At 38.9% G+C, this 54,689-nt stretch overlaps 2 protein-coding genes across 3 annotated transcripts; both read left to right on the forward strand.

Moving 5' to 3' along the window:
* The first annotated feature begins 5,235 nt into the window (after positions 1-5,235).
* On the forward strand, positions 5,236-9,434 carry tnfrsf1b (tumor necrosis factor receptor superfamily, member 1B). Its single transcript, XM_062987177.1, has 9 exons — positions 5,236-5,274; positions 5,474-5,573; positions 5,678-5,800; positions 6,508-6,666; positions 6,799-6,889; positions 7,426-7,694; positions 7,934-8,017; positions 8,899-8,933; positions 9,018-9,434. The coding sequence occupies exons 1-9, from the start codon at positions 5,236-5,238 to the stop codon at positions 9,432-9,434; spliced, it is 1,317 nt and encodes a 438-aa protein (XP_062843247.1).
* Positions 9,435-16,640: 7,206 nt separating this feature from the next.
* Positions 16,641-45,952, forward strand: LOC134301979 (E3 ubiquitin-protein ligase TRIM62). 2 transcript variants are annotated; one of them, XM_062986923.1, is made up of 7 exons: positions 16,641-16,827; positions 17,916-18,446; positions 31,554-31,649; positions 36,456-36,712; positions 36,848-36,892; positions 38,025-38,140; positions 42,487-45,952. In XM_062986923.1, exons 2-7 carry the CDS (start codon positions 18,033-18,035, stop codon positions 43,035-43,037), a joined length of 1,479 nt encoding a protein of 492 aa, XP_062842993.1. In that variant the 5' UTR covers positions 16,641-16,827; positions 17,916-18,032; the 3' UTR covers positions 43,038-45,952. The 2 variants fall into 2 exon arrangements, with proteins under 2 accessions (XP_062842993.1, XP_062842994.1); XM_062986924.1 differs by lacking the exon at positions 36,848-36,892.
* The last annotated feature ends 8,737 nt before the right edge of the window (positions 45,953-54,689 follow it).

Below are 54,689 nucleotides of genomic sequence, written 5' to 3' on the forward strand. Positions count from 1 at the left end.
GAAAGAACATAAAATAGTTTTTTAATAATTATGCAATAATTTGTCAAAGAAACAAGGTTATGCAATACTTATATCATCCTGGTTAAAATAACTACTTATTAAATCTGGTAACTGTATATGACACTGTTAGCACCGCTGACAAACTACTAACTGTAGACCACTTTACTGTGAAAGAATTTTTGTGAAATTGTTTTTAATTTAAAACATTAAAGGACTTTTTAGTCATAAACTGCACTTTTAGGGTTCATCCGCAGCAGGTGGGTAACCTTTCTGCTTTGAATTGTTTCCTTGTATCATAGCACACTTGCAACTGATCTTTAGATTGTGGACTGATGATTAGACATTCCTGTTCAGGACTCAATAGTAGCTCAATAGAGAGCAGAATTCATGGTGGTATCAGTTATGGCAAAACACCCATACCCTGAAGTGGCAAAGCACACCATAACACTATCAACACCGTGTTTGACTGTACATTTAATAATGATAATTTATGGAATGCTGTGTAAGGATGTAACAGGACCCATGTCTTTTGATATGTTTTATTTTGGATTTATTAGTCCACAAAACATTATCCCATAAGGCTTAAATGTTACAAGGTGTTTTAGCCCAGTCTCCTTTCATTGTTAAAATCATAAAAACTAACCTAATCTGAGGAGACCAAACAATTCCACACGTTACTTTTCTGACTTCTTGGATGGATTGTTGATGCACTTTTAAAACATTTTTAGGAAAATAAAAGTTACACGTTTTCTTCAGTTGAAGCTAATGGCTTTAACTTGGTTTGCTGTCGTCCACAAACAATTCTTTTTTCATGCAATGTACGTCCCTGTTCCTAACAAGTATGCGTCTAATGGTTTAAAATTTTTATCAAATATTTACATTTTCAATATTCCCTATTCACTGTAAAACTGTAAATCCAAGTACTTTGTCCAAACACCCAATATACCTGGTAAACATACTAGCTCTTTAAAATTTTAAGTGTGTATCAAAACCCAGTAAAAAATCTTAAAGCAGGTTGTCCTGAATAGCCTCTGCAAGTTATAAGGTTTTTTTTACAGTGACCAGTTGGGCACAGTGCCAGCCTAAACAAACATGGATTGTTCTGTGTAATCATTGTTAAAATGTTTTTGCAGAAACGTTTATCATTTTTTTCCGGATGCTCCTGTATTCTTCTGGTCTGCATAACTGATTTGGCACAGTTTTATGCTGGACGCATTTCCTGATGTAACCTTCATATTTGGTTAAAACACTTTTGGCAGCTAGTAAATCAGTCTTAGATCATTCTGCCAGGTTAGTTGGAAAGTTTAAAATTGTTTAAAATTGTACTACAGGTTTTAAAGTTAAGCATCTTGAGAACATATATTTTATTTTAAACCCCTCCACTGTTGTTTTGGTATTGTCATACTAAAAGACATACTTCCTTCCAAATTTGACTTTCTGGGGAGCAGGTTTTTAAAGAGCGTTCTGTTCTGTGCACGGTTTGCTTTGCTGTCAATTCTGACCAGAATGTCAATTCCCTTTTTCTAAAACACATACCAATAACATGATACTACCACCCTTACATTTTACAGTGGTAATGATGTTTCTGGACTGACGTGACTTTTTAGATTAAAGCTGCATATACAGCTTAAAATTCAAGCAGCGATGTTGCAGCTCTGTCTCAGAATATCCATTAACATTGTCTTTAGTCACGGCCACTCATTTAAGCAACCTGCAGCTGTTTTCTCAGTAGTCATGTTATCCATTAGCGTTAAATCTATTTTACATTTCTTTATGATGGACTGATCTAAGCTGTAGGGTAGATTCAGTGTGTCCTTCAGTGTGGTTTTTGCCTTTCTATAAATACGTCCCTAACATACATGTTTAGGGCTTTAAGCTCTAGAGAAAAAAACTTACAGAGGTGGGAGTCCAAATACAACCGAATTAGCAAACAGAGCTGTTCTACCAGCCTTCAGTCATTTGAGTCAACATTTCCACTGTTTGTATCATGTGAAACAGAAGGGGGGGCTACCTTTAGAGTAGGACTGGGTGGTCGAAAAAAACCATGGAAACTTATAGCCTAATCTTAGGTGCTAGGTGCTGACTATCAACACATTACGCTGACCTTTAAGGGCCCTGCATTTCTAAAAGCAATCATGTTCGACTGCACATGAACCATGGCTACATCACCTTTTCCCTATATTGTTTTATAAAAAGGTTTCTTGTAATTTCTCCTGACTCAACAGTGCAGTGCTTGTTTCCTCTCAGCTTCTGCACAGTCAACTCAAACTCACAGACAGCAAAACATCAGCCCCAGTTTCACCCCTCCTTTAAGTCTGTTAGTGCTTTTCTTACTAAGGCTACTGTTGACTTGGAGGCTCCTTTTCCTGTAAGCCATTAAATGTCAGAATGACTTGACCAGTCAAGGAATGGCTGGAAGTGAAAAACAAGTCCTACACCTTTAACTTTGTCCTTACATGTGGTCTCTCTAATTTCTAACTGTACCCATTTCTTAACAAGACACTGCTGCACTGTCATAACACTGATGTTTTACATAAATCACACTTTATATTAGTAATTAGAAGCATCTAAAAGAGTTTCAGTTATATAGAAAAAGATGCTTACTTTCAGAAATAATGTGTAGAATGGTTAAAACTAAAATCTGGACTGGATTCCTGTGTGTATGTTCCTTCTGGTGTAGGGCCCTTTAGTGACATTAATGTTTCCAACACCCTTCCTTTATATAGATCTAAGTGCTTTTCTAACTAAGGCTACTGTTGACTTGGAGGCTCCTTTTCCTGTAAACTACTAAATGTCAGAATTACTTAACCAGTCAAGGAATGGCTGAAAAACAAATAATAAATATTAAACTTAGGCATTAAAAGTAGTATTAAAAAAGTATTAAAAGTAGTGTATGTTGCCGCTCAGGTGGCGCAGTGGTAAAGTACGCTAGCGCACCAGAGTTGGGTTTCTAGATACATCGCATCGAAACTCAGCTCTACCTTTCCGACTGGGTTGGGCGGCAGTATGAACAACATTTGGCTGTTGTTCACGGGCTTAGGGGTAGAGCCGGAGCATAGGTCCTCATAACTGGTACAACTGCGGCCCCTGCTGGTTGACTGACGGCGCCTGAACAGGGCTGAGGAATAACATTGAGGGGGGTGTGACCCTCCGTGCGCAGTGTCTCTTGGCGTATGAACTCAGCTCGTGCGGGTGAAAAATGCAAGTCTGTACTGATTGTGTGCCGGAGGGGGCGCAAGTCAGTTGAGTGGCGTCCTCAGTCAGCGGCAAAGGGTCAAATCAGTATAGAGGACACAATCAGGGTAATTGGACATGACTAGAATAGGGATAAAAATTGGGGGGGGAAAAGTGGGAAAAAATAGATAATTAAAAAAAAAAAAAAAAAAAAAGTAGTGTATGTTCAAACTGTAGCTATTTCTCTAGAGCTGTGATGTTAAAGTTTTGAAGATTTATGACGACCATGTAGAGCACTCTGAGGGCAAGCCATAGCCTAGTGGTTAGGTTACTGGATTAGTAATCAGAAGATCGCTGGTTCAAGCCCCACCACTGCCAGGTTGCTGCTGTTGGGCCCTTGAGCAAGGCCCTTAACCCTCAATTGCTCAGACTGTACATATACTGTAACTGTACTGTAAGTCGCTTTGGATAAAGGCATCTGCTAAATGCTGAAAATGTAAATGTAAGTACCACTAATACTGGGATTACACTCATTAATAAAAGTCAGTGTTCACCTATAGGCTTTTCTCAGCTACGTACAGTATATTGACTTAGTAAAGCCAATTGCATTTGGCTTGAAGACAAATCAAATGAGAGTTTTACATCATTTTTTAATCTAATCAAGATTCTGTAAGTAACAAATTCATTTATTCATTGTCTGTTTTACCACGACTTTATTCTGGTCAGGGTCGCAGTGGGTCTGATTTACTGGACAAAATGCAGGAAACACCCCAGACAGGTCACACAGACTATCACAGGGCAAATACACACACACACACACATTTAGCCACACACTCAAAGGGTATTTTAGTAGCTCCAGTTGATCTGACTGCATGTCATTGTACTTATGGGAGAAAATAGGAACATAGGAACATAAACCACACAGAAGTCCCTGGCTGCCAAACAGTCTTGAGATTGTGTTTTCTTTTATATCTTATTTTGTTTACATACAGTACATGAATATACTTCCAGCAAACATGTTAACCTTGTTAACCTTAATTTTGGTGATGTAGAAAAACAAAATTGTCATTTTTTAAAAACATAATTTACACGGTGGCATGGTCTCTTCATAATGTTGTAGCTTTAGTGCAAAACCAGAGGAGTATAGTGCTGACATCAAATGAGATTTTGGTGGTTTTAGTTTGTGGTGAATTAAAATTTCATTTTATTGAGCCACCACTGTTGAAGCGGCATCATTACATTTGTTATTCAATTTATAAGCAAATGCAGGCAGTTGTGCATTTGGTTAGCAATTTAGGCTAACAATTCTTTTAAAGGGAAAAGATCTATTAGGCAGAAATCTAAGGTTAAATACAAGACTGTTTCAGCACAGCAGGCTTGTCAAAAATGTGAGTGGGCAAAAATTGCATTCTGAAGGTTTTGTTATTGTTGTTCATTTACAGGCAAGCCTGGTTTCCCCTAAAGGAAGTTTAGTTTGTATCTGCCTGGGAAGGAAATAAGTGGTTTGCACAGTGATAAAGTGGACTTTGTACTTTATAAGTGCAACGTTTACATTATACAGTGTTTAATTACTAAGAATGTTGCATTTTTACTAGTGAAATATCTTCCCTTTACATGGTTCATCTTGCCATTCTGCCATAAAGGCCTGATAAATTAAGTGCTGCAGAGATAGTTTCATCCACCATGTACTCACATCGGTACTTTTGAAGCTCTTTCAGAGCGATCTTTTTTTTTACTTCCCTGAATAAGAGCTCTATTGTCTGCATATCCGGTTTGGCCAGACAGCCAACTCGAAATAGGTCCAAGATTGTGCCTAGCTTTTTTGCACTATGGTCCTGGAAACACTCAAAGCCTTCGATATTGTTTTATACGATATGATAAAATCAGTTTAAATTGTAGCAGGTGGACTCCAGTTAAGACTGTGCAAGACTGACATTGTAAAAACGTGTACACATGTAATGTGTACTGTAATGTATAAATTGTCCAATGTTTTGTGTAAGGATCTGCTACCACTCAATTACAAATATGCAAAAATCAAGGAAATCAAGAGTTAGGGCAAATATGGCTCTGTACTTACTCAACATCTCTGCTGACGGTCATGTACATTTTTAAGTTGCCCAATAACCACATGATGACAAAGTGTTAAATCTTACGTCTGTAGAGAACCTTTTATCATGATGATCTTTTAATTTATGATAAAAAGCATTACTGGGGAAATGGAATCTTCAGCTTTTTGGCAACACCTGCTCTGTGGTATTAGTTCTTAGATGTCTGAATTAGTATAATCTTTTTTTTTCAGTCTGACACCCTGCCGTATGAATCCTATGGTACGTGCAGGAATAGCACCATTGAATATTTTGTTGAAAGTATAAACCGCTGCTGCAGCAAATGCAGTCCAGGTAAGTGCATGTTTAAGTGGTGAAATGTTTCATGAACCTTTATGGTGTTTCTGGTGTAACTATACAAACTGGTACAAAGAGTTTGTGTTGTTATATTGTTACAGGTACTCGAAGGAAAACAGAATGCACTACTGTCACAGATACGGGCTGTGAGAAATGCCAAGACGGAATGTACACAGGCTTTAATTATTACCCTAATTGCTTTAGATGCAGTAAATGTGATGCAGGTAGGAAACCATTTGTAATCCATATTTCACTCTGCCCTTACAGCTGTCTTTACTAATTTAAGACATATAACACATCTCAACTGTCTAGATGATGAAGTGGATGAAAATGTTATCACTAAAATGATAATCCATCATTCATTTCACTTCAGGGGTTACCCCATGGTTCTGTTCCTAATCTCTTTTGTTTAAATGTCAAGATTTAATCAAACCAACCTTTATGAACCCATTTAGTTGTGTATATTTCACAGTACAGGAATCATCCCTTGCAGAGTGGTCAATGATCTTCACTGTATGGTTATTAGTTGCACTCCTCTAAAGTGGTTTAGTTAATACCCTTCTAACAGATTGCCAAACCAATTATCACAAAACCAAAACCAACTGCTAATGCTATAGAGTGGCCCCTTCTTTCTGCTCATTTATTAGTGAGGTAAGCCACTAAAGGTGAATGAGACAGCTTGGCTTAGCATCTGCATTTTAGTTCATCCCAAAGGTGTTTAATGGTGCTGACTATTATGAGAGGTGTTGGCTATAAATCATACTGGTCCAACAAAAAAACTGTTGGCACTTTGGCCAAACAATAATAATCCATTGGTCTTGTCATACAAGGTGTGGCCCATGGCTTAAACATTATCAATTAGACAAATGATACAGATCCATGGTTTGGCAGTTACATGCATATGTAAGTACATACATATTTATTTTGTCAGGAAAAGGTCTGGAATATAAGAAGGTTTGCACAAGAGAAAGTGATGCATTGTGTGTTTGTAAGCCTGGCTGGTTCTGCACCATGGACTATGAAGCGCCAGTTTGTTCCCAGTGCAAAAAGTACAAACAATGTCCTGCTGGCAAAGGAGCCAAATCACCAGGTATGAGGTTAAAAGTAGTTAGGCGTCAAATTAAATGTAGTTTCCTTATTAAAAAAATATTACAATATTATATTTTTATGTTAATAACTGTGTCACATTACCTGGATATATCTGCTCTTTTTGTCTTTGCAGGGAAGCCTGACAGCGACATACAGTGTGATTTTTGTCCAGAAGGAACATTTTCTAATGAAAGTAGTAGCCTGCCTTGCAAGCCACACACACGGTAATAAGAAAGTTTAAAAATCATAGCTCTGCATTGAATGTGTTAAGATTTGTTTTAAATATTGAAAGCTGTAATGGTTACATTACAGCATCCATTAGGCTACTACTGCTACCAAAAACCAAAGAGATATGACTCTGGAATACGTCTAGCAAAATAAAGGACAAATAGTTAATTAATGAATATTGCTAAAGCTAATTTTTGAGCTGGCTTTTACATCACATGACTTTATGACCACATGATTCATTGAAATATGTTAGTTTAGTGTAACTTGACTTGCTAATGCTCTAAAATGAAAATTAATACATACTGCTTAATTCCTAGCCTTAGACTGACAGGCTGAATAGGTTTAGCTAAACACTACGTGATTAGTAGCTAGCAAGCCTGGTATTCAGCCCATGAAATAAAGTGTTATATTAAATAGCATGTCAGGATAAAATTGTTAGTCTGTCAGTGCAGTAGCTTAACATTAACTTGATTTTAGGTTATTAGATAGCTGTTGCACTCTTTTTTTAACACTACATTAACTATTTTTTCAGGTGTGACCTACAGGGAAAAAGTGTGCTCCAATCTGGCACTTCGACAAAAGACACTATTTGTGGACCAAGTGTGATTATAACCACCAGACCAGTTACTGCTCATCAAATTTACTCCTCAGTCCAGACTACAGAAGAAGTGTTTTCACCCACAGTTGGCCTAACCACATCTTTACCTTCTGCTACTAATGTCCAACAAGATTTTCTGACCACTTCCACCAAAGTGTCTCCATCACATGTTCCTGGAGAGAATACGTTTCTCTATTGGATTGGTAAAGATGAAACCTGAATTGATATTAATGTAATACAGTCTTATACAGATGCACTTTCATTATTATTTAGATTTTCCATCACTTCAGTGATTACGGTTTTTAAACAATGAGCACAGCTGTTCTTGGCAGCTCTGAGTATGACTATGTTATTAACTTCATTGTTTTGCTCTCTCCCACCCTTCCTCAACCATCACTTGCATTTCCTTTCTCACTTTGTCTACCCTTGATGTATCTGACAGGTCTGGCTGCTTTTGCTACTGTTGTGATACTACTTCTGCTGATTGTGGCTGCTTGGAATTGTCACAGGAAAGGTATATTGACAGGCATTCCTCTTTTGTTTGGATTGACAGGAGCTGAGGTTACACCTCCTTTACTTAGACTGGCAATTCAAGAATCATGCCTTCCTTCTGGGACTGACAGGCATTGAAGCCACATGGTTCTTAAGTTGAACTGACAGGCACAAAAGCCACACCTTTCTCAGCTGAAATGACTGAGGTTGCACTTGTTTTAATGTGACTGAAAGGCAATAAGGTTACACCTCACTCACTTGGTAGTGACAGGTGCAGACAGTACACCTCCTTCACTGGGACTTAAAAGACTAGGAGGTCACAGTTTTTCTTGGACTTGACAGGCATAGATACAATCATTAACTTTTAAGCAAAAAGATCACAACTTAAGGAGTTCTGGCTTCTTTACTGGGATTTACAAATTTCTTTACCAGGAATGATTAGCACACAGGTCTTCAGATTGTGCTTTCTTCAGTGAGACTAACAGGCACAGAGGCTCCACCAGACTTTCAGGCACTAAGAACACCCCTCTTTTACTGGGACAGACAGTCAAAGATGAAACACCTTCCTTGCCATGCCTGCTTTACCAAGACTGACTTGCACATTATTCAATTACAATTTCTTTTAAATCTAATAGTTACTGCAGTTACACCCTTTGTCAATGGTACAATGGTGAGTTACTGAGGGCACACAGACCATGCATCCTTCACTGGAACTAACAGCTATAAAGGCTAGGCTTCTTTATTAAGACTGACAAGCACAGAGGCCATGCCTCCTTTACTGGGACTGACAGGCAGTGTGATCTGGCAGCGTGTGTTTACTTTACTAAAGCAATTACCTACAGTTTGATTCAATATACACTGTTTAAATTCTGTAACATATTAATATTTGGGTATTTTATATACTTTTTCATGCAGATACATTGAAACCAGCAGTCAATGGCGCCAGTGCGGTAACTGTCTGATTTCAATAAACATCTTTTACACCCATTTTTTACTTGATTCTCTGTCTCTTATATCTTGTCTTCTCTCTTTAGACAGGACAGGGTTCTGACCCACACGGGCTCTACAGCCCAGTAGAACACGAGTTTCTTATATCAGAGGGTAAAACTGACCCCTCAACATCATCCTCAGACAGCCACAGCCAGAGCACAGGAATCAGTCAGGACTGCAATCATGTCGAGCTGCCAAGCGTTTCCAATCAATGTGTGAACCTCAGCTTCACAGCCACATTTAACTGCCAGGTAAACCCATCCTCAGGTACATGCTCTATTCCCATCAGTCCTTGCATGCAGCCAGTGGAGGATGAGTTTCCACTTTCTGAAGAGGAAGAGCTGTGCATGTCCTCGCAAGAAGAGGATGGCAAATGTGCCTTACCGTCAGTGCAAGAGAGTGAAATGACTGTACTGAAGGTTTCGGAAAGTCCACCAACTTCTCTCTATTGTCAACGGTGATTGTTTGATTTCAGCTTATGTTTAGTTGTTTTCTGCTAAATCACTGGTGTTTTAATTCATTCTCAGATGATGAGTTTATGTATTACTGATCATAGATTTCTGACACCAGCAGACTCTGCATTATTGGTAATATCTTTAAACATGAACCAGAGACTTGTGTTACTAAAATCTACTTGTTTTGCACTTAATGTGTATATGCTCAATTGTTATGTGTACTCTGGTGACCAAGAAAGGCCCTCGGCTTGCGGTGAAACCCCATCCAAACTCCCCTCAAACAGACATGTCCAGTTGTGCCTGTTAAAAGCCTAGCAAAGCTGATGACACAGTGGAAACCTGAATTCTTTAGCAGGATTGATAGGCTAGGTTATTTGACCACTGCACCATCCTAGCATCAAAGATTGCTTTGTTTTACTTCAGGAGAATGCATGTTGTTTTTGTTGGTCTGGAAAATGGCACAATCCAAGTTTATTGCATATGGCAGCTATATGTTTTGATATACACATAATTTACACATATTTTAGCTTGGCTGAGGTTTGCTAACAAAGTGGCAGCAAATGAATGGTGCTAAAATTATTACATTTTTTAAAGAAAAAATTGAGATATGTGTCTTTCAGCTTTTTGCAAGTACCCATTTTCCTCCCAGCCCCTTAAATCTTTTGCTTGTCTGCTTCAAGTTGCCCTTATTTGTAAGTGAATATTTGACTGTGTAGCCCTTCAATGGAATGGTGGCCTGTACAAAGTCTTTGTGTCTTATCATCGGAACAATTACATCTGGAAGTTTTAGCTGTTAATATTTTTTTACACAAGTCTAGGTCCCAGTTCAAATGTCCTCAATTGACCATTAAGGCCAAGTCTCTATTCACCATATATGAGTATCAGTTTTTCTGTTTTCCCTGTTCAGATACATCAAACCTGTTCCTTATTAGGTGCTAGTAAATCAAATGAGAAATGTAAAAGCATGCAACATGTAATAAGGAAGCTCTGTGGGAGAATTATGGTTGCACTGTACCCACACATTTGTGGTGAAGAAATACTGTCATTTCGTTGTAAAAAGCCATTAAAGATTGAAATGTTAGCACACCTGAATAACTGCTGCCCCACAGTGGTGATTAAAAACACTGACCAAGTGCAGATCATCTCTTAGATGCAGCTCATCTCTCAACCCTGTCGGACTATTGTAAATGCATGGTCCACCTTATAAACATCTCAGACATAAAGCACTTACATCTCACCTATTAGAGCTGGAGTGTACATGTCACATCTTTAGAGCATTGAATGACCAAATTGCTTTGACAGTTTAAAAGCTTGGTGTCACCACCATACCACCACAGTTTATCAATTGGATTTGATTTAGGCATCCGAAATATAATGCTTACTGTTAGTCCTTGACATGCACTTGCCTCAATGAAATATTAGATTTGAACTGTACATGCACTATATGGACAAAAGAATTAGGACACCCCTATTAAGTTCAGATATTTCAAATACACCCATTTCTATCAAGTCAATTATGTAAAATAAATTATATATCCCCATAAATGTGGCACTAGTTTGAGACAGGCCATCTCCCTTTCCTGTTGTATGGATGTTCCCCTGTGCAATGTCAATAAAGACATGGAGTAACAAGTTTGGTGTGTAGAAACTCTTAAACTCTTAAACCTCTGGGTTAATTTGGAACGTTCATTGTAAGCAAGACCTTCATGTTTAACATGGGTGTCTGACCTCCAGGTGTTTTTTCAGGCACAACCAGAATCTTGTAGAAAACCTTTAAAAACAAAAGTAAAAGCTGTCATTGCTTTAAAAGAAGAGGGTGATGGGGCTACCATATTAATTCGAATGGTTTGGGAATGGGGTGTCCAACAAGCTCATTGTAAAGTGTCCGGATACTTTTGGCTTAAGTATGACACATTTTGTAAATAAATATTATGATGTCTTTGTAAGCTTTCTGTGCCTGTGCCAGTATTAAGAACTATATATTGAAATGCACTATACACTACCTCACTAAATTCCTATAGACACCATTTCTACTTGTGGATTTATATGGTGAGCATTTAAGCTACACCCATTGCAAACAAGTATATGCAATCTCTATAAACAAGCACTGACAGTAGAATGGGTCTTAACTGATAACTCTGGCAACATAGCACTTTTAAGGGATGTCAGTGTGTCCGTTGTTTTTCCAGATTGAAGTGCTCCAGTCAGCTTTGATTTTATTCTGGAAGCTTTAAGTAGAAACAGCAGCTCAGCAAAATCATGTTTTAAAATATAGTAGAGGCTGCTGGGACTGCAGAGGGGAATCAACTCAATGCCAAAGGTTTTGTATGTGATTGGTGTCTAAAACATTTTTTTGTATAGTGTAGATCAAAACGCCAAATTACCTATGCATTGTTTATACAACCCCTGGCAAAAATTATGGAATCACCACTCTTGGAAGATGTTCTGTCATTTGTTTAATTTTGTAGAAAAAAAATAAATCACAGACATGCCACAAAACTATCATTTTTCAAAATGTCAACCTTCTGGCATTAAGAAACAATAAAAAAAAGAAACAAATATAATAGTTGTGGTCAGTCACAATTGCTTTTTTTAGATCAAGTAGAGGAAAAAAATAGGGAATCACTCAAATCTGAGGAAAAAATTATGGAATCACTGTAATTTGCAGTTTAAAAACAAAACATCTGCAGCAGATTAGATTTGCTAATTATTCTTCAGTTTAAAAAGAGTGCTCACACCTCGGAGAGCTGTTGCACAAAGCAGATTGTCATGAATCATGGTTCCAACACAAGATATGTCAGTTGAAACAAATGAGAGGATTATAAAACTCCTTCAAGAAGATAAATCATTGTGGAATGTCGCAAAAGATGTTGGTTGTTCCCAGTAAGCTGTGTTTAAAATCTGGACCAAGTACAAACAAAATGGGAAGGTTGTAAAAGGGAAGCATACTGGTAGACCAAGTAAGACATCAAAGCATCAAGATAGAAAACTTAAAGCAATATGTCTTGAAAACAGAAAATGCACAACAAAACAAATGAGAAACAAGTGGCCGGAAAGTGGAGTCAATGTCTGTGACTGAACTGTAAGAAATTACCTAAAAGAAATGGGATTTACATACAGAAAAGCCAAACAAAAGCCACCATTAACACCTAAAAAGAAAAGAACAAGGTTAAAGTAGGCTAAAGAAAAGCAATCGTGGACTGTGGGTGACTGGATAAAAGTGATCTTCATTGATGAATCGCGAATCTGCATTGGGCAAGGTGATGATGCTGGAACTTTTGTTTGGTGTCTGTCCAATGAAATTTATGAAGATAACTGCCTAAAGAAAACATGTTAATTTCCACAGTTGTTGATGATATGGGCCTGCATGTCGGGTAAAGGCACAGGGGAGATGGTCTTCAATAAATGCCAAAGTCCACATTGAAATTTTGGACGCTTTTCTTATTCCATCAGTTGAAAGGATGTTTGGTGATGATGACTTCATTTTTCAAGATGATAATGCATCTTGCCATAGGGCAAAGGACGTGAAAACTTTCCTTCAAGAAAACATAATGTCAATGGCATGGCCTGCAAATAGTCCGGATCTCAATCCATTTGAAAATCTCTGGTGGAAATTGAAGAAAATGGTCAATGTCAAGGTTCCAACCTGCAAAGCTGATCTGGCAACAGCAAGAGACAGTTGAAGGCAGATTGATGAAGAATACTGTTTGTCAATAGTTAACTCCATGCCTCAGAGAGTTTAAACCATTATAAAAGCCAGAGGTGGTGCAACAAAGTAATAATAGTGCAGTGTTTTCTAATGATTCCATAATTTTTTCCTCAGATTTGAGTGATTCCATATTTTTTTCCTCTACTTGATCTAAAAAAAAGCAATTGTGACTGACCACAACTATTATATTTGTTTCTTTTTTTATTGTTTCTTAATGCCAGAGGGTTGACAGTTTGAGAAATGATAGTTTTGTGGCATGTCTGTGATTTCTTTTTTTTCTACAAAATTAAACAATTGAAAGAACATCTTCCAAGAGTGGTGATTCCATAATTTTTGCCAGGGGTTGTAAATGTATGAGCTGTGTATAGCTTTAATATAAGATTCTTGTATTTGTAAGATGTTCTTTTATATAGGATATAAAAGATGTAAAGATTAAATGTATATTTTTATTAAAACATTTATAAAAAATGAAGTTATCTTGTGAAGTGTTTACTTTGCTAGAACTGTACCTCACAGCTTTTATTGTGAACTGGTAAAGCTCAATCAATAATAACCATTAATTTAAATCATGTTTGAGAATCTGTTAGAGACATTTTATGGATGAATGGATGGATTTTTGGATGGATGGATGGATATAAATACTTACACATAAGGGCAATTTAAAGCAGCCAATCCACCTTCTGCATAATATTGAGCTATGTGAGAAAACCAGAGGACCTGCAGGAAACCCAGGTGGACCCTGGAAGTCTTTGTGAAACGTCTTACAGTGACGAAGAGCACAGATGCCATCCTGGCTAAAATCTTGTACTGATGTTGGCAGAACTTGCTGTGAGGACTAAAGTATGTTATGGCTTGTCCTGAAAATAGAAGTGCTGATTAAAGTTTGGTGATGCTGCTTTTGTTACTCTAAAAGATTTATTGCTATCTATCGCTGATCTATCAATGTCCACACTTCCTACAGTAAGTTATAACTTTTATTTCACAGCAAGTTTTGCCTTAAAGGGAAAATGGCTTTACTCTGTATGACTAAGATATGTGTCATGAAATTATTATTCTTCCAAAAACAGTCCTGTATTTTCTCTACACTGCAAGTGGATTCTTAATCAAAGTGTTGTCGCTTACAGATGTTATCTGGTGTTTCTCATAAATCTGAGATGTAATCGTACCCACTCAGTACTGCTGGTAATAGAGCTAAGTAATTAAATGGAATCCACCATTTGGATGGAGTTGACGCACATGTTAAAAGAGCTTAAGAATCATATAGATGGTACTTATTAGTAGCTGGTTAACTAAGTCACCCTATGTGTTGACAGAATGTGTTGGAATTATTATGACTTGGATTAAGATCAGAACACATTTCTCACAGAGTAATTAATGAAGGAAGTAATGAATTCCAGTGGGCCCACAAATGTTCTTGCAACAGAATAGATTAAATAATTGGGCTGGAGCGGCAGACATGCTTTTGTACAGAGCAAAGCAGAGTTCAGTTACTTGCATGAAATTTGGTAGGAAATAACACTACTTTTCTTGAACTACTGCAGTACAATGAAGTAAAGTCAATGAGTAATCAAAAATACCTAAACATAGAAGCTTCAGTTTGTAGGAAAAGGGCGGTTTGCACCTGCTGTCTGATGCAGAATGACAGGAAACTGTAACTGAACTCAGTCAGCACTTTATATAAGAAGCTGAGCTGAAAACCTCAAGCCACCATCCAAAATTGTCGTCTGCATTTACAGTGAAAGTTCCCAGCGTAGTTTCCGCTAACTGCACTTACACAACAAAATGTGCTCTTGCATCATCAAGACTTTTTCATTAGGCTTATTCTCATCATCTTACCACAGATCCCTCATACTGTGTCTGAAGTCAGTCGTTTCTGATCCTTTGGAGTTGTTCTTAGTACTGTGAGTGTTATTTTGCTTTAAAAAATGGGACGGCAAAGTGTCGCAGCAGGTAGTGTGGGTGCTGCACAGCAAAAGCGTCCTGGAGACCTAGATTCAAACTTTATTACTGGTTACTGTCTCTGACATGTCTCTGGCATGTTGTGTTGCCATGTGTTTTCTCTCTTAAACATGCGGTAGATGGTTTGACTACTCTAAATTGTGAGAGTGTGTGTGGGACGAAATACGCCTTTAATCTTACATTTTCAATTAAATGGATGTATGTGTTCTTTTTAATTCATCCAGTAACAAAATCAATTAAATGCTTATAAAGATGTTTTCTCTATCAAAACAGAAACACCTTCATTAAACAATAAGCAAAATAAAAATGATGGGTGTTTTCTTCATAAAAATTAAACAGGCTTTTGTTAATATTCATTTGAAAAATGGGCAGAAGTTGTCAAAACAAAATGTTGTGCTGTTTTAAGATTTCACTAGTTTGTGTTTTAATTTAAGCTTTTTGGAATGATTAAAAAGTTTCTCTCCACCCCCACAGTAATTTGACACAACAAAACTCATTTCTGAAAAGAAGCTGGCCTTGTGTGGTTGTGTTTTACAACACCACTACAACCTGCACAGTCTACAGAGGGTCAGTTTACCATGGGATGGTCTACAGTGCCACACAGTGGTCTAAAACTACACTAGATACCTTTAAATTTAGGTTACATAAATAAGAACGAATTAAAATAGTGTCTATAATTTTAGACAATTATTTAGTATTGTTATTACAGTAATGTAAAATGTATGTTCTACACTGGGTTATTTTCTACAAATAAAATTCATATAGAGGTAGATTGATTTGCAGATGGTTGTGGATCTGATGAATGTAACAAGAAAACAAAAACCTAATTATTTTAAACAAAACAAGTAAACTACACATAGTTATTGTTTTGACTTCATACAGTGCAAGGAGCTTGATATGTTCCTTTAGTATCTTCCAGTTTCATCCAGTGACCTGGCTGCTCTTCATTGCTCCTAGATGTGATTGTGTATTGCCCTGCAATTAACTGATGACCAGGGTTTACTTCTGCCTTGCTTTGTTTCTGGGTAGTATTGACCAAGATAAAGCGGTCAGTAAAAAAATAAATAAATTATAAATAGGGTGGCAAGGGGAATTGTTTAAATTGGTTATAGGCGAGGAGTTAGTGAGTCTTCCTGCAAAGTCATTATATATACTTGCAGAAAGCACTGGACTCCCCGCGACCCTGATAAAGTTGAAAGTGGTTTGTGAAAATGAATTCCTACATGAGTTCATGAATATACAAACAAAACACAGACGGACGCTTGTGCTCCCACAGCGGTATGAACACAGCCTGATTTACGTCGATAACGAGGAAACATGTGTCATACCATTATTAGGTGGGTAGGACCAACTGTTTTGTTTTGGTTTGTTCTTAGCAACTCTATTACATAGACTCAAATAGTCAATATTATTTGTAATAAGAATATATAATTTAGCTATATTTTGGTGATATTAAGTGACAAAATGTAAAAAAGAACACTCGATAGGTATGTTGTTCCTCCTGACCACCCTATATTTTGAGTTGGATGAGTCCGTTGCTGTGCTCTGCTCTCTCCCGGTCAGTTTCAGTATTCAGGGATGTGAGGAGCTGCGGGTCGGCTGTAGCTTTTCATATCGATGCTGACAGAGAAGCTGGAATTGTTTTAACATATTTAATATAACGAGGACTTTCTTATATAAACACACGGAAAGGAGCTGTTGAAGGACTGGTCCACAGCAGGACTCTTCAGAGTAAGTGCTGTGTTATTTAAAGCGCTGTTGTGAATGTTTCACTGTTAGCTGTTTACACATTAGCCACCTTAGCAAGTGACTCAACTAGCTAAGCAGCTAATTAGTTAGCAGGCTAATAAACTGTCGAATTCGTGTCAGGTTGTTTGTTATATTGGTTCGTAAAATGTAGAATGGATTATAAACGAGCCCCTTAGATGCACATAATTACCTGTCTAAACTTCTACAGGTGTTGTAAGTCATCAGTCAGGCTGCCTGTAGGACGAGGTAGAGTTTAAACTGGTATTATGTGTATACCCTGAAAAAACGAATCTGCCCATAAACTGTGTTTATATTTTCATGTCTCACGTTGCATATTTAAAATATGTTAAAGACATTAAATTATTTTTTAAATTATCTTTATTTTAATGTTGATACATAGAGCAGTGTTCATTTGCCAAGGTTGATGTTCTGAGAGTATTAAGACACCCAGTCATGGTAGCATTGGATCACTTTCAAGCATCATTCATAACCTTGCCAACTCGTTAAGTTTGTTGAAATTTAACCACAGATGTATACAACCCATCTTCAACTAGGGTAAATGGACAATTTCTTTGTGAGGGCTATCATTATGGTAGAGACAAATCAATATTGGATTAAAGGAGCATTCATAGCATTCAAATGTCAGTAATGTAATCATACAGAAGAACATATTTAGAGAAGTATACAAGGTCATCTCAAAAGTATGGAACATAATTTCTGAGCTCTGTTCAGTTCATCATACAGAGGTGCACTGAATAAAACAAATGACTAATATGATAAAATACAGCCAGAGGGCCTAGGTCAGACCTCTGCAACTAGAATTGTAAGAGTAGCTACTGTGACACCAAATGTTATTCTGATAGAGAAAACAGTGGCTGCAACTGAACGCAGTGTTTATGGATCACTTGTATTCTTACTTATTTTTGTTTCAACCAAAAAATCTGGTTACTCACAAATCATATAATGTGTGTACTGTTATGTATAATATTTCCTGTCGATGATGTATTATTATTTGATTGTAATTTTAACCTGTTGCAGCACATTGATTTTTTCTTCTCATTGTTTACCAGAAATACTGAAAGATCAACTTAAAGTAACAAATCTCCACAAACACCACCAAAGCAGGACACACATCTAGTCAACTGCGTTTAGTTCTCGGCGTACTTCACATTTCAGCTTCTCTGTGCATGCAAATGGCGTGCTGTCTAAAAGACGAGCTCCTGTGTTCCATCTGTCTGAGCATTTACCAAGATCCAGTGAGTTTTGGCTGCGAACACTACTTCTGCCGCAAGTGTATCACTGAGCACTGGAACAGACAAGAGCACCATGGCACGCGCGATTGTCCTGAATGTCGGAGGACTTTCACCAGCCCACTGCTCTCGCCAAGCCTCAAGCTCTCCAACATCGTGGAGAGGTACTCGGCTTTCCCACTGGACGCAATCCTTAATGCACAGAGGAACACATACCCATGCAAGGATCATGAAAAGGTCAAGCTTTTCTGCCTCAGTGACAAGAGTCTTGTGTGCTTCTTCTGTGATGAGCCTGCCCTACATGAGCAGCACCAGGTGACCACTATTGATGAAGCCTATGAAGAAATACAGGTCAGTCTTCCTTTTCAAAACAGATTTCAGTTAGTAGAGAAGTATTGTAACTGAACCATAATTAGACTTGTAATGATAATTGAATTCAATTCAGATTTGTTGTTTATTTAGTATGGATTGTCTATAGCACAATAGAACTAAAGTCTTAAATTTGACAATTTTGAAGAATAGTTTGTAGCTCTTTTTGAAAGTAATTAGGGCTTTCGGGTAACAATAATACATTAAAAGATTTCGAAACGTTTGATATCCTGCTGCTGTGGAAGCAGATGTATCCTTAAGACGTATGTCCAAATAACATGCTTTACAGTTTGCTTCCCTTGTAACCACAGAGCTTAGTATTACCTCACATTGCAGGAATGTTATGTCCAATTTGTTTCTAAGTAACAAGGGCTGCTTGTAAATTAATGTGGACGTATGAATTTAAAGGCAAGCAAATCTCCCAGCTTGGATTTGCTTTTAATCCTCCATTAGCACTTCAGCAGGCACAATTTGACACCATACAAGATTAGACCCAAATCACTTCTGCAGCCTGCAAAACAAAGGCGTAAAATATCTCCGAGCATGTGTAACATAATTGGAGAATTAATTGGCGCATCATGCCACAGTTGTCAGACAATTTGCAGCGGGCTCTTCAGAGACATGCTCTATAGAGAAAGTTATTGTTCCTGTTCCTTGATCCTTTCTTCCTCAGGGACAAAACATTTCTTGAGAGGAACTGGACATTTCCAAGTGTACTTTCAACCACAACAAGCAAATTGGCAGAGAATTTCTAAGTAGCTGCTCTTGGCTGCTAATGAGACTGTTTATCCTTAGAAAAGCCCCTTCTGCCAAACAGGATGTGCAGATGCCTGAGTCCTTTGGTTCCCTTGGGTCAGATTTTCACATTATGAAAGATTTAATTTAACATGGCTTCCCTTTGCGAATGATATGTGCTTTTACATTTTTGACCTAATTGATCATTATTCACACATGTTTTTAAGAGATAGTTAAACGCTTTAAGCATTACTAAATTTACTTTGCTTTAAAATTCCAGTCTAGTGTGTATAGACATTGTTGGGTGAAACCAGCTTGATTCATACAAACATAGCTAAATCTTTTTAAGCCAATGTTTTTTTCTGAGTCAGACTCCAAATTACACATTGTGTGGGTACATGCCTAGGTACTTATGAAATCTGCCTGAAAATTACTTTACCTCACACAGTCTTTGCCCCATTTTGCAATAGCCTTTACTTGAGTAGTCAGCAAAACATTAGAGTGGCATTTACATTTTTTGTGGGTGTAGTTACTTACTGTGTTTACTATCATTAAGTTTACACAGCCAATGCTATGTACTGTTAAAGGTACATGACTAAGTGTGGACTGATGTTAGTCCATAATGCCTTGTTGGTGGTTCTTTCTTCAGTTTATTTTAGGCATTGGATAGGCATTTTGAATGGCACAGTGGTGCTCATCTTGTAGTCTGGCCATTGCCAGTTTAAACCCCAACTGTGCCACAAGCTGTTTGTGGCTGAGAGCTAATTGGCCCTGTTTTTATGTAGGAGGAGCAGTATTTTTGTCTCCTCTGTCAATTTCATGTGGTGGGTTGGTTGTATGTGTAACGTGTGAAAACCCTTGCCATTTTCGGATTGGTGGCTATTTTGATAGATAGATAGATGGTAAGGGTTTGCTTCATAACATGTAAAAGGCTAAAATGGCTTGTGTTTTATGTTGATTAGTAAAAAATTTCATATGCTGTTCCTTACTAACTAATTTGTGGTATACTGGTATGCTGTGACTGTTGCATTAAGCTTTAGAAAACTATTTTTCATGCCAGGGATTGTTTAGGGATGTCTAAAAATCCTGTTTTCAGGCTAGCCATTCCTGGCAATAGAAAAAGGCAAGTATAGTTTGATTGTCCTAAAGGAGAAAAGCTTTTTAGAGCGTTTAGAGCCTTTACAACAATGTACACATGTTCCACACACCCTGGATAATAAAAATCCGAAGGGAGTAATTTCATGCCTTGTTTAACACACCTTTCACAGGCAGGTGTGTTGAAACAAACTAGGAATTAAGGTAGGCGTGAGGACCAGGGAGAAAACCTTGGTGGGTGGATGACAAAGAAGCCAAAATAAAACTAGATAAAAAGATTATCCTATGTTTTTGGGATTAAAAATAGACACTTGGCAGGCCAAACCCTGATATTATTCATAGCAGCATGGTGGTGCAGTATGTTATAAAAGTAGGTGCAATAATCTGTCTGTGAATTGGTGTGATGTGGCGTGACTATTGGTCAATGTGTCCAGTGTTTTTCAGTCCCATCTTGACCATATTAACAATAAACCCTTTAGTGCCTTTTTGTGCATACTATGAACTGAGACACATACCCAGACCTTTAATAAACAATAGACTTTTTAGGGAACAAGGTGTCTGTCGTGTAAATAGCCACAGAGCTGCATATGGGTTAATAATGCACTTTAACTGTCTGTTAAAGTGCTTTCTAAGTAAAACGCAACTCTAACTGTCACTCAGCACTTTTCAATGAAATCTATCTGCTGTTAAATGGCTGTGTTAATGTTCAGTCACTTTCAGTAATTTCAATAATGCCGCCTGATGCCACATTATAGGCATTGTTCTCATCTCACTCTTAACTGGAGGCTGCCTATCCCAAAAAACCCTGGGCGTCCTTTCGAATAGCTTTAATAACACTTCAGCCCAGTCTTCATTTTTGAGAACCGGCGGCATCAAATAAAAGCTGTTTCTGTCAGAATGGATTTTTGAAAACGTTAACCTTTCCGTGATTCACATATTTTTAAATGCCAGATGGACTCTCATCCAGAAAGATCACCAGTTTCATTGAAATAGCGCTCAGGGTTGATGGGGTAAGCAAGTAGCTTCAATAATTTGCTGTTTGCCATTCATTCTGGGAATTGTGGTCAGATTAATGAGTCAAACGTTTCAGATGTGTCAGATGAGGGTCACATATAACAAAGATCTGAATAAATCTGACATTCAATTCCAGTCTGGGTTGCTTTTATGTGTTGTATTGAAAACCAATGATCTAATCTTCAGCAATATTGTCAAAATTAGAGTTTTTTTCCACATTTTATTAGAGACTTAAATAATAAAAATGGATGACAGCCTGCGCTCTTGACGTCCCTTTGATAGACCGGCCAAGATGTTGTTTAGCAGTAGCTTTGAAATGCAGCACACGTCTTTTGGTTCATATTATTTATGTTATAATATCAAAAGTGCTGCTGTGACAAAGAAAAGTTTGCAAGTCATTGCCATGAATATATTACAAAAATGCATTCTAAAACACTGATGCAATCTTCAAGAAATATTCTCAGTACATCAATTCTCAGTGCATTAAGGAAGTAAATGAATTGTTAACACATGCAGATGCTTTTTAAATGGCGACAATGCCTGACCCTGGGTCTGTGATCTGCTCATGTATACTTAGTTAAGAAATGTATTACGAATTACTGACGATTGTTCTATAACCGTGGGTGTAATTTCTCATTCCTGTAAATATAGAAACATTAGTTTACTCTTAACTGTTTTAAATGATTCAGTTGTACTGGGAGTTTTAATTTACTCCCACGTGAGTGCTTCAGCATAGCTGATTAGAATCTCTATCTTCCTAGATTTTGTGCTGTGCCATCCATCACAGCATTCCCCTTTGGCTAGCACACACCACTGCACCTTTTTGTTGCTGGTATGCCAAAGGGAAATAAACGCTTGTCCTAACCAGGATTCCTGGACTTATCCACAGGTTTTATGATCAACCTTGAATTGCAGCAAGAGAAATGTTCTCACCATTACAAATATCAGCCCACTTTATATAGAAACTCTTCTTGGTCTTCAGTGTTTTAAGACATGTAATAAGTGCATTGGCTAGGCTCTTATTTGATTATTTGTTAATTATTTGAATGTTAATTATTTTGTACAAATCATTGGGATAAAAACTATAAAAATTGCAAAAGAAAAAAAGTAAGAGTGAATAGTTTTTAGAAAATTCAAGTTACACTGTTTTGAAATATTCCACAATAAGCAAGTGAATTGGTACCAGGTGAGGGAATCTTGATTGGGTAGAAAATGAGGATCCACAAAAGACTTTTGCAAGTACAAATGGGTTTTGGATTACCACTTTGTGCCAAACTTTAAATCTTTTGGAGGAGAATTGTTATGCACTTCAAATTGTCAAGAGAACATTTAGATGTTTAACCATCTACCGTACATAATATTGTAAAGAGACTCAGGGAATCTAGAGAAATCTCAGTCTATGTAGAGCAAGTCCATGAAGCACTTGCAGCTTATAAATTTGTTTATATCTAACATTTTTTCTTTGTATTTTTATTAATAAAATAAAGGTCCATGAATGAATGAGTTAAACATGAGCAAAAATGAACAAGTCACAGATTCTTGTTTTTATTGAAAAAATTTCTCATTTTTTCTGGAAACTGGATTTGTACATTACATAAAGATACTTAATAAATGCTCATCCAATTTCCATTTTATGTAATAAAATTAGTATCAACTAATCCATATTTTTAGCCATTCAGTCTAATTTTAGAATTGCTACTATCAAGTAAATATCTAACATTTCTGCTCAAGTTCTTTTTTTCTTTAATTATGTTAATATCACAAATCATGTATAATATTTAATTCATTATGGCTAAATAGCATGAAGGAATAATTATGACTGAATTCATTTGGCATGTAGCATTTATCCTGGTGATTAAAGAAAGCAGAATAAGAGTTTAAACAAAATACAATTTAGCTGGTCGTTAAATTGTAATGAATGTAAATTTGTGGGCAGGGTGCAAAAAATCATTTGAAACTTTTATTCTCTGCACAATTTAGCTGTCTGAGATGCTTTTTTGGGTGAGGAAAGAGAACCTTCACACTGCAGTAGTTATTCATCCACCTACAGCCTGCAGCTGCACTGAAACTTGCCATTCTGTGTGTTGGCGGGAAGCTTATGAATGAATCAACAAACTGTAACACTTGAAAGAGTCTGACTCATTTATATCCCTCATGCATACAATTACAGTGATCTCCACCCATATCCCACATGGCATGTGGGTACGAGTAAAATCATTTTTGCAAGTTTTCTGCCTAACAATGCTAGCTGATGGAGGCCACGTGGGCTCTTAAGCTCAGTTCGTACCCTGTTGTAAACCATTAAAATGTTATCTTCTTCAAAAGTTGCTTCCTGAGGCAAACTCCAGGCCTACACAATGCCAGTCTCTTCATTATTTCTACTGGAAATAAACTGGTAATGGTACATGAGAGCTTTATCTGTTTTCTAACTTTTAGCCTCAGGTGCAGCAGCGCTTTTAAAATCAGTGAACACTGATTCTGTCGATTTCGGCCAGTGAGTAGATGTTAGTTGCTTGCCCATTTATTTCAGTCAGTACTGTGATTGCCGCACTGCTCTAACCTTTATATTGTAAAACAATTCTTGGCTTTCAATCATTATGGTTGTATCTGATCGTTATATTAATTTCCTGTAGTCTTGGATTTGAATATGACTGATGCAGTATAGATTTACAAATATTTTTTAGCTCTGAATCCATTTTAAGTTAATGAGTGGTTTATTACCAATAAGTATATCACAGTTTTAAAAAATGTAACATAGTGTCTTTAGAGTTCCTTTGGCATGAGGTGACATAGAGTAAGCGTTTTCTGTATGTCTGTTCAAATTTTTTTTATATATTTTTTTCTTATAGCTGCTCACATATTTAGGGGTCATTCTGATCATTTTTGTCTACCTGATGTCATTCAGTTTTAACAATGTCCCCTCATGACGCATCAATCCTCATTTTATCCGGGCTTGGGACTGGCACTTGTGCACGCCCTGGCAAGACATAGTCAATCATTTCTATATAGACACTCAACCTGGCATATTTTGATGCTGCACCACCCAAGTGTCCTGCATTCTGCCTATATGAATCAGTTTTACTTAGGAATTCCAGTGTTAATCACTGAAAAAATGAAGATGGTTTGCTCCCTGTTTGTAGGTAAGAACATTATGGGTGGGTTTCATCTGTCCCATGAGTGTAGAATTAATCAGCACATGTAATGACGGCACAGCTGTGTCCCTGACTGCTAAGCAGACTTGCTGCAGATCTATAATGGTGTGTGCATGACGGCTTAATCTGTGTATGTCCACCGTCATTCTTATTCTGCAGTACTGCTGTTCACACACTCTGTGGTAAAAGCAAAGATTGGTTGGGAAATGTAGCTCTGGTTGGAACTCTTACCCAAACTTCAAAAATAAGCCTAGTTCATCAAAAGTCTACATTGGAATGATTGATGGGTTTTGTTAGGACTTTTAACCTCTGTTTCTGACTACATGTGAGGAGCAGATTTGTTGACTGATTTGATCTGGTCACTTGGTCTTCGTATTTGGTATTTGAAGCATCTGAAATCGAAGTATACATTAATCCTGAATTAAGGCTACTTTTTTATTATTTTATGGAAACAAGTAGGATTGCTATGCTGCATTTATCCCATATAGAAGTGAAATCATTGTGCTTGAGTATCAAAAGCTTAATTTCTGTCCATATTTACTTTATGCTCTTATATTATCGGTTAAATCTGTGCTTCTAATGTGGACTGTAATGCGTTTTGGTTTTTTAAAAAAATGGCCTGGAGGGTGCACACAGTTCTGCCCAATACTATTGATTAACTTAAAGCTATTGTGTTTGTAGTGCTGGAGTTTGTGAGGTAACACATAGCTCAGGTTCAGGGTGATAAAAACCACTGAGGTACATTGTTCTTCTGTCTGTGTTTTCCAACCCGCTGAAGCTTTCTAATGACTGTAGAGGTGAACTGAACCTGCTCCTCCTGCGCTTTCTACCATTCGAATGCCGCAGAGTGCACATTGCTCTGCTTCTTCAGTAAGTTGGCCTCTAACTGAAACAGAAATGTTTCTGTAATCGCTCCCCATTCATGATGATTAGATGCTTCTCTTTTTACCCTGACTTTCTAATCTAAGGATGACTGATTATTCTCCATTCATTCCTCTGTCTTGTTTAATTGCGTTGACTCCAGCTGACTGTAATTCTAACAAATTTTAAAGGTTAATATGGTTTTGTTTTGTGCCCCTAAACGAAATTAAAACATAATTATCCTATCTGTCTTATTAATTCAACACAGGAAAACATAAACAACATGGATTGTATAAAGTCGACAATTTATGTAAGAAAACAAAGGAGAATTTTTTAACCACTGTAATAGGGGCGGCACAGCAAGAAGGTCCTGGGTTTGATCCCCAGCTGGACCGATCCGGGTCCTTTCTGTGTGGAGTTTGCATGTTCTCCCCGTGTCTGCATGGGTTTCCTCCGGGAGCTCCGGTTTCCTCCCACAGTCCTAAGACGTGCGAGTGAGGTGAATTGGAGATACTAAAAACAAACTGATTAAAAACAGATAGACCAGTATCATATATGTTTTACACAAATTATCTATAAAGTACTAATTCTAGTGTTTGTTTTCTTGGTTGCTATGGTGAAACAACATCCTTATTACGAAAACTAATGTTTTCAGTATGTCCACGCTTGCACAGCACAGTCAGAACTAGTAACACCTGCTAAATTTAGTCTAATGTAGGTTGTTCTGCAAATTGCACAGTAACTTGGAGGAGTGACACACTATGCTACTCACTTATGAAAGTCTGCATGAAGCCAACAAGTCCTGTCTGGCACCGTTGTGCAGAAGCAGCAGGCCATGCTTACAGTACCTGCCAACACCACAGAATTTAGCCTCTTCTGCCAAGGCAGCAAGATTCTTTTCATATCTGTCACGCTGGAATTTCTACGGTAATTAATAAGAAATGGGGCTGTGTCGAGCTTCATCCAGTGCTTCTGATTAGTTTAGCAGTGAATATAATGTGCATAACTGCAATGTGTTTTTTCTGATTGGCTTAAAATATTCTGTAAGAAATGCTTTGAGAATCTACAGTTGCTTAGAAATGAGATGTAGTAACATTGCTGGCTGTGACCCACTTTCTGGAATCTGTACAGAGCTGCTTAGCCATTCCAATTGTAATGTTTGTACTTCAGTCTAATGGATGCAGTCAAACTCGCATGTTTTATATGTGCAAAGATAATAACTGTAGTCAGTTTTAAATTACGTAAGAGAGAAAAGAAAATCCATCTAGCAGATTTTGCTTAGATATTTCTTAGAAAACCCAAACTCAATATAACTCATCTTAAGGTTTTTTTTTGTTTTTGAAGGTGTGAAGGTCACTCTCCATTCAGCCGTCATCTTTTAGTGCACCCATCATGTTTGCATCTAGTCCAGCTTTATAAAACAACAGTTAACTATATTCTTGTTTCCAAACTACTTCTGTTACTCAGACCAAAATGTATTTTCCACTCATGTTGTCGACCATAATTCTGTCACAAATCCACAAGTGAAATATAAAGTCAAAATGAAACAGGTCTGAACCCAGGAGAGAAATCACTTTCCAGAGGCACTTTGTACCTGAGCATTGGTGGGATTTAACGATCACAGAATCGGTACAGTTTGCCCATTAGGTTGTGTCCTTATTTGTAAAACCCTTGCACTGTTGCACTGCAATAAACATACCGATGGTGGTTTGTGATTTGGCTACGACACAAAGTCTTTCTGCAGCGAGGCAGGAGAGCCTGACCAATTATCTCTTGCTGTGCCTGCCTTTTCCATGTCCTCTCTTTTAATCTCCTGGCTGACATCTATCAATTAGAAAGTCGGTGAGCTTGTAACGTGTCCTTTCCTCAGCAGCTGCAAAATTGGCAGTCAGAGGGAGGTCAGAACTGGCAGGATGATAGACTGGCCCTGTCCGTGTGAAGGCTAAAGCTTTTTTATTCTAGCACTCACATGCTGTACAACAGCTCAACCCCTGTCATCTCAGCTTCTGGATGTTTTGGCCTTTTTCTGGCACGTGAAGCCGCAGACTAGATTAACTAGTACATTTAACATATTTTGCACACCTCAGTCCTCAGGCACATTCTCTGACTTTGACAGTTACTTGGCAATACTTTAGCCTGACTCAGTTCACATCCAATGAAAAGTAGTGTTCATTCTCATTATGTATTATATTCTCATAATATATGTTTAGGGCAGCTGCATTTACATTTATCTCTTAACCCAATATTTGTTTGTTGTAATGCCAGATTATTAAGTAGAGCAGAGAAAGTTTGAATCTCAGCAGTGCTATTGGATGGTCAGGCATGTACCTAGACATGGGAGGGATGTACTGGCGCCCTGTCCTGGTGGAAATATATTTGCTTCGACCCTGACTAGGATGAAGCAGTTGAAGAAATGAAAAAAAAAAATGCATTTTTGTAGTCTGTAGTGTACTCCACACCACTCCAGCTAATCCCTGGCATTAAGTATGGTGATTTTAGGCTTGTTTGTGCATACCCAGCCATGGATACCTTGTCTATCAATTATTGATTTCTGGAAGATAATATCTGTCAACTTAGAGCTTTAAACTTGTCCTGCCTGTGCCCAAGCTGTTGTTTCTTCAGTCAGTAAGCCAAGATTTTCATTCCAAAGGATGCTGATACAGAGACATCTGGATCACATCTCAAAGCTGATGTTTTTACCTTCACCCCTCCAGTTAACTAATGTTGTTTAGCTGCATGTTTATGCATTTCTCTTGAAGAACTAAATAAATGAGCAGGGGTGACAGGAAAAAAGAACAGCCACAACCAAATGCAGAGTTAGTTTGGCGTCTGAGCCATTTCCAGTGAGCATGTGTGTAAATTTAAAGAGGTCCTTAGGTCAACGTTAAAACTGAACAAGCTGTCCCAGGCTATGTGGCAGTCAGATATGGTTGTCCTTGAAGGGTCACTCTGTGCTGCAGCATGCTGCTCTGTGCTGCTTTACTGGGTGCTGACTTGCAGTAGGCATTTCATATTCTGCTTCTGATTAGATGATATACATGCTCATTAGGTAATGCTTTATCATAGCACAAGGACACCAAGCAAATGAATGCAATACTAGAACAAAGAAGTCAAACATAAGCTTCCTGAGCACAATAGTGCATGGTGCCTGAACGCATGCGAGGTCTATAAAACCAGTTTGCCGAGTTTGATGTAGAGGAACTTAAATTGATATGCTGATTACTGGACAAACCTTTTTGTCCTACATCGGTGCCTGAATGCTTTTTTGTTGGAATGGGCTCAAATTTCCACAAACACACTTTATAATTGTTTGAAGCCTTCATAAAAAAGGTAGAGGCTTTATTCCTGAAAAAATATGAATGCCCAGGATATTGGAATGAGATGTTCCACAAGCTCATGGTGTCTACATACTTTTGGCCATATAATGTATTTATACATACAACCCAGACGTTCAGTTCACTCTGTATTGAGAGTGATACCTGATACATGACTGGTCTATTCTTACTTATCTCCTGCATGATGTTTTGAACTCTGTTCCTTGAACTGCTTCAGGTCTTCTGCATTGGACATCATCTCTGAAGAGGAGACTTACTGTGTCTCGTCCTGGAGGGGAATGCATGTTGATGGCCAGATGAATCATGTGTAGCCTCTACCCCTTGTGAATCATCTCCTGTCTGTGTCAAAGCTGACTTATAGGTTCTTTAAAGAGGCTGCAGGCCTGGTGGCACTTTTCTAGTCTCTTTCACTGTGATTTACACAGCAGTCAAAATGGGAGGACGAGACTGGCTGGGAGTTCAGGTGGGGTGTAGTTTAGCGACCGTAGTGTCTGCTGTCTGATGGAATTATGACACCGGCTCTGTCAAGGTTATGTCAGCGTGTCCTTGCAAGAGTTTGCCTTTCAGTTATTAATGTGCTTTGTGCAAGCATGTGGTTAGCCTGAGTTGCAATGTTTGGCAGCAGAGATCATACCTAAACATATAAGCTCTGTGTGGGAATTTGCATATTTCTGCTTACTTATCTTTTTTTATCTCATTAGTGTTGGCAAGGAAGGGGCATGGAGCTTATATTTAGTCAGTTGTCATGTTTAAAACAAAGTGCCAAAACTTGAAAAAGATCACCATCTTTGATGCCTTGTGCCATCCTGGCGAAATTTCATAACAGACTTTGGTGGTCTGGCATGGATCTGCCGTGAGAGTGTGCAGCCTCTTCAGTCAGTGCCCACTCCACAGCACAAGTGTGTGTTAAACAGATTGGTGCAGGGACAACTTGTTTACAGCTTCTGTCATGCAGCATTACTGCAGATGCTTGTTTTGTAGTCCTCTTTGTCCTCTAGATAGCTTTAGTTCAAGTGCTGGCAGGAGAAACAGCTTGCTGACAAGCGATCTAAAAGGATTTGTGTCATATAATGATTTAGTGAGCATCAAACACCATATTGGGCACCCCGTACTTCTTTGGCTTACTGCTTTCTGCAGTAATTAACTGTGCAGGCTGGAATTGAAAACAGTATTGGCAAGATGACTGTGTATACTGTGCATTTGCTCTCCTGAGATCACTGCAGGGGTAGAACCTGCAGTTCTGACCTGCTGTCAGAACGTTTACTCTGCCACAACCCTGCATGCTGGGACTTGTTATAAGAAAAGAACTGAAACCTGCTGATTTCATTCCACTCCTGCATTAAATTGTATAACCAGTTTACCTAGAAGTACAGGGATTTCGTTGTTACGCTCTTGTCCTTAAAGGTTTGGTTTTAAACGATGTTAATGCAAACATTAAGAGGTGAGAGTAGGCTCATGGTGATCTACAACTTTTTAATACACTACAGGGCCAAATGTTTGTGGACACTATGTTTTGGATAAATCAAACATACTCTTTGCTAGGTGGTAAATTCATTCTACTGCAGTTGTATATTGTCTAAGATTATATATTGCTGTACAAATTATTTGCGCCTTTCCCAACTTCTTTTATTTTTGCTAATTTGTCAAATTTAAATGTTGTAGATCTTTAAACTACTTTACTACAAGATAAAGACAACACATGTAAACACAAAATGCCGCTTTAAAATAATCGTGCCATTTACTGAAGTTAAAGGTTTTTTAAAAACTTATCACCCATGTGAAAACGGAATTGCCCCCTATAACCTAATAGGGTTTTGCCATTCTTGGGTCTCAAATGGTTTTTTATAGAGAGCAAAATTCATGGTTATATCATTTATGACAAATCATACAAGCCAAAAATCAAGGCACCATGAAATTATAAATTCTAATTAGAAATGATCATTTCTATAGGCTGACTTCTACTCGGCTGTGATGCTCATCCATCCAACACACCTTACATACAGGCTATTTTAAGGATGCTCACTGAATAGCTTGTTGTCTTGATCTTTTTTCTTTTGGGCTTCTGTGACCCAGACTGTATCTCCTTTCATGTCCTAATTCTGCCTGAAAGCACACAGAGGTGGCCCAGTTGTCCTGGATCTGCCAGAGCTGAGGCCCAGTTTTCCAATCAGAAAAAGCTCTTAAGGCTCATTTTATTTCATATTCATCTCTGCTATCTTTTGCTTTTCCAAACGATAGCACCGCCATCCTCTGTTTATTTGCACGTTTCTCAATCCTGACAGAAACAAACGCAGGTGCTCCTCGTTCATAAAGAGAAGATGGGTTATGCTAATGTTTCTCAATAAATCATAAAATGCTTTTAGCTAAAGGTGTTTTCTGATCTCTGAGATTTCTGCTAAATAATCAGCACTTAGAAGATAACATTGAGATAACCTCTGCATAAAATCTGTTACTTCATGCAAGAAATCAGCCCCAAAAAATACATAACTGAGATCTTAATAGCACAGTTGTGGGACTGTTGTCCGTTCAAAATTACATTTTAACCCAGCGTCCGGTGCAATCAGTATAAACTGCGTTGAAGTTTGAGGACAAGTGCTATAATAGCTCTTGTTGTATTATGTGCTTATTTTTTGTCAGTTTTCTGGTTACTCTGACAGACTAATCCATAAAATAAGAAAACATTTCCTCAAAGATCATCCATACTGTATGAGCTTTGATTTGCTGTTGTGGGTTGAAAATGAAAAAAAAAAATGGCTGGACTTCATTTCTCTTGAATCTATTCTCATGAAATACTTATAGCCTAAAGAAATAGGAAACGGTTTGTTGGAAATGTCAGTGCTGAAGCTGTACAGTTATAATAGTCAGTGAATGATTACTGCTTTATCATGTTTTTGCAGCGAGAGATGAAGGAGCAACTGGCAGCTCTGCAGGAGAGCGAGAGGGGACACACAGAAGCTCTTCAGCTGTTGCAAAGGCAGCTCACCGAGACCAAGGTAACTCTTTAACATGATCATATTTCTCTTATAAATCCCTAATGTTTTCTTCTGGCCAGTACAAAATTAAAAATTTCTTAGTGTTTTGTCACACACATCGATTAATGGACCGTGGAATTAAATAACCAAAAAAAAAAAAAAGAAACGAGTCTTATAGCAGTGGTCACAGTGAGAGTTTGGGTCTGGGGTTGCCAATTCTCTGCACTATTGGATATTGTGATGTTCAGTCATGCTCTGCAGCAAAACCCAGCGCTCAGTCTTGAGCTTCACCTGATTGGACTTATTTGCTTTCCAGTCTGTCCTTTTTATCACAGCATGCATTGACTGTCTGATTTCTAACTTAATTCTCTATCTGCGACTCCCTGTAAATCGCTCTCATTAGGCTCCGTGTTGGCACTGATTCCTCCAGAAGCAGTTAGAAAAGTGCTGAGATGAAGCCATGCGTTCTGCTCAGAATAGATTGGCTGTCAAATAAGAGTAGGAACTGGAGGAGATTTGAAAATGAAAGGGATTATGTTTCGTAATTTAAAGGATGGATTGGCTGTTCATCTTCATAATTCAGAAATTCTTAAGCTAATTACCAACACCTGCATTCGTAAGTGGAAATAAAACAAGTGTTACTCATCAGAACGAGAATCTTCACTGAATCTCTTTCTTTTCCCCCTCAGCCACTTGATTACATTGTGTATGACAAGACTTCTGTGGCAAATAGGAGTGAATGCATTGTGGCCAGTTACTGCTTTAAGGCTACAAGTATTAATCTCTTAAAGCTGGAACTATTATGATATATCAATGTTTTAAGTGTAAAATGTTCTTTAAAACTGTAATTTGCTTTGTTAGAAGTGCTTCGATAAGCAGCCTAAAATGAACCCCAGAAAGCCCAGAGGGTTTGTTATTAATCAGGACAGTAAACATTTCTTAGCTGTTCATAAAACCAGGGTGCTGGGAGTAAACAGTAGAAATGAGTGAAAGCCTAACTTTTGTGAGACGACCTAAAGCAATTAATTCATTTCTCATGCAGCAATCCAAAAAAATGGTAGTCATAGCTGATTTGTGATTTATAGCTAGAGATCTAAATTAGTCTGGCCAAAAATGTGATTAAAAATTGGAATTTAGGCCGTAGTAACATGTCTTACTCATCCAAGAGTTCCTTGTTGACTTTAAGTGGCTAATAATAATAATCAGTCTGCATGCCTCAATTAACCTTTATCCATCCAATAAAAACTGTATGCCCACCCACAAAACTCAATAAATTACCTAAGGGAGTTTATAAGCAGCTTCAGGGTGGACACACTTTCGTAAATGTCATTTGCTTTATTAAATGGTATGGGCCAGCAGCAGTAGCCCCACCGTGGGCTGAAATATGCAACGACATTGTAAGATTGAAAAAGACTACCCTTTTTTAAAAAAACAGCTAAATTCTGTAAATGTTGTGAAGGTACTGGGTTATTTTTGTGGACCTAAATAACAATCCCTCAAGGTTTAGCACAGTTACATGCATGTTGATGAGCAGATGCTTAGAACTTTAAATAGCCCAGTCTCCTACAGAAGGACCACTCGGGAGCTAAAACTCTAGAGAATAATATCACTAGAGCATCACTAACCCCTGCATATACAGTGTATCACAAAAGTGAGTACACCCCTCACATTTCTGCAAATATTTTATTATATCTTTTCATGGGACAACACTATAGAAATGAAACTTGGATATAACTTAGAGTAGTCAGTGTACAGCTTGTATAGCAGTGTAGATTTACTGTCTTCTGAAAATAACTCAACACACAGCCATTAATGTCTAAATGGCTGGCAACATAAGTGAGTACACCCCACAGTGAACATGTCCAAATTGTGCCCAAATATTTTGTGTGACCACCATTATTATCCAGCACTGCCTTAACCCTCCTGGGCATGGAATTCACCAGAGCTGCACAGGTTGCTACTGGAATCCTCTTCCACTCCTCCATGATGACATCACGGAGCTGGTGGATGTTAGACACCTTGAACTCCTCCACCTTCCACTTGAGGATGCGCCACAGGTGCTCAATTGGGTTTAGTCCATCACCTTTACCTTCAGCTTCCTCAGCAAGGCAGTTGTCATCTTGGAGGTTGTGTTTGGGGTCGTTATCCTGTTGGAAAACTGCCATGAGGCCCAGTTTTCGAAGGGAGGGGATCATGCTCTGTTTCAGAATGTCACAGTACATGTTGGAATTCATGTTTCCCTCAATGAACTGCAGCTCCCCAGTGCCAGCAACACTCATGCAGCCCAAGACCATGATGCTACCACCACCATGCTTGACTGTAGGCAAGATACAGTTGTCTTGGTACTTCTCACCAGGGCGCCGCCACACATGCTGGACACCATCTGAGCCAAACAAGTTTATCTTGGTCTCGTCAGACCACAGGGCATTCCAGTAATCCATGTTCTTGGACTGCTTGTCTTCAGCAAACTGTTTGCGGGCTTTCTTGTGCGTCAGCTTCCTTCTGGGATGACGACCATGCAGACCGAGTTGATGCAGTGTGCGGCGTATGGTCTGAGCACTGACAGGCTGACCTCCCACATCTTCAACCTCTGCAGCAATGCTGGCAGCACTCATGTGTCTATTTTTTAAAGCCAACCTCTGGATATGACGCCGAACACGTGGACTCAACTTCTTTGGTCGACCCTGGCGAAGCCTGTTCTGAGTGGAACCTGTCCTGGAAAACCGCTGTATGACCTTGGCCACCATGCTGTAGCTCAGTTTCAGGGTGTTAGCAATCTTCTTATAGCCCAGGCCATCTTTGTGGAGAGCAACAATTCTATTTCTCACATCCTCAGAGAGTTCTTTGCCATGAGGTGCCATGTTGAATATCCAGTGGCCAGTATGAGAGAATTGTACCCAAAACACCAAATTTAACAGCCCTGCTCCCCATTTACACCTGGGACCTTGACACATGACACCAGGGAGGGACAACGACACATTTGGGCACAATTTGGACATGTTCACTGTGGGGTGTACTCACTTATGTTGCCAGCTATTTAGACATTAATGGCTGTGTGTTGAGTTATTTTCAGAAGACAGTAAATCTACACTGCTATACAAGCTGTACACTGACTACTCTAAATTATATCCAAGTTTCATGTCTATAGTGTTGTCCCATGAAAAGATATAATGAAATATTTTCAGAAATGTGAGGGGTGTACTCACTTTTGTGATACACTGTACATTAAACATCACCAGATGTGCTTTTCCACCCACAATTAGACTGCAAACCCTCTTCCTTGTAAATCCTTACCGTCCCCAATCTTTGTTCTGGAACTGATGTTTCCCTTTAAACACTAGTCGTTTAGGGTAAAAGAGGGCAGTTGCTTTGTTTCAAGGCCAATCGATTGTGGGTAAATGCAGCTTTGTAGCGTATAATGTGTGTGTGCTGTTTCCTTTTTTCCCTGATAAGAGGAAAAATTCCCATCCTTTCTCTCAGATGTCAGGAAGCTGTATATGGCACTCGACATATTGCATCAGTCTTGTCTTGGAGAATACCTTGTTTGGATGGATAAGTGTAGCGGGGATGCTTGTTTTAGCCTGCAGTGGTTTGAGTGTGATGTCTCTGATCTCTATCCATAGTGCTACTTGATGCTCTAATGGACATGATTCATTTTGCTGGAAGATGCATCAGACGTCTGCGCCGCCTCTTTCCCAAAACCCTGGTCTATTTTATACCAGGAATTACCCACCAGTTCAGTCGTGTACTCAGACTGTTCCTGACTATCCTGATAAGATCAGTAAGAGCTATGTACTAAGGTAGCTCAACTTTTAGCATATCTGCCCTTGAATATTCTATGTATTTTGGAATATTGTCTTGAATATTTCCCCCCCAGGAAAATCATATCCAGTTACCCAGTATATTTCCTTCACTGCTTTAGTTCTAAATGTAATATAGAATTAGTCATCATATATTAGTAGAAGAACTATAAACTGTCAACTTCATGTAAGAAATGAATTACCGTGATCAGAGATCACAACGCATGGTGAGGTAGAATTCTAAAAAGCAGCTGAACTTATGGCTGTTTAAGCGCAAGAGCATTTTTACATGCACAATTTGATGAAAACTAGAAGGATTGGGAATTAAAAGCTGTGTGGTCAGAAGACCACTTGTTACAAAGGATAATTGAGGACAAGAGGCTTTAGTCTTCTAGACAACATAAAAAATGGACTCTGGAGCACTGGGGGAAATCATAATGTCTGATATGTATAGATTTACCCTATTCCAGAACCATGGGCGTGTCAGATGCGAAGGGAAGCTCATGAAGCAATGCATCCATCATGCTCAGTGCACACTGTACAAGCATTTGGAGGTGGTGTGATCTGGGGTTGCTGCAATTGGTCGAGTCAGTGGGGTTTTTTTTCTCTGATGAAATGGGCGGATTATGGGACGAGAATTACAAGATTTATTGGCTTTAGATTTTGAAAGAGTGGTTCAGGGAGAAAAAGGTTCTATTATACATGTGGAGAAGAGTTTATGGAGAGCTTTGACTCCCGTCTCCAATACAAGATCTTGGCCTGAAAAGAATGCAACAGAAATAAACAATCGAAGCGACGACTTAATTGGAGCTCAGTGCAGTCCAGCGAAATATTAAAATGCTTTTTTTGGCCAGTCAGTGTAAAAAATTATCTGATTAAATTGTCTTCGGGATTTGACTCAAAATTAAAATGACTCATGTGGTACTTATTGCCGTACCTTTACTCAAGAGATAGTAGTATTCAAGTAATGAATGTCTGACTCATTCATAATTTCGCTCTTCTGATTCGCTTCTCTTTTGTTCTGCAGTCCTCAGCTAAGAGCCTGAGAGCTACGATCGGTGAAGCATTCGAGCGACTGCATCGCTTCCTGCGTGAGAGACAGAAGAGTATGCTTGAGGAACTTGAGGCAGATACGGCTCACACGTTGACCGACATCGAGCAAAAGCTACAGCGCTACAGCCAGCAGCTCCGTGACGTAACGGAGGGAATCCAGATCCTGCAGGAGAGGCTCAGCGAGACCGGCCGTCACGAGTTCCTGGAAGGGGTGGCCCTAACATCTGAAAGGTAGGATGATAGACAGTGCATGAGGCAGTTTACGGGATAATAGCTGAGGGGGGAAGGCTTTTCAATAGTGGTTCAATATGCAATAGCTTTTCAGTCTATAATGCCTTGTCTCCTTTTCTTGTAAATGCTGGTCAGAGAGCAAGTGATTCGAGGAAGGTATTGCTGGTGGAAGATACCCAGGCAAGTCAGGATATTTAAAATTTTAAATCCAGTGTTTTAACAATCTTTTGCTGTTGCTGGAGACAAGTTAATGCAGATAAGGGGTTTTGGAGCCGCTATGACAAAAATAGATATGTTATATGCTCAACCTGTCTATACTATTACGCTTATTAACATAGCTGGAACTAATTATAGTCTGAGGTGTTTTACTGCATTCCGCCCAGTAATTCTGGGGAAACCAGACCCACCACAACCCTGACCAGGATATAGAGGTAGTAAAACATGAAAATAAAATGAAAAATAAGATTACCCTGGAAATATTTCATAGGGATGTTTGTTGATTAACCTGTTTGATAACTGACAAAGGAGTCATTGTTTGATTATAGTTCCAGTTAAAAAGAACATTTTGGTTTATTTCCTGTAGCCGACACTTAATTTGAACTGAGAGCTGATGTATAAATCTTTCTAACACATGCAGTAAATAGTTCAGAGCTCAGACTGCTGGTTTGTAACTCTCCCTCACTTTTCGTCAGTGCACAAACACAAGTTCAGTGAGTATATTCATACAGACCGTGAGTGCTGCAGTCCTAATTCAAACAGAATATCGCCGTTATGCATTGACATTATTTAAATCATAACGATCTGTGTGTAATATTATTATTTTATTATATTATTTATAAAATAATGTTCCGATTTTGAATCGTCCTTCAGTATAATGACAGAAATCAGCTCATCTTATAACACTGCTGATGTCAGGATGAGCTTTAATATACTGACTGTTTTTCTTTTTTATGATTAGCATGTTCATTTAGTGCTTGTATTGTTTGACTGTTTAAAATCTCTCTTGATTCTGCTCAGTGTTTATGTTCATCTTACAGTTCTACATTACTGCCCTCTTTACTACGTTACACTGTTTTTGATTTAATAAGGCAGAAAGACTTGATGACATCAAACTCCTGTTTTTTTATATTTTTTAATTAAATGTGTGTTTTTATTAATTGTGTGTTTTTATTCATTTTATTAAATGTGTTTTTATTCATTTTATTGATCCCTGCAAGATGACCAGTCAGTGTTTTGTGTGTCCTATTACACAGTCAAAACAAAAACTAATAATGTTTAACTTGAAAGCAATTATTTTCTTGTTTTTCTACAGAATAAAGGGCAAAATACATGAAACCAACCTCACCTATGAAGATTTCCCAACATCTAAATATATGGGGCCGTTACAGTACACAATCTGGAAGTCTCTGTTCCAGGATATATCTCCAGGTACTGTTTGTTTGTTTTGAAGCATACATTTTTTCGCATCTGTGATCTGCTTTTATTATTAACTGACTGTTTCTACTAAATCCTACCAGTCCTGAACCGGTTCTATATATCCAGCATGTTGCTTTAAGGAGGTTACTGTATGTACAATTTGTTGCCAGCATGTAGCTTTAAGGAGAACTGGTTAGAAAAGTTCCCCAAAAAAAATGACTGATTTTGATTTAAACTTTATTGATGATTGAAATTTGGGCTGGTGCTAATAGCCAGTCAAGCGTCCACATACAGACATGATGACCGAGGCCCTGCAATGAACTGGCATCCTGTCCAGGGTGTGTTACTGCATTGTGCTCAGTGATTCCAAGGAAGCTGGACCCATTTATTCATACAAGATTGATCAGACCAGGTCGCCTTACTACATTTGATATTAGACCTTTTTATCATCTCCACCTCAATAACACAGATTTATTTAAAACTGAAGAACAGAGCCTCCTATTCTTTAACCATTTTTTCAATATGTGCTGAGCCTCCCTTCACTGCATGCCAAACGGAACAATCAGTTCAGATCCATCTCTGCAGACCTCAGTAATGACGGCACAGCTCCCATCATCCCGCACTGAGATGGATTTTTCTGGATTATTAGTGTGCTCTGTCTCTCTCTCTCTCTCTCTCTCTCTCTCTCTCTCTCTCTCTCTCTCTCGCTCTCTCTCTTTTTTTCTTTAGCCCTTAGCACATTATCCGTGACTTTCTGCACCCCACTGTGGACCTGTGGGTTGTTACCAGATCTTGATCTATGTGTGCGGCATGCTGCTTGAAAGTGTGAATTAAATATTCATGGGCAACCTGATGCGCAAACTGCCAATGTCATTGAATGGAAACAACATCCCATTCTGTACCAGCTCCCGGCTCGGCTGCTTGTGCTAGTCTATAAATAGGATGGATGGAAATGTTTCACAAATTTTTCTCTTCGGCCTTGACAGGCGTGCGTATCTATGAACAATGAGAAAAACAAGGCGATATTGTTTCGCTGGGAATATTTTAATATTGCTCAGTGTCAGTATTATGTATTAAAATAAAAAGCTTGGCTCATAACAATAACAACAATAATAATAATACTGTTTGATTCATGTAGCATCAAGGACACTTTACAATGAAAGTAATGAATGAAATGAATATAAAACAAATTACACCATGTTTTGTTGTAGTGAGTTCTGGGATTTGGAAGCCATAACACCAAATCACCCAAACTTGTAAAAATAAACATTTTTCTTGGTGTTATTAAGCATATTTCTTTCTTTAGAGCTACATACAGAATATACACCAATAGGCTTTTACCTAAATCACATACAAATGAATCCACCACCACTGGTGCTATTTCAGTGTTGGCACATTAGTGGCCATTTGTGCCTTATTCTGGCATGCTACCTTACAAACTAGCTTGGTGCCCAACAGATAATTAAGTAAGGGATTTTTTCAATTATATAGGTACAGTTAGCACATAGCTAACATTTGGTAACCATCTAACCCTTTGTAATAAACTACCTCATGTTGGTCAGGTAGATGAGTGGGATTTCATGACTGAAGTTTCCCTTCCCTCCATCTTCTCAGCTTTATATTTAACTAACAATAACAATCACTAATAATAACAAAAAACAAATTTTGAAAACAACTTAAAAACTAAAAATATTAACTGAATTAACACAGATCACAACACAAACATCTGAACTGTTATTAAAGGATGAAAGTACAAGTCTGGAGTCTATGAGAGCATAATAGGTCCTGCTTTTTCTGTTAGGAAGACGATCCTTTCTACCCTGTCAGTCAGGGTATATACGACATTTTGGGCAGTCTGTGCTCTCCAGTAGATATGTCCAGCTGTCCTGTAAAATGCATGAGCTACAGTTCAAAAAGACACAGTGGCGTGCCATGGAGAAAGCATGTATAACTTTCAAGTTGGTAGCTGTAAAACTGAAGACTGAGCTATTTAGTGATCTTTCTATATACAGAATAGTTCTTTTACAAAGGCCTTGAATGTAGCATATGTTAGCTCTTAACCTTCAGAAATCAAACCCTGGATCTCAGCAGTAGTGAGCACCTACATGAGAGATATACAGTATATAAAATAGCCAGTATAAAATGTGACAGTTTCTCTTTGCTCTGCTCTGGCTCCTGGCGCTGACTTTCCGCTTGGCTTGATGGTGAGCTGTCACATGTTTGGGCGTGCTGAACAGACAGCACTGCATTCTGTTTTCCACTTTGGCATTCAGGCCATGTCTGTTTTTATTTATCGTTACTCACTCAGCAACTCATATCAGCTCTGCTACCCTCAGCATCCCTAACTATAGGAATCTACTGCTCTCCTCCTGATTCTGCTCATGATGCATTTACAGAATGGATCTTGGAAGTGGTTATGTGCTGGGGGTCCATTAAATTCATTATTTTGTAGTTATTTGCATGCACCTTTAAAACGCTCCAGTTCAAATCTCCAGTTCACCATTTTTAAAATTCCCCACATATGGTGCTCTCCTGCTGCATCAATCCCAGAGGGCATTGTTATAGAGAAACAGCTAGCTAAGCATACAAAGTAGCCCTCTTTCCACTAATGTATGCTTGGAATTTAAGAAAGAAACAAAGATGGAATCCGAGCAAACTGGAGTTTGTCAGATGAAAGCGATCACTGTGAGTGTTATAAACAGTGTGCCATGGAGGTGTATGCCAGGAGGAATAATCTTGCCTTTTTCGGGCTGGGCTGAGAAGCTGTCTGAGCACAAATGAGTGATGGTGAAAAGCTTTCCTCCTGGATGCTGTTCACAAAAGATACTCATTTAAAAGTAAGGCACACAGCAGGGTACCAATCCAAGGGTCAATTCTGTTTTTTTTATTAAACCACTTTGTATTTTGTTTTGTACAAAAGCAGAAGCAATCTGTTATGGGTTGCCAGATAATAGCCACTCAAAAAGAGGACACGATTCCTTTCTTAGCCTTACTTGTCATAATAGGGACAGTCTGACTTTCTGGGTTTGAAAAACAAAGACCTAGCAACCTAGTTTTATGGGTTGGCAGTTTTTATTGGACAAACATTGTTAAATAACAACAATAATGGTTGTTGTTGTTATATAATTATTTTGAGTTTCAGCAGTGCTATTGGCTGGCTGAGCATCTACATAATTGGCCATGTCTGTGATAGATTGGTGTTACTGTGTAGGGTATTCCCAGTGTTTCCAGGTGAAACTGAACCTGTAGGGATCCTGGTCAGCATTAAGCGGTTCTTGGAAATTAAATAAAATTAAATGAACAGATAAATTTTAAAACACTGATGTGTGTCCAAAAGTTCATTTTGCAAAGCCACATTTTTCTTGTCCACATGAAATGCCAAATAGCAAACTGTGCATGCACAGCTATCTGAGTCATGCCATTTAGTCATTTCTGCCATTTCATTTCAAATCTGCTCTAATAGTTTTTTTTCCAACTGTTCATTTATTAATTTTCTTTTTTCCTTCCCAATCTTATCATATCCAATTTGTTATGATTGAAACTTTTTTTCCTGCTGCTTCAACCCCCCATGTGCCCCCTGTGACACATATGTAGATATCATCTGCTGCTTTCCACCTGCCGGAGGCCGGTTTCACAGAGCCTCGTGTACATATCATGTACAGAGAGCCACACTGCCATCCACGATCAAACACTACCTGTGCAGGTGCCTTGACCAGCCTGCAGACATGTCATTGCAGCAGCAGCAAGATACCCCTGCTTGGGGCACCCAGGTGGCGCAGCGGGATAATTCGTTAGCACACCAGTGCTGGGATTCTAAACTTTTCAAGTTTAAAACTCAGCACTGCCATCGGTAGGCTGGGCGCCCCCTAGCTGGCATAATTGGCAATGCCTGCAGCAGATGAAAAAATTGGTCATTAAGTCTGCCGGGTTGGAAAAGACCAAACCTAAAAGTGTGTGTGGTCTTCGACATGTTCAAAAACCCTGGTTAGTAGCTCAAGACGCTTGAACAAAAAGTAAAGGAGCCCAGAGATCAGGGTGTGGCTCTCCATGAGTGAATACTGGCCTCCTGCGCAAATTCACAGAAAGTATGGGCGAATAGGAAGAGATTGGTGGACTGCACACACATCAGAGGGAGTATGAGGCAGACAAAATTACCCTTCTCGGACACGACCGGAGTCTCCAGCAGCGGAAGACAAATTAACTAGGCTAAATTGGGAGAAAAGGAGAAAATGCATAAATAAAAATAGCAAAAAACAAACAAGATACCACTGATTGAATAGTTGGTAGCACATTCAAAAAAATAAGGCATAATAATTGTAGTTTTGGATACTAATAATACTTTTTATATTTTCTCCCAGTGCCCGCTGCCTTGACGCTGGACCCCCTGACGGCCCACCAGCGGCTCATCCTGTCAGACGACTGCACCATAGTGGCGTACGGCAACCTGCACCCGCAACCTCTTCAGGACTCGCCTCGCCGCTTCGACGTAGAAGTGTCCGTTCTGGGGGCAGAGGGCTTTTGCTCTGGCGTTCACTACTGGGAAGTGATGGTCTCTGAGAAGACCCAGTGGATGATCGGCGTGGCCAATGAAATGGTCAGTCGCAAGGGCAACATCCAGATCAGTCCGAGCCGCGGCTTCTACTGCATCGTGATGCATGACGGCAACCAGTACAGCGCCTGCACTGAACCCTGGACCCGTCTCAATGTTAAAAGCAAGCTGGAGAAAGTGGGAGTGTATCTAGATTACCCGAAAGGTTTGCTGGTCTTCTATAATGCTGATGACATGTCCTGGCTCTACACCTACCGAGAGAAGTTCCCTGGCAAGCTGTTTCCGTATTTCAGCCCTGGTCAGAGTCACGCCAACGGGAAGAACGTGCAGCCACTGCGGATCAACACTGTGCGACTATAGGATAAATAAATATATACATCTATGTTTCAAGCTTATAAAGACAAATAAGTGTATTTTTGTCAGGAAGTCAGAATAAGTATGCACCCAATGTTTGTGCTGTAGGATATTCACTCAATGGTCTTAATGGCACCATAATGTTTTGACCCCTGTAGCAAAAATATGGATAGGAAATAATAATGGAGGTTCTTGCATATTTTGAAGACACCTCTGAGCTTCTTTTTTTAGTGTTGCTGGTCATTTGCAATCACGTCATTTTGCCCTTTTGCTCACTCTGCTGCTCTTATACAATGCCCCAACTCATGTCATGTCAGCCCCCAGAGGCCACGTTCTCCCTCACCCCGTTTTGTTGAAGAGAGAGTTTCTGTGTTTGCAGCCAGTGCTGTGAAGAAATATCACCTATTAATCACTGTGCAAGCAGCTTGGTGTGTTTGTGGATTGTCCACTGCTGTACTGCTACGCTATATTACTGTTTCTTAGCACCGGTTCTGTTCTATCCTGTGTTCGCTCGTGACTGATGAGATCCTGAGCCTTTTCTTCATTTCACAGTGGCACCATTTGTTCCTCAGGTGATATTTTTCGACGACGAGGGTCTGCCAGCTTGACTTTGCAGTCCACCAGCAGTAAATCACAACCTGACCGTCAAATTGTGCTAATTTGTGAGTGTTCGTGAGGTGAATTTTTATACGAGACCTGACACCTCTGTGTCGTTCCCTCTGGTCACCAGCTGTCACAACATGCCTTTGTACTTATTGTGATTGATCGTGTGACCTTATACTTTTCCTGTCCATCAACATTAGTGTTTTATTTTTATACACATATATTTTTATTCTACTGGTGTTTGCTTCCTAGTACATTCCTTTACCGCTGTGTTTTCTCCCTGAGCATCCTGCTGGAAACCAGCATGTTAAAACGAGCAAAGGATTACTATTCTGGGCCATCTGTCTACTTGAAGTAATCTAATGAGGCAGAAATGGTGCACGGTGGTTGTTTGATTTTGCAATTACCCAAAATCTGCAAAGTCACTTTATTAGTCTTTTTTTCTCCTTATGAATGAAGATAAAATGAAAGCAAAACGAATGGGCCAAATATGTTTCGTTTTTAAAACCTGTATGTTGTTCAGTGTAAATACTGTAGTTCTGTCTAATATTTGTTGTGGTTCAATGAGGGCAGATACCTAAAGGGTTTGGCCATTAGAGTCATAAAAGCACTGCACTAAATTCTAAAGAACACTACACCTGCTCCTGAATGCACTTTCAGATGTTCTCAGTTTGCCCTAAAGGGCTGGAACCACTACTGCAGTGTAAACATGTGGTATACTGATATCCTCTACGGCCCAATTATGAAACGCAGCTCCTTTTGTGCAAATACTTATGGGAGCTTTTAATGGTTCTTTGTATGTGGTCTTTCTCCCATATCACCAATAACCAGTTCCTACAATATTGTGTCTCAGAAAGTACCGTACCCAACAGAAAAATGTGACCCTGGTCTGGACAAAAGGAGTTCATGAATTAGAGATCATGTGACTTTGTATCTTTTGGTTGAAAGAATATTCCTGTGACCTCATTTCTATCCACCGCATCTGTAGTATCAGTAATTACACTCAAGCCAGTCTCGAAACTTCATGAAGGGTTTTAATCATCAGTTACAAACTTCTAACCACCTTCAAGTGGAACTGCTTTGACCTCTTTTTAAATGTTAATCTCTTGAAGAAACACAGCACATTGTAAAGTATGTAAAAATATGACCTTGATTAAAATGTGGCCCGCCTGCTGTTTATTTTACTCCAGTGCTTTTTGAAGCCCCCACCCCCTTAAAAAAATTGCTGTATTTGCACAATTCCATTTCTAATTTATATAATCAGTTTCTGGGGTGCTATGGTGGTACATCAACATGGCACCTGGAAGCATTGGTTAGATCCTTGTGGTCATGCGCTGTCTAAGGAGTAAACATTTGGCTTCCCCCAGCCTACCAAATGGCAGAGTAAGATTTGCCTGGTCTAAATTGCCCCTAGGTGTATGATGCCCTATGATGGATTTACCGGGATAAAGCTGTTCTTTAAAAAGAATCAATAATAAACATTGTGATAATTGCATGTATGCTAAAGATGCTGTTAACACTGGAGCATTCCTTTAAAATCTGCAGACTGTAGTCAGAGCCAACATGATATTAAAGAAATTGAAACGAAATGTATGTATTTATCTTCTAGTTTTAAATGCTTTTTATTTATTGAGCGTTTTGTTAATTTTGTGCCATTTATTTTGCAAAGTAAGGCAGAGAAAGTGGTCATGTGGTCATGTATGAATTCCCTGTGGATGATCTACACACGTCTTAGTATTTTTATTGCAACAGAAAGCATTGACAGATAGTTCTGTGATTGTTGGAATTCTTCATGCAGGATCTGCTCAGAGTCCTATGGTAGATTTCCAACATTGTTACTAAACATTGTTTTCAATAGCTTTGGTATTTAAAATTTTTGTATTGAATTCCCTTACACTGCATTCACAGCTTGGTCATTTGCTTCTAATTTTTTGATTTATCATTCCATGTATTGAACTCGGACCTCTGAGTTATTTATATTTACATTGTGTGATGCTTGTTGTGTTGATGTTTAAGGGTTTGGGCAGTGCCCAGCATTATGTGTGGGATGTGTTACTGTGCATCTGGACCTCTACAGATTTGTATGGTGCAGGACTATTGTCCGTTTGAGGTAGTCCTCTTTACTGGATGGTTGTGGGTTACTGGATGTATTGAGTTGATGTTTAATTATAATGGTGACAATGATTATGAATCTGATGACTGTGTTTCTGGATGATGGATACTTGGGACCCAGCATTGTGTATACACACTGTGGTGTGCTCCTGCTGCTGGGCATCTTTACAATGTTTTACTGTTCGATTAAACAATGGTGAAACTAACATGCTGTCTTGTCTCTGTGTCATTACAACAAGTCAGTTTGTGAAATTTCTTCTCTTCTAGATATTCCACGATGAACTGTGAATGGTATTACTGAGAAGTGGAAGTGTTTGAGGAACCACAGTAACCCAGCCACAAACTGACAGACCACATATAGATACAAAGCAGGTTTAGCAGGAGTTCTGAGGCACATAGCGTATAAAAGTCGCCAACCCTCTACTGGCTCAATAACTGCAGAGTTCCAGACTTCCTCTGGCATTAACATTAACACAAAAACTGTTGGCAGAAGCTTTATGGCGTGAGTTTCCATTGCCCAGCAGCTGCTTGCAAGCCTTACATCACCAAGCACAATGCTTGGTGTCAGATTGAGAGGTGTAAAGCATGCTGCAATTGGATTCTGGAGCATTAGTGGAGCACTTTGGAGTGACATAGAGGTACATCAGATTAAGTGGATCATGACTGAGTCCAAATTAGAGCTAGACCTTCTCATCCAGCATGAGTGCCTGACCCTACAAATGACTTTAAATTCCCCACAGACACAGGAATAAAGGCGGTTATTATAGCTGCAAGGAGGGGGGTAGGAGGCTCACTAGAGTACCTACACCATATTTATCAAACCAAATCTTAGTGGACGCTGCCTTGTCCATAGGGACACACTCATGACCAGAATTTGGGGGGTAGGGCACAAACATGCAAACCAACAAATTTCCTTTTCATCTATTTGACATGGTTTTTTTTCAGCCTGGAATGTGATTAATTACTTAATTTATCCAATAAAAGTTTAAAAGAAAAAATGCAGAAGTATTTAGGAGAAACAGATTAGGTTGAAAATACTGGAGATTTTTTTCATTTCCAGAGGCTGCTTGTCCTCAACCCCTCCAACACAGCAGTTTGATTTAATGACTTCCAGTTCTCAAATCGCTGATTGTGAAGGCCACTCCATTGCCTCGGAATGAGCTGTGGGACTTTCTGCTTCTCAGGCTTGATTTTATTTGTCACCGTGTAATATTCTACGTTTCTTGACTGCTGAATAACTGTAAGTGCCTTCAGCGTATTAAATGCACGAACAAATGAAGACACGCTGATCTGAGAGCTGTCAGGTTCAGTTAGTCTTCTATTAGACTGGTGTTGTGCCAGATCTCCATCCACACCTTATAATAAGATTACAGGAAACGTTGCCTTGACGTTCTGCGGTTGTGGTTTATAACAGAGACGTATTTCTAGCGCTAATGCACATTTCTATTGAACGACTTTTAACTTCTAATGCTATTTGCCTCTTCCTGGAAGTGCTTCTTCCATTTAGCACTGTTGCTGTATGCATAAGATTCATTTTGTTGATTGTGAGAGCATTGTCAAAAGTATGTAAACACTCTTTCTAATTAAATGTTTTAGCTAGATATAAAATCAAGTATACAGTCATGCCATCTCTACATTGTTTTTTTTCAGTATTTAAACCTGTTTTGTCTGAGGTGCTGAGATTATTATTTTAATAATTTTGGTGTGCTATCAGCAGTTAGGTGTTTAAACAGACATGATTGGCTGTGTCTGAGGGGGAAATAACTAAATAGCCTACTTATTGGGACATGCACTTGTCAGGGTGCTCTCAGCGCTGATCCCAAAATCTGATTAAAATAAGAGATGTTGCGTCAAAAAGTGCATCTGGCATTAATATGTGCCAAATCAGGTATGCAGGCCAGACTGATCTGCAATGGCAACCCCTAAAATCGGGAGCAGCCCAAAAAAATCCCTAACTTTAAAACCTTATCATGTCTGTGAAGCATGGTGATGGGAGCATCATGGTTTAAGGCTACTTTGCTGTCTCACAGCTTGGATAACTTTCAGTTATTGAGGAATTAACATTAATTGAATTAAGGAGGGAACATTGCTGGTAAACAGGACCTAGGTTTGGTTTTTTTTGTACTCCATGCAGAAGGTGAATTGGCTGCTCCATGTTGCCCACAGGTGTGTAACTGTATGGATTTGCCCTTATTCAAAAACGTCTTACTTCTTGATCCCAGTGTTTCTGGCTTTTGGTTTAGTGAGTCGTGAGCCACCTTCTGGTTGTGTTTGCCTCTACAGGTCTGAATTGTCAGGCACAGCAGGTTCATGTACGAGCAGCATGAAGTTTGTCTTCCAGCATTCCTAGAAAAGCAGCAGAAGCTCTGATGGAGCAGCTCATGACCATTGATCTTCTCCAGAGCTCTCCTGTCAGTGGGTGAATTAAGTTCACATGTAATGATGCAGTGCTTGGAGACCTCTGCTGTCCAAAAGTGTAACTTCACAACTAAAAGTTATGTGAGTCACCAAGGAACTGTTCAAACTTATTAAACCAGTTACGTGTAAATTTACTATTCCAAAAATATGGAAATTAAAACGGAGCCCGCAAACGTGCACTATTGGGTGAGGATTGTTCCCAAAATAAAAGAAACTTGAACTAAAAACAAATAATCAAATGGATGATTAGTATATGGTCTAAGTATCTGGAAACCTGGCCATGTGCTAGTTGGACGTTAACTTTTAAAAGCATGGGCCCTTTCTTCGTTTACGGCTATACCAGCCCTCGCTCTTTTGACAAAAAGTCTTTTTGAAGTCTGTCCAGTTCATCCTGAAAGTGTTCCAAATGGCTAAGGTTGGGGCTTTGTGCAGGCCACAAAATGTATTCTTTTATTTTTTATTTTATCCATGTCCTAGCAAGGAGAGTCGCTAAAACGAGAGGGGGTGCAAAATATGTCACCATAAGAAATAAACTGTGTCTAAATAGGAATTTATTCTGCTATTTTTGTAATTGTTGCAATTTTGCTGAACTAGGTTTGATTAGTCAATTGTGTAACGATCTAAACGTGCACGATGCTATGTTTTTGCATTTGTTTCTCTAAGCTTAATTTACTTTTATTCTATGCCTTTGTGTCTCTACTGTGTGAAAGAAAACAAATAAACGGACACAAACACATGTCAGCTGATCAGCTACATTTGAGGTAAGTGGAAAGTTATGTAAATGTAATTTCAAACCAAGCGGTTGCTTTAAAGGAAAGCAGGGCCTGGGGGGTGCACTGTACAAACACTACAAAACAAAAGCCAGCTCTCGTTCTTATTGAATTAAAATGAAACGAAAAGCCTTAGATGAACATTTGATGTATTATTTGTGATCATATGAGCGTACATTCTTCTTTAGGAACAGACTGTCAGAAAGGAAATATGTTTTCCTTTGCTTTGGCACTGACAGCTAAGTCTTGCATATTCTTCTCATATTACACATGATTTTCCTTAAGGTTTTTGGTTTGGGCACAAGGCACCCTGGACAGGGCGTCATTCCGATGCAGGGCTTCAGCCACACCCTGTTCTCAAGTAACCATGTCTGTGTAGACGCCCAGCCAGCCGATAGTGGTGGACATGCATAATAGTGTAATAGGACACTGTGCCACCTGAACACGGTGGGTCGGGCTTCCCTGAAACCACTGGGCACAATGCAGTAACACTCCCTGGACAGGACGCCAGTGATGAAGGGTTGCTTTCGATTACTCTCATCATGGCTCACCACATCATATTGTTCGCATATTTGATTTTGGCACAGTTTTTACACCAACTGCCCTTCCTAGTCAGCCTAGTCAGACTTGGGACCAGAACTAAGGGTGCACTGTTATGAGTCTCCCCAATGGCTAAGTTCATGTAATGCTACACACCTTCTGTATTTGATTGAGTGATTACAACACACATTTTTGTCAAAAAAAACAAACATTTTTACAGTTTTTAAAATATTTGTCACTGCTTGATTATTTCTGGAAAGTCAGGTAAATAAGGCTTAATATTAGTTTATAGTAGATTAACAGCAACTTTATTTTAATTGATTAAAATGAGCAAGTTTATATATTTATTAGGTATGTCTCCAAAATGAAATATTATTAAAAAATTACATTATATGTTTTCTGAAAATCTGCTGGGTCAGCAAATTGAATTCTTAATTAGAGGTGTAGAAAGTTAGTCAGTTAACTTTCTGGTATGCACTCATAGTTCTTTTTAGCAATCATGATTGACTATAGTTCTTGTCGCCCATATAAATAGGGCTAGTTTACCCACACCGACACGTTCAAGCAAACTTTGTATTGTCATCAGCTTAGAAGTGGCCGTGTAAGAAAGAAGCTCCTGGTCCTGCTTATTCCTTGGCCATGTGATCAGCAACCAGCTTTAGATAAGCTTTGAAGTGCTAATTTTGCCTGCAGCCTCTAAGCCATGGTGAAGTACTGCAAAATGATTTTACTATACAAATATGAACATTTGCATTGCATGGTTAGCATGGTTTAGAATTACCTCAGACAATGCCCTGAGCAACACTGTCTGAAAAAAGAAAGGCTCCTGTGCAAGAATGTGCATATTGTGTTCAATAAGTAACAAAAATACAGTATTTCATAGTTCAGGGTAGCATTTCCCGTTACTGCCCTTCAATCTGTTTCTAATTTCTAATTCAGTAACAGTTTGTTCCAATTCTGTCATGAAGTAACTTTTGCATAGCATTCTAGGAATGTCCTCCATGAAAAGTTCCTTAAACAAGTGCTGCAGGAACATGCATGTTCTTATTTACAGTGTGTTGCAGATAGCAGATGTTTCACAATGTACACAGCCAGTGTGTCCAGGTTGCTGACAAGCAATATGTTGGTGCTGAGCACTGTAGGAAAGACACACACCAGAAGCCCACACAGCAGTCCTGTCATTAGTTCCCCCCTCAGGCTGGGACTTTCCCTCCAAGTCTGCCAAATCCAGCTCTTGTGAGGGTGCGGGGATTGCAAAGTGGCTCGCACCGTGCACTGTAGCGGTAAGACAAGCATGACACTGTCACTTTTTGACATACAGTTGTCAGCCAGTTCTTCTATCCACGTTAATGGCTCAGAGTTTCCATAAGCCCATCGGCGCCTATTGTATGGAGTCTGCAAGCTGTGTTTGCAGCAGCTGTTGTCCGAGTCAACATTGCAGTTGTGGGACAGGCTAGCAGCAGGATTCAGGTTCTTCTCCAACATGGATGCATCAAAGTTGTTGAAGGTCTCTTCGATGCATGTTAGCTGTTCTGGATGAATAATTCTGTTCCTTTGTCTTGCTAGAATTAAACTGAGAATTGCTGTAAGGGCTAGAAGGAGGCCTGCAGCAGGCAGAGCCCAGAAAAGTAGCCTCTGGACGGACGAGGACGAAGTGACAAAACAAGGGAGGCAGGTTGAAAGCAAGCTGCCTCCTTCCAGGCATGATCTCACCATCATTTGCTCCTGTTTCCAACTAAACCATGCGTATGTTACACACATGCCCCATAGCAAGAGGCACCCAAGAAAGCCTAAAGCTTTAAAAGCTGTGCCGGTGTCCTCTCTCTGCTCTTCTTTCAGCTGAGGTCCACTTTGCCAAGTTTGCACTGCTGTGCTGTGTTTGCCGTCTTGTGCCTCTATACCAACTGTATTCAGCATGGTTATCTTCTGACGCAACAGAAGACATACTAGTAATTCTATGGTCACTAGCAGTGGTGTCAGCATCAACACAGCCTCGTAAGTGTTGCTTAAGAAAAGCATGAAGCGCAAAGCAATGACATCTGAGGAGGGGTGGAAAGAGATCGTTCTGGGCGCAACACACCAGAGATAAACCAGGAACACTGGAAAAACATGATAAACATGATTAGATGATCTGATAATTCAGAGTCAACAACCCTGCTCAAGTTTAATGCTTACAAATGTATCCAATGTACTACATAAATTATATCAATTATATGCTTTCAACTTTGGAGCAACAGTTTGGGGAATGTCCTTCTCTGTTCAAGCATGACTGTGTCTCTGTGCACCAATCAAGGCCCATAAAGACCTGCAAATAAATTGCATGGAGAACTTCACTGAACTTCTGGGATGAATTGGAATGCCAACCACAAGCCAAGATTACTTCTCAAATGCTAATTGAGTAGGTTTTCCCCCACAGAAACATGAGTGCTGCTATTGCCAAAACCATATGGCCATGGTTTTGGAATAGAATGTCCAACAAACTCGTGGTCACCTGAATGCCTGGAAAATTCTGTACAGCACATCATGATTAGGGTCTTCAATCTAGCCCATTCAGCCTTAAAGCCTATAGCAATGTAATGCTCTGATGATCTTTAGACACTTGTTTGCTAGTGATGAGTTCTAATGATTTCTAGACACTTGATTTTTATTGTTGGTGAGGACGGATCTTTAGTTCCATTACTAGTTATAAAAGAGTATATATTATATATAAACACATGCTTACTAGTGACCCAAGGGACTGATGATCTAGGTACATGTCATACATACATACAGGGGTCTGATAATCACTCGAAACATGCTTACTTGTAATTGAGAGGTCTGTGAAGAGTAAAAGACAGATGCAGCACAGGCTGACAGATGAGATTGACTCTTTGAAAGCCGGTAGACAGAGTATGCTGCACAGCACTTTACATCCACACAAAGTGATCGTGGCCTCCAGAACACCATCCATCTTTAAACCTGAAAGACAAAGTAAATGTAAATATAGACCACCTGCTATCTGAAGGGCAACATGGTGACACACAAGTCATGGTTACTTAAATTCAGTCGATGTCTTGGTAATTTTAATATGCTAATGGTTATTCAGGATGGGCAAAAAATACAAAATGTCTAGCTAGGTAAGTCCCTGTATAAATAAAAAAAAGTTTATTGACAACTGAGTATGAGCTTGTAGGACATCTCATTCCAAAACTATCAGCATTAGTATGGAGTAACCTACACATACTTCTAGCTATATAATCCTCCACTCGTCTTGGAAAAGCTTTCCACAAGTGTATCAGTGGGAATTCGCGTCAGTTCAGAATGAAATTAGATGAAATTGAGCTGAGACAACACCACTAGAAATCAGCTGGAATTGCTCACATCCACTGTTAGAACAGCATTTTCAGTGTTTTGCTCTAGAAACCTTGTTGGGATACATGACATTATGGACTCAATGAGCTACCAGGATATTTTAAATAAAAGTCCAGTTGCTGAAAATTAGTTTGGGTGAAATGAAGAGTCCACACATCAGGACCAATAACAGCAACAATGCTGGAGCTGACTGTACATTCCAGTGATTTATAGATTTAAAAAAGTACGATCTATAGATTAAAAAAGGATTTTAATAGAGCGTTCCATCATCTACTGAAGAACTAAACATGTCTTCTGCATGTCAGTTCAAAAAGAAGCAAACACCAAGGACACAGCAGGTAAAAATGTTCTGACTTTGCATTAAATGTCGCTGAGTCAGACCAGCAGAACAATTTTAAATGAGATTACAGCTGCATCATCATCAGAATTTATAAAAACATTGCAAAGTTACAGTGTTCAGTCGTCTTAACCATCAAAGTGACCTTTTGTGCCAAGACTCTTACAAGGTCCAAGAGAGTAATAAATATTAATAATGAATCTGAACTAAATCAATTACCAAATGTAAAATCTAGTTATACAGAGATACAAAATCAACTAACAGTACTAAGCGTAGAATGAATAAACATACTTGTGCTAACCCCAGTCAAATTCCATGAACAAAACGAGTTAATACATCCTTTACAGAATGTTTTGACTGTGCATTTGCTAAATGTACCAGACACTTTACTCCAAAGTGACATACAATCATAATCATGTACAATTCATGCAAATGATGGTTAAAAAAACATAGACTTTGACCTTTGGGAGATATAACAAAACAAGTTTTCTGGGTAGTTACTGATATACATCCTTGCATTGGTTACACTTAACCATTGTGACACAGCCGGTTTTGGTGTTATAAATCTGGGCCTGGGGGACCTGGTTTCAAATCTTGCCTTAAATTACTGTAAAGAATTTGACATGTTCTCAGAGTGTCCCACCTCCCAGAGAGAGAGTGTGTGTGTGTGCGTGTGTGCGTGTGTGCGTGTGTGCGTGTGTGCGTGTGTGTGTGTGTGTGTGTGTGTGTGTGTAAATAGGTAAGTGTTTGTGCCCTGTGATAAACTGGCCTTATGCCATATAGTATATATTACTGACCTGCTCCCAGTGTTTCAGAATGGGCAAGATGAAGCTATTTTAGTTAAATGAATCAGTAAGAATGAGTAAGAAATCATACAATAATCACATTTATAAAGATATAAAGAACAGTTAAATAGATAAAGTTGTGAGCTACACTTCTCAGTAGGGCTCAGAATCACTCATCAGACACAACCATCAAGGAAGTTTAAACAATTTTAACTACTTAAATGTTTTAACTACCTGTGTTACACAGCAGCTTTAATGCAATTCAAACCTTTTTTTTTAAGCACATCCAACACAAACAAGCAACACGTTCTTTGCAAAACAGCAAGTTAAAGGTCAAAATCATCCCACTTTGGCAAAATTATGTAGTAATAATTGCACTAGCAGTTCTAAATTACTTGTTCTAATTACATGGTGTAAACACAGGTTGAAGAGGATCAGCGTGAACACAAGCAGTGATTTGCCTGTTCTAACACATAGCTGCATGTTTTGGATTGTTTGCACAACCTGACCAGCAGTCCAGCTATGAGCTGAGAGAGCAAACATGAACAAAAGTTAATAGGAAAACCCACCTTACCTGAGGACTCCAGAGCAGTAACCCATGAAGTGTGATCACTCTGCAGTTCATCCTTATGTGTACTCTGTCAGCCCTCCCCCTAGGACGTGTCTATACAGGTTGCCCCTCCCTTAGTCTCACCTGAGGCTGCCAGAATGTTTGTGAGCACATGGCTTGTAAAGGGAGTGT

This window comes from Trichomycterus rosablanca, chromosome 24 (assembly GCF_030014385.1).
Source record: "Trichomycterus rosablanca isolate fTriRos1 chromosome 24, fTriRos1.hap1, whole genome shotgun sequence".
Lineage (NCBI taxonomy): Eukaryota > Metazoa > Chordata > Actinopteri > Siluriformes > Trichomycteridae > Trichomycterus > Trichomycterus rosablanca.

What these genes read in the sequence shown, in the direction of transcription:
- tnfrsf1b (XM_062987177.1), top strand. Translation starts at nt 5,236, where the DNA reads ATGGCTCTGTACTTACTCAACATCTCTGCTGACGGTCAT. An exon ending in ACATCTCTGCTGACGGTCAT is followed by an intron (nt 5,275 to 5,473) that starts GTACATTTTTAA and finishes TTTTTTTTTCAG; the next exon opens with TCTGACACCCTGCCGTATGA. An exon ending in TACGTTTCTCTATTGGATTG is followed by an intron (nt 7,695 to 7,933) that starts GTAAAGATGAAA and finishes TGTATCTGACAG; the next exon opens with GTCTGGCTGCTTTTGCTACT.
- LOC134301979 (XM_062986923.1), top strand. Translation starts at nt 18,033, where the DNA reads ATGCAAATGGCGTGCTGTCTAAAAGACGAGCTCCTGTGTTCCATCTGT. An exon ending in GGCAGCTCACCGAGACCAAG is followed by an intron (nt 31,650 to 36,455) that starts GTAACTCTTTAA and finishes TTTGTTCTGCAG; the next exon opens with TCCTCAGCTAAGAGCCTGAG. An exon ending in TGCTGGTGGAAGATACCCAG is followed by an intron (nt 36,893 to 38,024) that starts GCAAGTCAGGAT and finishes GTTTTTCTACAG; the next exon opens with AATAAAGGGCAAAATACATG.